A 71,765-nucleotide genomic window follows, 5' to 3' on the forward strand; every position below is an offset into this window, starting at 1 on the left:
CCACTCAGTCAATGCAGAGATGCAGCACAAGTGAGCAAAAAGGTCCTTTCTGTCCCATTTCCAGCCTTGCTTAAGGTGTAGACAGAAATAAATCAGCAGCCAAAGCAGGTGTGTGAATGGGCTGAGTCCACGAATCCAGGTCTATGCATGATGTGCCAGATCAGCTTTTGGTCTCTCCTGGTGTTCACCAACAGAGAAAATGAAGAGGGCTGGGTATCAGTTTGAACAGACCATGGGTGTTCACAGTGCGATCTTTTGCAGCTGGGAAAACCACTATTAGTACAAATATGTATGACAAAACCACAATAGGGACAAATTCTTTCCACGGCTGGGTTTTATCAAAGCACCTCAAGGTTTAGCTGTTCCACAGTGCAGTAAGACCAGTGCTGTCTTCTGCTTTTATAAAATAGGACTTTGCCTCACTCTAAAATAGAAATTGATGCTTATATTTGGATAACAAATGACACGCTTCTTGCTTTCCATGAGATGTTTTGGAAAACAGGCTTGGCACCTCTGTTTTTATCTGCATTTTCAGGGGTGTTTGGCAAGAAGAGCAAAACCCCAAACAGTGGCAATTTCAGTAAAATCCTCATTTCTGTTCTTCCGTCACAATAGCCAATTGCAAATGAAAGTAAACATGAAGTACTTGAAGGCAACTAGACAGTACTATTGTTCGTAACTGTTACATTGTTCACTGACAAGGTAGATGATTTTTATGTATTGTTTGGGCAGGCTTTTCCTCTGTTAACAGAAGGGAGCACTATAAACAGCAGCATTGTGCAGGCACTTTACAGGTCACAGAATCTTAGAACAGTGTGGGTTGGAAAGGACCTTAAAGCTCATCCAGTTCCAACCCCTGCCACAGGCAGGGACACCTTCCACTAGAGCAGCTTGCTCCAAGTCCCTGTGTCCAACCTGGCCTTGAACACTGCCAGGGATGGGGCAGCCACAGCTTCTCTGGGCACCCTGTGCCAGCGCCTCAGCACCCACACAGTAAGAGATGACAGAGCAAGACCAGGAGGGCGGGTGGAACACCCAGGCCCGTGTTTAGGTGTTTTTCTAACGCGATGGCACCGGCTCTTTCCCCGCCCGCAGCCCGTGGAGCGCTCCCCGCTAGAGGGGGATGCAGCCCAGGGCCTGCAGCAAGTGCAGGGGCGGTCTCCGCACCACCAAAGGGAAAGCGAAGGCGGAAGCTGCCGGAGCACCCCCTTTAGAGTTAAGTATACTCATCGGATTTGGCAGAAACTAGGACGAGGAGTCCCATCCCCATTCCTGCTTCGGGAAGCTCCAACACCTCTCCCCACAGACGCCCCGCGCTCTCCCACAGTGCACCGCGCGCGGCACCGCCCCTCCGGCGCTCCAGCCAATCGCGGCTCAGCACCTCCGGACTACACTCCCCAGCATCGCCCCGCGGCGAGACCTCCCTCTCCTCCTGCCGTGTTCCGTTTGCCGCAAAGTGTCGCGCAGCGCCGCCGGAGGTTGCTGTGTGGGCCGCGGGCCGTGCCCGGAGCCGTGCCGCGGTGAGCCCCGCCGGGCGGAGCGCGGCCCCATGGGCGGGGGGCGGTGATCCCCGCCCTTCCCCGCCCCGCTCCCGCCGCGCCGGCAGCGCCATGGAGGAGGAGAGCATGGAGGAGGAGGGTGGCGGCGGCGGCGGAGAGCCCATGATGGACGACCAGAACCACAACAACTGGGGCGCCGGCGGCTACGGGCGGCACCTGCTGGGCTCCGCCGCAGGGCAGGTCGGTGACCGCTTCCTACGCGAGGCCGCCGCCGGGACCCCGGCCGGGACCGAGCTCTCCGAGGCCAACGGCATGCTGCAGGGCTGCGAGGCGGGGGGCGCCTCGTGCAAGGGGGGAGCCGGAGCCATCGCCGCTGCCATCAACATCAACGCCTCGACCTCCAAGTTCCGTGAGTGACCGCCCCGCCCGTCTCCGCGGTGCTCTGGGGTGCGCCGGCGGGGGCCTCGCCCCGGGCGGCTCCGCGCGCTTCACCCGCTCTCGGCCTGCCCTGGCCCCGCTGTCCCCTGCATGTGGCTCTGCTCAGGTCTGTCCTGCGGCGGGTCGTGGCGTGGGTCTTGGCCCCAGAGGCTTCCCGAAGCGAAATCGGATGGGTTAAGGCGCCTTGGAAGGAGAAAATAACCTTTCTCGCACACACCCCAAGTTCTTTGCTGTCCTGGCAAGGTGACGTGGTAGGTCTGGCGGTAGAACTGGGAGAGCGAGTGTAGGCAAGTGTTCACCTTTACAGAAGCACGGTTGCTTTTCCTGAAGCTCTTGGTTCGTGTCCTGTTTTCCTAAGGACTTTTTTTTTTTTTTCCCACCTGAAAAACCCCAAAAGGTGGGTTTGGAACCTGTTTGTGGTTGCTGACAGCAGATGGCAATGTGCGCAGAGCCCCGGGATGGGGTGTGCTGGCCTCTGGAGGGGACGTATGTCTGCAAAGGCCTGGTGTGAACAGCTTGGAGATGAATTTACCTCCCTTAGAAATAGTTCCAAAACATCTTTTGTATGTAGCTTTTCACAGAAATGGCATTTTATTTTCCCCTGTTGTTTTGCTGAGGTTGAGGGAAGAGAAGATTTTTTTGCTGTTTCAATTTAACTTTCATTTCCAGAAGTCATCCCTCTGGGCAAAATATGCCCTTTTCTCTAATGGCAGTTGGAAAACTTCTATTTGGTTAGTTCACAGTATTCCTGGAAGTGTAACCGTGTAACTGCCGTGATGAAATTTGGATGGGAAGCACCTTGTTTTCCTTTTCACCTTGTTTCACCCCTCTTTCCCAAGTACCAGCTCGTCTGTCCAGCAGCTCGGCTTCATTGCTGATCAGAAGCTCAAAGTTCAGGCCTCTGGGTCCCTGCTTTTCTGGTAGCCTGGATTTCCTGGCTCTAGTCACGTTGCCAGGGCTGACTGCTTTAAGTGGAGGCTTCGAGACTCTGTGAGCTCTCTGGCTCTCTGCCTGCCTTGTCAGGGCTCCAGGTACCTTGGGGTGGCTCATAAACAATTGAGACAGTTGAAACGGTTTGGCCTTGCTGAACTAAGCTCTTGAATTCCCAATCCAGAAATTAAGAGTCTTAGTTTTTCCTTCTCTTTCAGGGTAAGAATGTTTTCAAGCTGGATCATCACCAAATGGGAAGGTGACTTTCCAGTTGATCTGCAATTTTATGTTGGAGCAGGAGGAGAAGTGGCTGTGTGTGATTTTGCTTAGGGTGTGGATTTTGAGTTCTTGTTTTCACTTCCCCATCATTCATATCGCAACACAATATCTGTCTTACTGAGGTTAAGTGTTGTTCTAAAGAAAATTGAAATTCTCATAAAATGGAAACCTCTGAGTGAAGTCCATTAGAACTTTTACACCCTTGTGATGTGGATGGTTTTGACAGAATGTGTATATGAACAGAACAAGTCCAGTGAAGTTGTCTGGTCTGAGAATGGACAGGAGCTGAGTTGGGATCAACATAGAATCCCAGACTGGTTTGAGTTGGAAGGGTCATTAAAGCTTATCCAGTTCCAGCCCCTTGCCATGGGCAGGGACACATCTACTAGAGCAGGTTGCTTCAAGCCCCTTCCAACCTGGCCTTGAACACTGCCAGGGATGGGACATCCTGAGTCTTCTAATCCTGCCTCTGACAGGGCATCCCTTAATCTGCTCTCCTTATTTTTTTAAGAATAGAAAAAAGGAGGAAGATTACTTCTGTTGTAACTATACAATGGAAAGGGAGACAGGCGTGTTCTAGGCCCCTCCTGCCTGCTCTGTCTTGGCAATGGCAGAACATGCGTAGAGAAGCTGAGTGTCAGTCTTGAGTTTTGTAGGGAAGTTGTCTGTTCTCTGCTGCATGATGAACTTCTTGCAGTGAAATGAGCAAGTACTTGTGTCTTCCCTGCTTCAGGATGCAGAGGCTTAGTCTTAGGTTATCCTACAGGTGACCTTCAAAAATAGGGGTGGTGTGTGATTTCCAATGATCCCATGGTCAGTTGGAGCCCCTCTGACATTCAGATAGGTCTCTCCTTCCTGATTCTTTCCTCCAACAATGCTTGTGTTCCAGCATGTAGTTACTTGCAGCGTGGTAGTTTTGTTCATGTTCACAGTTGCAGACTAAAGCATCTGGTGGGCCTTTTTTGGTTTGATTTAGCCGGCAGAGTCATGGAGGCAGAAGGTTAGGTAGAAATCTGTTAAAATCCTGGTTTTGAAAGGAAGATGCATTTTGTATGTAGGGGTAGTAGGGGGTTTGAGTGGCTTTTCAGGCAGCTTTCACATCTAAATAACAAAACCAACAGTATCAGTGATTTTTGGTTTTATTCTTTGTGTCCTGTGCCTATTACTATTCCAGCATCTATGTATGTTTGTAAGTTTTTTCCTCATCAATTTCATGGGGGCTCTATACCTATTCTTGAACCTTCTGGTTTTGTTTTTTATAAAATGTAAGTGGGTTTTGCTGTTCTTCTGGTTGAAGTTGATATCAAAGAATGTGGTAGCTTGCAGCAGGCTGTGTATCCATTATAGCTATGATACTGAAATATCTAGGTTATGATATGAAGCTCATGCATACTCTTTTTCACTTAAATGTTTTCACTGCTGCATTTGATTTAAGCAGTTTTTCTTTTGAACTTTCCTGTATATGGAGAAGCAGCAGTTGCTTCAAATTTCACTTGTGAAGTCTATTATAATTTCCTGGAAAACAGTGGCTTTCCCTTTGCTCAGATTGATTTCTCTCCCAGCCCCACCCCAAACTTGCTGTAGTTGGATAAAATCATGCATTCTAGCATGCTTTGTTATAAAATATCTGTGTCGCTTCCCAGAAACATATTAAATCTCAATGACATGAAAGTCGCCCTTTAATGTCACCCTTTCCTTGAGATCTGGAAAGAGGCTATTGGACCAATTCTTATAAGTCTTGAATACCTAATGTAGGGATAAGCATTGAAGAATGACATCCTAAAAAGTTAGAAAAGTAGAAAATCAGGTAAGTTCCTAGAAGGGCAGTCTGTCTTTTCTTTGTGAGGATTTGTGTGATTTCTTCCTGTTCTTGAGGTTCTTGCAGAGTTTGCAATTGGAGGCTCTGCTTTAACTCATCCTTTGCTTTGTGTGTGTAAACAGTACCTGAGAGTGTCCTGCTGAGTGGTCCTGCTTCCTAATTTTTCATTGCCTGATGCATCTGTGAATCATAGAAACCCAGACTGGTTTGTGCTGGAAGGAACCTTAAAGCTCCTCCAGCTCCAACCCCTGCCATGGGCAGGGACACCTTCCACTAGAGCAGCTTGCTCCAAGCCCCTCTTTCCAACCTGGCCTTCAACACTGCCAAGGATGGGGCAGCCACAGCTTCTCTGGGCACCCTGTGCCAGCGCCTCAACACCCTCCCAGGGAAGAGCTTCTGCCCAAGAGCTCATCTCAGTCTCCCCTCTGGCAGATTAAAGCCATTCCCCTTGTCTTGTCCCTACAGGCCCTTGTCCAAAGCTCCTCTCCAGGTTTTCTGAATCCCCTTTAGGTACTGGAGCTGCTCTAAGGTCTCCCCTTCAGGAGCCTTCTCTTCTCCAGGCTGACCCAGCCCAGCTCTCTCAGCCTGGCTCCAGAGCAGAGCTGCTCCAGCCATTGCACCATCTCCATGGCCTCCCGTGGACTCGCTCCAACAGCTCCACGTCCCTCTTATGCTGTTGCCCCAGAGCTAGATCAAGACGGGGGGGGGGGGGGTGTCTCCTCAAAGTGCAGCAGAGGGGCAGGATCCCCTCCCTCGACTGCTGCTCATGCTCTGGGTGTGCAGCCCCGCACAGAGGGGAGTTCTGGGCTGCAAGCGTACACTGACTGATCATGGTGAGCTTCTCGTCAACCAACACCCACAGGTCCTTCTCCTCAGAGCTGCTCTCAGTGCGTTCTTCCGCAGCCTGTGTTTGTCCTTGGGATTGCCCAGAGCCAGAGAGTGATTGTTCAGTATGTAGCCTTGGATGCTTAACTATATAAATATTATGGTTGGCTTAGTTTCATAACTGAAGTGTGGAAATAAAATATTGCTTGTGAGAGTCTTCAGAATAAAAATAAATCTTTTCTAGAATATTACTTTGAACTCATCAGTGGTTCCTAGTCAAGTCTCCTGGGGCTGTTTGTGAAAGCATTTTGTTCTGTACCTGCGCAGCACTTCAAATGGGCAGACATTCCTTTCTGCTGCTTCTTTCGTTTTCCATACTGTAAAAAAACCAAATTGCTATCTCAACAGCCTGTTAAAAATTATTTTGCATGTTCTCAGTTCTTACTTGACTACTTTCTTTCAAATGAATAGAGCTCATTTCATATGTTAAGCCAGGTGTGGGTGTGATTATACATTAAAATCTTAAATCAAGACTTGGTCTAATATGTATGCTGACTTCAATGTTTTCTGTGAAACAGAGCACTTCTGTGGAAACCCACTTTTTCAGGTTTGCTGCTGAGTCTAGGCATCAATAGTAAAGCTGTAGCTTTATGTGAAGCTGCTTGGAGCCTGAGCTCTGTAAAGGATGAGAACTCAAGCAAGTCATTGTGAAATAGATGAATAAGGAGTGAATTCGCTGTCAGGCAGGTGCTGTGCTGTTCTGCCCGCATGGATGTTTTTACATTGTGGAGCTGACTTGCTGCACGTAAACTTATGTCCTGGTGGTTGTGTACACACACCTGTAACCTTTTGTCAAGTTGTTAAGAAATGGGACTGCACTTTCAAGTTGCAGGCTGGAGCACTGGGACAGCATCCTGCAGGACTTGGTAGTGGAGACCAGTTCACTGCTCAGACAGGTTAACTAGAGCTGTTTCTGTAACAGGTATGAAGCAAGAGTGAACCAGTGGCTAGTTGGGTGAAGGGGGGACTAGGAGTGCTGCACTAGCATTCTTCACTAAGCAAGGTTTCTGGATGAAATACCCTAAAAAACCACACCAGGAATATGTAATACCTGTTCTTACAGGTAGCATTCATACAATTCCTTGTCTCACACCTGTCTTTATTCTACTCTTTTTCTAATATTCTTCTTTTTCTCATACTTTTGCCTGTATTTCCCTAGAATTGTTCTTCATAATGCTGATAAAAGTGACTCATTCGGCTCCTTTCAACCCCTTGTAAAAGCAACAGCTCAGAAATCTTGCTCCTCAAACTGTGCAGTGATTTTTACATCTACGCATGTATTTTAAATGCAGATCTGTTAAAATATTTATTTTCAGTGTGGTGTCTAAAATGGATTGTTTGGGATAGGAACTGTCTTTATTTTCTGTTCCATGTAGCCCAAACCCATGTGTGGAGTTCCAGTGAAGAAATGACTTCAGATTCCCTGGCTTGGGTAGTTCTGATATGAAGGTTACCCTGTGCTCTTAGTTATGGAGGGCTCTCCTTTGAGTGGGTGGTGGTGAAGCTATGGTGCTGTGACAAGCCAGCAAGATAGTCCTGCAAGTAGTCTCTGCAGGGAAGGTGTTAACCCTTCTGCCATGGCTGCCTTTGGAACTGAGCTGCATGTGGTTAGTTCAAAAATCCTCCCCAAAAAGAAACAGGTTAAAACTCTTCCCTGACTGTGAAGGCACATGGGGTGGCTTGGCAAGAGGGTGCAGTTGGGAAGCTGAGAAGGAAAACTGGGGAGGGATGGGGATGCTAATTTGAATGCCTCCCATTCTTCACTGTTGATTCTGATCTGAAAAAGGAGTGTAATTGTGCCTGCCAGAGGGGGAACTGTAATACAGATCCAAAAACTTTGCCCAGGAGCCTAACTGCAATTGAAGGCAGAGGAAATTGCCTCAGCTTTTAGGCCAAGGAAGCTGCTGGTCCCACCTGAGACTTGTAAAATTCATACATCTGCTGGGAAGGAGTATTCCAGAAACTGCCAGACTTGGCCCAAGCTTGTTTTCTTGCATGTGATGATCCAGTGCTAATTGCTGATTCTGGACTCCTACAAAGTTGCAGAGTTTATTAGTTTGAACTAACTACTGAGCTATTTTTCTATACTACTATATTTGTCATGCTAGAACTTCCAAGGAGTTTCTTTTTCCCTGCTGTTTGAGCCCTTAAGAAATAGCCAAGCACTGATTTGGCAGATTTTCTAATTTTACTTTATTCTCTCTAAATAAAAACTACAGCTTCAAGTTGGGGATTTAGTTTTAGGTGTTTTGTCTTAGTGGAAGTCAATGGTTCCCAGTTTATTTGGCCAACTTATTGGTGTGATCTGAAATTGCAGAGCATTTACTTGCTGCTTTTAGCTGGAGTTACTAAATGTAGTTTTGTCTTTTTCTTGTAGTAATGAATGTTATAACAATTGAAGACTATAAGAGCACATATTGGCCAAAGTTGGACAGTGCCATAGATCAGCTTCTAACTCAGAGTCCTGGTGACTACATCCCTATCTCCTATGAACAAATATACAGGTAAGGAAATCTGAGCGCTTTGTTACTCTTTAAGATTAAATGTTTGGTTTATTTTGCAGCCTGCACATATGTCATATTTGTATTTATGAGGAGAGAAGTTGGAAGGTTTTGTGAAGCACATCATTTAAATGGTTGGAATGAGTGAATAAAAGATGCGTATCTCAACGTCCAATGTTAATAGGAATAAATGCTAAACAATTACAGTGCATAAGTGCTGAAAACATTATCAGTCTCCACCACAGTTGCTTAGTGTGATATATTAAAGTCTCAACATTCCTTTCCTCAAAGGGAAAGAAGAGACTGGCATAGTAGGGGTTTCACTACATGTTTCAAGAGGCTTCTTTGTCATGTCTAATAGGAACTGATTTGGTGCACCAGAGATAAATAGAAGCTACTGGTGTCAAGGTCCATCCACATTAACTGTCATCTGTGTGTGTTGCACCAGGTAGCTTTAGTCTCATTTTTCCCTTGCCCAGCCGTCTGGCTGCATGTGCAGTGGGAGGCTGTCTGAAGGACTGACACAAGATTCAGTCCTTTATATCTCCGTTCTTGTTTGGAAACAGAGTTGTACCTGGCCTGGAGCTGCAGTTTACTTTGAGTTAAAAAGGATCTAGTCACACACTAGAGCTGGCCTGCAGACTAAGCTAATGTGCAAGTAATGGGGATGGTAGGAGATTTGCTTCAAAACCATGCTACTGCTCCAAGCTGCTAGATGCTTTAGAGACTTGGCATTTATTTGAGATAGACTAAAATGGAGATTTTTGTGCTGTAGGTGACTGGTATCCGGCATGTTGGTAAATAGAATGGAAACTGGGTAGCTGCTGCTGCATTTACTGGCCAGGATGCCCTTAAAACTACTGGCCCTTGCCAGCAGCACAACTAATAGCATTGCTGGCTTTGATTTTCTTTAATCCAGTGTTACACTCTATGAAATAACAGCAGCTCAGTCACTGATTGCTGGGTTTAGAGGCTTTCAGCTCTGTCATTTCCTGCCCGCTTGCTCTTAGCCACTTTGGCTCTCCAGGTTGAAATTTTGGATTAGGGAACTAGATGTAAGAATGACAGGTATTCAGTCTTCCATCTTAATTCCAGTTTAAAACTTCTTCTTTTCTCTCCAAACTTTTAGAACTGCTGTTATCAGGACTCAGGCATTTATGTGTATAAGTAATTGAGATGGTCATTTGAATTGAGAGACATTTTGCAGCTTTAGTGTAAGTAATCAAAGTCCTTTCCCTGGCTTAAAATCCCCAATGTGCAAACAGTCATCACTTAGAAATAAGCCATCTTGGCAGTCATCTCTGATAGAGTAGGCATACAGAGTTAATGGTTTTAATACCTGGAGTAGATCTATAGCTGGTTATGGTTTAAGATAACTGGAGTTCATTTTTCTCACCTTTTTATTCCTCAGAAGTTTTATGCATTGAAGGAATAATGGGTTTTAAGTTTCTCCTAGATAACCCTCATGTAAAAGGGTTACACTTGATGCAGTATTGTAATGATGCACAGATGTCTGTTGCATGTAATTTACCAAACCAAAAGATATTCTGCGTTTTAGTGTTATTGATAAAGCTACTGTGTCAGTTTTCTATTACAAATTATGTCTGTGATTGTAATTACTCTGACACAGCCTCTTCCAATCAGGAGGAGATTGATTATTTTGGTTTTTCATTATTTTCAGAAGTTTCCTTTGCTTGACTGACAATCTAGACAAGATAGATTGAGAAGAGAAGGAAAACTGATTTTTATTGAATTTAATGAGGATGCTTGCTTGGAGTATTAAAGAGAGTCTGTTGCAGACTTGGGGTTTCGATCCTCTCTGTTTCCCTAGGCTAGTTATTTAGTCTGGAAAATGGGGTGTTTCTGAAGTGGTTCAAACAGTTACATCTCTTGTATTTTTTTTTTTTACAGTGATACTGAGCTGAAAATACAGTGCTTTTTTCTGATCGTTCTTGTGCTGACTAAAGGAATCAATGCAGACTCAAAATACATTATTAGATACCCAAACTACTGCATTTGCCATAATCAGTGATAACTGTAGGTGTCTACTCCACAGCAGTATAAAGCTAGGAGATAACTTGAAAGGTGTGTATGCAGATATTTACTATGGATCAGTTTACCCCTAAGGTAGCAAAGTGTGATTAGTGACTGCTTTTATCTTTAAGTCCAAAGCCTGCCTGTGCAGAGTCACTTCCTATTAGAAGGGTTAAATATATTGACAAGAGGGATGTGAAGGAGACTTTGAGGTGAGGAAGATGTAAACAGCTAAGTTGTAGTTCTGGCAACTGTTACTACCTCCCAGGTACAATGCAGTTAGATCTGTGTTCTTCAAGACAACTTGCAGATCTCAGATCTTCATCCCTCTCTTTAAATATTTACCTTTTAATGTCACAAGCTGGTGACTTCTTTTGGGCAATAGGAGGGCAAGGATGATTCATGGAATCAGCCCACGCTCAGGAACTGAAAACAGGATCTTAAAATGGGGAAGGAACCTCTAAATAGAAGTGTTCAAGTAAAATGTAAACACATTCTGCACGCTCATATGAAGGCTGGTGCTTGAGTACAGAACGCATTGCAGAAGTAGGTATAGCAGTAGTGTATGTAACACTAAGCAGACATATAGTCAATTGTGGAAGTGGCTATATATATACTGGTTAGTTATGCAGCAAACATATAGCCATTTGCTGTTGTTACTTAGCTGTCTGGTTTGTAAGTTATCACAAAAATCAGTCTGGCTTTTCTTATCAGTGTCTCTCTTTGATCCAAATGAAATTGATATTTTTGCTGTTACTACATCATATCCAAATGTCTTGTACTTGCTTGTTCCAAACTAGGCTCTGCTGTTGGTAGACTTCAAACTATAGCTATTCAGTTATTAACGTATAATAGTAGGAGAGGTGGGAGGTGTCTTTTGTTCTTTAAGAAATAGCATGGTTTGCCAAATAAGCAGACTTTGCTGTGTTTTGAGGGCCTTTTGTCAAAGGGAATAAATACACATTTCTAAGAGTTACTGATAATTCACTTGTTAAAACCTTCCTTCGGAAGACTTTTGAGAGTGGCACTTACGAATGAGAGTGCTGTCTTCGCCCCTGAAGGCTTGGACTTGGTGCCTAATCTCTCACTTGCATGGGAAAACTCCAACAGCCTATAGTTATTTTAATCCCATCCTTGCAGTTTGTTTGTCATTGTCCTTCTCAGTAGAGAATTGGAATGCTATTCTTCCCCTACAGAGACACTGTGGCTGTACCACAGCTTTAGGGTTTTAGTGCTATTCAAAACCTGCAGAATTCGAGTCTGGGATCTGGACCTTGCCGGAAATACTTTGTGCATGTCTTGAGGAGCAGTCTCTGGTTTAAATTGCTCACTGTCACTCTATTCCATACAAAGGGATGAAGGGAGGGGGGAGCAGGACAGAGGCATGGGGAGGTGATTTGCTTTGCCCAAGACAGCAGGTCAAGTCTTCCTTGTGCCTCTTGAATTTTGACAGCTAGCTTCCAGAATGCTGACTTCAAAGAATGGAAGCACTCAAGAGAAGTAAAAGCTGCTTAGTATAGATGATGGTGTTAGCCCTGATGATGATGATGACTACCTTAATGTAACTTCTTGCTGAAAGCAATATATGTATTTGTTTTACGACTGTTGTAAATATGTTTTCAATACATAGCCTTATTTTGTAGATATTTGTTGTATTGAACTATGAAAGCAATAAAATGTCCTTAAAAACAAAGGTGACACTGAAGACCAGAGTTAACACAGCCAAGCTGGAATGTAGAATTCAAGTTTTGTTGCTCTTTCTGTACATCTTTGTTTATTATGAAAATGTGGGGTTTTCTCAGAATTTAAGTATCAAAGGATGGAGTAACATGCTTGGGTCTGTAATTTTAGAACTTTTTGTTTTTAAACCACTAGCACGGTTTTGGTGCATCCGTGACTGTTTGTCAGTGTTGCCCTTCTTTTAATAAGGGTTTCACCCTAAGATATGCATATAATCATTAAACCTGCTTATTTTAATGGAGACATCATTCACATAGGAGAGACAAAAGCCAGAATTAGGAGTCTGCTGTTGACAGAATTATCCTGGCTGTTTTGAAGTGCACTGTTAAAGAGATCTCACTGTAAGTTAAAGTGAGTTTGGGGAGAGGGAATTGGGTGGACACACTGGGGCCTCCAGGTCAGACTTAAGAGTCTGCTGGAGCTCATTCCAAGCTTAGGGCTGTTCACCACTCCTTCAGTTAACTTTATTATCCTCTAAATCGGGACTTGAACGAAATATTTTGAAGTCTGTTACCCTTCATTGCAAACTGTTGTAAGTTCATTGTTTGTTCCTATATTTGTTTCTGCAGTTGTGTGTATAAGTGTGTATGCCAGCAGCATTCGGAACAGATGTATAGTGACCTAATAAAAAAGATAACTAACCACTTAGAGAGAGTCTCAAAGGAGCTGCAGGTAAGAAGCTGCGCAATCTAATTATGTCTTTCCTGGGATCTGTGATTATATCCAAGCAGCATGGAGATGGCCCATGGAGGGGGATTGCCATTAAGACTGATTTACACTAGCTTACTAAATTGTGGGCTGCTTCATTCACTAACTGGCTGTCAGGCAGAATACCAGCTGTTAGATCCAATTGCATGGCACTGACTAGCCTTAGAGATCTAAACCATGAGGAGAGCAGTGGCCGAACGTGAATATATCATACAGAATCAAAGGCTAGGGAATGGGAAATCTACATTATCATCTAAGGTGTAAATGCTTTAGTCATATGTGATCTGAACACATGACATGATGTCTGCCATTGCTGTGTTAATCTGTCTAAACTGTTTACGGTCCTTGTGCATCACAAGCAGCACAAAAGGGAAAATCCAAAGGAGAAAAAATGAATTAGATACGAATTGTGAAGCATGATTTAGGAATTATTGCATATGAAAGTTTTGTCTTACAGTTTATTCTGCATTTTTCTTGCCTATCTCTAGATGTCAGTGGTTTACAGCAGTCCTAATACAGTTTGTATATTCCTATCCTTCTCTGCATCTTATTTGTGCATCCATGTTTGTTTTCATGTGTGTTCTTTGTTGAGAATTCCTTTTGGGCTAGAATCTCCAAACCTATTCTTGAAATTGTCACTGCTGTAGCACCAATGCTATTTTGTTACCCTAGAGCTCTTGTCAGTTCCACAACTGACTTGCAGTGCATCGAGATGGAAAGGAACCCTAAACTGCAGCAGCTCCTTCAGTGATTCTGAAAACTGATAACTAACATCTGTTAGTCAGAAGCAGTCTTACTGCTTTTAACTGCTTCAGGTACTTCTGGCTAAACATGCATTGCCATGAAAATATATAGCACTGTGATTACTCTGATTTACTTCTCATTTCATTCTTTTCCTCTTGCTGCTTTTCTTATAAGGAAAACTAACCTCCTTGCATTCAGTGGGCAATTCTGGGAGCAGTCTTTGACTATGAGTTATGTAGGTCATCTTAAACTAGGTTCTTTGTTGCTATTCTCTTTTAGAATTCCTTTTTTCCTTGTGGAATGACAGCCTCACTGTTCTGTAAAAAATGGTCAGGGTAGATGGATGTAGTATTTAAAGCAAAGCCTTCCCTTGCTTCTGCTGAGCTGGTGCAACCTGTACATTTTTCTTCAGCTTGTGAGAACTACAAATCATTGCAGCTGTACAGGTTTGGCCAGTTCTTCTGATACATCCCATGGCTTTATTCTGTGGTAGTCCTTGATTGTTTCCTCTGAGGTTCCAAAGCTGACCGAGGCAGCTGCTTTTAGTGTTTGATTTAACACATAGATGCACTAAATGCTTCTGCCTTGTTCTGCTGACAGGCAGGGTACGCCACAAAATGACCACACACTAGCTGTATCATATGCACAGTTTATTAAACAAGCACACTAAAGCAAACAAGCACACTAATGCAAATTTGATATGTATCTCTTTATACACAGTAAATAAGTACAAGGGAGCAAATCAGAGACATACATATTGAGAGTAAAGTACAGAGGAAAGTTAGCAGTGCATCAGATCATTACAGCATTGACAGAACAGAGATTGAGAAGAAACACATCACCAGATACCACTGAAGCGTCATCCAGGCACGCACTTCAAGCTGGGAAGCCCCATTGCAGCCAGTGCTGGGAGTCTCAGGTAGCTGAGAAAATTCCTGCATGGTGCATCCACCCATAGGTGAGGCTCTGGATTTGGCCACAAGAGGGTCCTGCCTTTATAACCTTAGAAAAACAACCGGCTTTATGCCGTATCTGTAACTTTACTCATGGGGCTGTGCAGTTTCTTATGATCTCGCTGTTGTCCACACCGGGAGCGTTGGCCCTCATGCAGCCAAGTATAAAGGTCATAGAACCGCTTCACCCTCATGTTTTCCTGCCTCTTTGGACAAACAGTCGCAATGAACATAAACATGTATACTCTACCAATACACTTTGATAAAAAAAACATGCTTTGTTATGTCTCTCAGTCAGCCCTCAGCCAGGTTCCCATCCAGTCCATGCCTAAAACCAAGGCTGCCTTCTGAACGTCAGCCTCTGAAAGAATGATCGAGAACTGCCCAATGCAATCTTCATCTTGCAAAAGTTTCCTTATGTAGGTTAGACACACCTTGTAGCAGGTGGCAAGAAGACTGTGATATATAACATGATATCATCTTTGAGTGTGTTACATCAGTTTTGTCTGACGAGAACATGACTTTGGCTTTGGATGGTAAATCCATCTTTTTGAGCTGCTTGAAGTCAAACTCCTGTGGCGTAGAAAATGGTCCTATAAAGAAACTGTTTTAGCAATGGGTTGTGAAATTTAAGAAATGACTACAATGTATTTTAGTATCCTGATACTTCTTTGATCTCAGTACATTTTGGTGACAGTCACTTGGGTTTCAGGTTGAAAATGCAGTACAAGATCCTTAGCAACACCAACAACAGACTTTGTGAATGCTAGTCCGCTAAAAGTTTTTGGTTTACACAGGTAGACGTATGTATATGTGAACCCTTTCAATGCACAATATGTGGTGCTTTGCTTTCTCTGACACAGACTCATTCCACCTGCCAGCAATATTCACTCTAATGGTGAGTTTTGTTTAATTGGCAAGGTGTGATTTGATGCAAGATAACTTTTATTTTTCGTTTTGTTTTACATGCAGAGATGCAAATGTAGCCCATTATAAGCAGGAGTGTTGGTTTGTGTGAGAAAGCAGACGATCATGAAAACTGAAGTGGCAGGCAAATGCGGTGTCTTATTCTGAACAAGCCAAGCAACCTGTTTGCATAGAGGTGCAACAGTTTAATGTGGGTGGATGGCAGAATATCTGCATGTAACCAAGATGCCAGAGCAAGCTGTATCCTCTAAGAACCACTCAGCAGCAGCAAAAGCAATAAACCTGTCAGATACCAAATAGTAAAAGTGGGAGCATCTCAGAGGACTGGTCAGACTTGCTGTTGCAGGGTTCCAGCCTTTCTGGAGTTAGTCTTTCTGTGTGGCATTCATTGCAGAAACTCCCTATATATGGTGTTTGTTGCCACCTGCATTCCTCAGGGTGTGCTTCATAGATTTCCACCTTCAAAAAAGGTCCTTTTTGGTGGTGGCAGGGGCATTATGAAAATATGGATCGGCTCATGTATTCCCTGCATATTGGACATGGGGTGAAAAGCAGTGACCGTTGCCTGCTGAGAGATAGAGATTGCTTGTCATCAGACCATCAGCTCTTTGATACGGGGCCTCCTATATCCCAAGATACTCCTAGCTCCCTCCTTACTGTGTGTGTAAGCAAATGGTCCTGTCTTCAGGGTGTTTCAGTTCTGGAGGAGCTGAGCCAGAATCACTTTCCTTTCTTGCACTTGATGTCCAGATGAGCTTCTCTGCGTTAGGCTGAGTTTTGTCATGTAGAGATTCCTGTAACTGAGGATGAAATTTCACTGATTTTTGAGTTGATCAGAATTTTGGATTTTGTGTGCTTAGAGAAAAAGGTGGCTGCAGAACACACAAATGTTTCCTGTTGTCTTGAGGCCTGTGAAGCCTGTTGTATACAGATGATTTTTCCAACATACTTTATTTGGACAGGTTTTATTGGTAATGGCCATAGCCCATTATGTTGTGGTTTAAAATAATGACAGCTGGTTTTGTGGCTAAGTACTGAGTCATTGAGATGTGTGAGGTAGGGTGCATACACAGGCACATACGCTTTTGAATTACATAGGTCTCTCTTTAAAATGAATAACACTGTATTTGCGTTAGGCACTTGTGTTTCTGGCTAAACTTATGCACTCTGATAAAATCATGTAAAATCAAGTAATTTGCCCATTACATATCTCCTCAGCAAAAGACACTGGAAGGTACTTTAAGCATTGACAGTGCGAATGCCTGTGACAGAAGGAGCTTTTTTGTGCAAGTGCAGTGAATATTTTCATTTTAGTTAGAATAATCACAGTAATTCCTTTAGGAAAGAACTGAGAGCTGCAAAGTCATGTTGTACCCTGTTGTACCCAGAGGAAAGAGGAAAAAGCAATCTGTTGTTTGCTATTTCTGTGGTTTTTGGAAGGTTTTTTTGGTCTGAATAATACATTTTTTTTATAATGAACATGACTGAACTGAGCAGTCACTTGTGTTGATAGATAATTTGCATAGTTGCTGTGTGGTCTCAAGGACCTGTAGGGTTAAGGTCTTCACTATGCAATGCCAGAAGTCTTTCCTGCCTCATACTAAACTTCCCAGCCTTCTGTCTCATCAGCTCTCAAACCAGTCATTGCAGGGCATGAAAATATCTTCTCACCTATTATTTCCTTGGGAGAATATGCCTTGGTGTCAGGTTCCTGTAAAAGCAGTGTTTTGGGATCTGCCAAATCTCTGGGAACTGATGCCTTGTATCATCTCACTGTTGCTATCTCTTCTTAAAGAGTGTCAGCATTATCTGTTGTAGACAATCTGTTCCTTCCTTCCCTTTTTCTCCTTTTCTGTCTCACATTTCCTTTCATTTGTTCCCTGTGATGATATGGAGTTTCGCCATCCAGTGATGAGGAGTCTTATTTCCTGCCCCAACTCTTTCTGAAACACTAACGTGATAAATACAAAAGCCTTACTCCAAATTTCAGATGAGGTTCTGAACTTCCTCACTCATCTTTTAGAAACAGTTGTGTAACTTCCAGTATTTCTCCCGATTACAGGGGTAAAAGCATGAAGCTTAAGTCGCTTGTCACATTTACCTTGAGAGCTTTGCATATAGTCAGGGTGGTATAAAAGTGTATCCAAGTATTGCTTTGAGGGAATGTAAAGCTGAACTTCTGGCTATGGGCAGAGTTACCTACTGGGTACCATCTCATTTATATTTTAAGGTAATTTTACCCCGGATTGTGTTGTAGATATATTTTGCTTTCCTTCCAAGGTACACTGATTACAGTACCTTTACATAGTGCTGTATTGTAATGGAACAGTTAAGCCAGTCTGTAAGATGAAACTTTTGACAACATCATATGTGGCTGGTTTCTGTGTGATCTTAGTAAATCAGATTGCTAATGAAGTTATGATTAGACTTTAGTAATCTCCTTATGGGGGCCAGGTGATATACTCCATCCACATGAAGAAGCCCATTCTTATACTACAGTGTTTATATGGGCATCACCTGACTTGCTACCTAATGAGGACTAGTGAATCTTCTTCAGGATTTATGTCTCCTCTCTTATAGCATAGAAATGACACTCAAATTCACCTTAATTTGAATTTAGGTGATTTCCTGAAATAATTTCCATAGTTTCAGTAGTTTCTCAAAGCAATTATTTAGAAAATGAAACTGCCTTCCCTATGTTCTGCCTATAGAAAAGATCAGAAGTAGAGGTGGAAAAGGAAAATTGAGTACTTGCATTTCCTATCTCTTTTCTTACTAAATATGTTAAATTTCTAGTGTTTCTTAAAGTCCATTGGGGTCAACTTTATGATCTGTTAGTATCAACAGTCGTTTTTTTAAAGAGGAGACTCAGACTGCCTTTTTTGGAGTCCATAATATTTAAAAGGAAAAAAAAGCCCCATCAAACATCAAGTGCTGTAGGCATTTATCCATCTGTTTTGCTGGGGGAAGATTGCTTAATCGTGTGTGAACCAAGCCTTTACTTCTGTGAATCACACTGAATTGAATCAGATCAAATGAATGATCCATATTAAAACTCAGACTGTAAAAGCTAGAAGTGTCAGAAATGTGTGCCTGTTCATGTGTGGGCGTCAAAAAGATGGTTTTTGACTTGAGGTAGAGGTCACTCTATTGCCAGACTTGCTATTAAAAATGACGTTTTCATGAGCAAGCTAACCTGAGAAGAGCCTCCTTGCCTGCTGCTTTTTGAGAAGGCTTGTATTGCTGAAGTCGTTTTGAATTCCTTGACGCACTGCACTGGGTCCTGCAGACCCTGATACAGAAAGATACTAGTTTGTGCTATATTTACTTGTATGTCTTTACTAGGTAGCAAAGCTTCTGAAGTTTTCTTGATACTAAACAGTTTTGATGGTCCTTAGATACAATGGGTTTTTAGTTTTATGCCCTATAAACATGCCCTATATCTGCCCCCTCTACTTGAAGACAATTACACTAGAGTGTGTCGTGATGCTGTAAAGCTTTGGACAGCTTTTAGTGCCGATGTGGATTGGAAGACACAGTCTGTCTCTGAATGACTGGTACTTTGGCTTTAGTTCTGGTCTTTGTAAAAAGCTTTAATAGTCCCCTCGTCTTGTGAGGTAAATGTGAGCATCACGTAAATTGTCTGCAAGGCAAAGTGAACAAATTACATTTTCTTGGGAAAGAACAGCAAGTGGTTTAAAAGATTCAGACCACTTACATGAATAGCAGGTAAATTTGTGGAGTCATTCTCCCTTTTCACTTGGCAGGCGTGGGAGAGATGCTGCAGCATGCGTGCTGGCATCTTGGCAGCGAGCATGTTCCCAGGAAAATGGAGCTGCCCATTCAGGGTAGGAATGTAAGCTTTGCCGAATATATTGCTGACTGTGCCAGACAACTATTCATGAACAGATTAACTTTGTGTTCCTCAAGCAAAGAACTGTCGTCACTGTTTCTGTCTTGTGAGCCGTTTCTGAGTTGTCTTGAGCCAGCACCATGTCTTCTGGTTTCATTTGTATGTTCAGCTAATGATATTCAAACTGAAAAACCCACGTCTTTTTCATGTATACAGCTTGTTGCCCACAAGTTCATTGAAATGCCTAGATGTTAGATTTCAAGTAAGGGAAGGGTAATTTAGTATACTGGCTCTCTAATTGCTGCTTCTGTTTGAAGATGTCCGTCTTGCATGTTATCCTTTTTCAAATGTGTTTTCTTCTCATTTCTCTTGGTGCTGAGATGTCTGCTGTGGTGTGTAAGGATGTCTTTAACATGACTTTAAATGATGTCTTTAACATCAGCTTTTAGTAGCAGCCGTAGTATTTTATGCTAAGAAGTAGTTGACTCAAAACCAGGCTGACGGTGTTAAGTAAATGCAGCTGCATCACAGTTTGAGAAACCTGACCAAATGTTCAGTGCTCCCATGGACAGACGCACTGTATAGTTGCTACTAGAAAACTATCCTTAAGCCTATGAGTGGTAGGTGAGAGCAGATGTAGGAGCAGATTTAAGCTGTCTGCCTATATAGAGTGTCTTAAAAAAACCCAAAGCAACTGAATTGACAGTTTAATAGGATTCGGGATGGGAGTGAAGGAACCAGGAGTCCTCTTCCTTCCTGGAAAACTTTAGCAGTGTCTTTTTCTTTCTTTGAATACCTTCTGTATTATATCCCTTAGGTAAGATAGGAGTGGATTTAAAGATGCAATATTTTCTGGAGGGTCATGTTTAATTCTTCCTATCCCACCCCTGTAATTAAAACAGCTGAATGTGTGTGTTCTGTTTTCTGGACTCAGACCAAGAGTGAAAAATGTCAGCCTAAGCAGTTTCTTTTTTTTTTTTAATAGCTATAGCAGAATAAATACAGTTTTTAAAGTAAAGATCCATTCTAATGATAGTCAGTTAATAGAAAAATCTTAGCGACATCTATTTACTCATAAATTTGGTGCCAGGCACTGCATCTTAGCTTATGAAATTCATAATTCAAAATTCAGTAGCTTACATAAAGCTACTCCCACTGCAGTTGCTGTCTTATTAATGTGAATGTAAAGATGTGGAGAAAGTTCCTATGCTCAAACAAGTAACTGATTTTGGTCTGGCAGTTTGAGCAGCCATACAGTCACACCGTAATGAACAGAAAACAGACCATGATCATTCACAGGAGAGCTGTGGAAATACTAGTATTGATTTCTCATTGGCTTGGGGGTTTTGTTAGTTTACAAGCCAAGTGATAGCTGAAGAGAGTTTGGTTGTCAAGCTTCTGTTTGAATTAAGCAGAGTTAGGTAGTACATGCTTTGCTGTTAATGTCTTGGCTGTTGAGGCTTGACATGAAACATTACCAGGAGAATTCAACTGAAAGGTTTCATCTCATGCTGATAAAGCAATTAACACCATGATATTGCATTCCAGAGGTTAAGACCAAGGCCTGATACGTGCCTGACACCAGTGAGTGCTTACCCTGAAGCTGTGAGGACTTAGCTTTTTTTTTTTGTCTTTATCTAGAGCATTGCACTTGGTTGCAATGTGGTGGTGGTCAAGAGCTTCCAGGTAGCCTCTGTTATAGGTTGTTTTGAGGAGACAGCAAAGTGTGCAGTTGTTGTGCCTCTTAAAGTGTCTCTCAGTGTGACATAGGCTTTGTGAGGTGAGCTAGCAGAGGTTTTGTCTTCAGTGGAGGAAAAAGATATCGGCCTTAATGTCCCCTGTAAAAAGAGTGGCAGCCTGGCTCTGCGTCATTGCCTAGAATCAGTTCATGGGATTAAATCGTGCATTATCCAGGCAACTTCTGTCTCTCTATTTTGTTAATGAAAAGTGCAAAATGTCAGTGAGAAGAGTGATGCCCTATGTCAGGCTATGGTCTCCTTTTGTCTCTGTTCTTTGAAGCAGAATTTACCTTTGTCTTTGATCTAGAAGCTGTATACCAAGTCTTTACAAACCAGAGAGTTTAACCATATTTAAAGTTGAGGTTAAAAAGGGGTGAAGCAGGAATACATACTGCTTAGAAATTCATATTTCACTGCATATTATTTGCAACAAATTATATATGTAACTGTATATTAAAGGGAGTCCTTGGAGTTCATAGCCACTTTTATACATTGTTGGCATTTTGAACTAAAATTTGTTTGCCCACGCCTGAGAACTGCTTCTGCAGTAAGATTAAAAACTTCTGATCAAAATGAATAGCCATATATAACCTTTAGCAACTGCATATGGAATAACACTCTTTATTCCTTTGCCAGTTTTGTTTTCCTTTCTGAAATGTTTGCACTGTATCAGCGTTTGCTGTGAAAAATTACCCACAGGTTTATTAAGCATATTAAGGAGGGAGGCAGAAGAAGCTAGTTTAAAGGGCAGAAACCTTTGATCAGTTTAGAATAGTTAACGGAGCAGAAGGTCAGCATTACTATTACCTGTTCTTTTGGGGCCCTGGTGAATGTCCATGTGAAGGATGAAAAATCAGCTTCATGGAGATAAGAGCTTTAAATTCCTGTAGGGTGGTAGAGGTGCAGCTAGCCTTGGGTGTTTCTCACACCGCAGATGCTTTGGCTTGAGAAGATCTTTGAGCTTGTTTTGTTGCATTGCAAGGTCCCAGTCACTGCTGCTTTCTCCATCCTCCTTTGGCTTGGCACTGTCAGAGAGGGAAGTGGTATGAGGGAAGAGAAGTTTTATTTCTCATTAGCAAGCAATGCTTTGTCCTTGGGTGTGTGTAGGTGTGTGTATGTGTATGAACAGTAGAAATGTAGGCAGCTGCTCACACTCCTCTGAAAAGACTATAACAGGGAAAGCAGGATTTGGGCCAGAGGCAGAGCACAATGTGAGGAACATGTTACCCCGTCTCTGCTCCCATCCCTATGTATGTAAGTGTGCTCCTGAATGCTCTTAACACAGCAACCCTGCATCCCTCCAAATAAGTATTTATAAAAGAAACAGTGGCTCATGTTTCCTATTTGTCTGGTTCACTTCTCACTTCAACTCAGTTTGCTGCAAAACAGATCCTTTTAGCTTCCTTAGCTCTCCCTTTGGGAAAGATGGTATTGTACACAGAAAATAGCAGTGCTGTCACTGTGGGCTCTACAAGCACTATCATAAAGTTAGCACATTCAGGTTTTGTGTAGCAGAGTTTTGCTTGGGGCCACAGGGTAATGCTGTGTTTTGCAGGGCTGCAGTAGATGTTAGTGAGCTTCATCAAGAGTGCAGGATGCCAGTTGCAGAGCTCTATCTGAAGACATTGCTTCATGGTCCCTCCAGGTCAGCTCCCTGAATACTTGCCTTGACTTAAGTGACCCAGCCAAAAAATGTACATGTTTTCTATGAGGAACAGTGTCTCCCTGGAGCTGGAGGATGTGCCACTTCAGATGCAAAGCAGTAGCTTTATGCCACCCTGCTGTCTTGGGGTAGAAACCTCCAGGGGGGTGGGAACACACACTGAAGTGCTTGTTGAATATCGGTTATGGGTTCTAGGAGTGATAGATCTTTCAAAACAAAGGACTGGTCTTTAATAAGTGCTTTTATTTGAATATGCTAACTGCTAGTTTGTTACAGGAATACTGTATTTCCTATAGTGTGGACCTTTTGCTGGGCACTGACATATAGTCCTAGGCAAAAATCAGTTACTGAAGAAACCTGTTTTGCTGGAGGGAGTTCTAGCAGAAACTCTGGAATGATGTGTGGCTTGCTTTGTGTGGACTTAGTGTATCAAATGCTTTGTAGTGTTTTGAGTTTGCTATGAAAGCATAGCCCATGCTGTTCCAGATCTTTCTCTTGTTCAAATTACAACCTGACTTTTACGGTTTCTTGCAGGCCAGCCCTCCAGATCTCTATATTGAAAGATTTAACGTAGCTCTTGGACAGTATATGGGAGCATTGCAGAGCATTGTGCCTCTTTTCATATATATGGTAAGTTTTAGAAAATTCTTTTCAAATAAAGTATGTCCATACACAAGATACTGACTGAAAGTGAAAAGAATAAAATGCAGCTGTAATGATTTTTAACTTGTAGTAGCATTTATGATTCATGCCTGCTTTTGCTGACTGCACAACAGTACCGACTGTGGGGAGAAGAAAGGGGAGCTGTGCTTTTAAAGGTAGCATTTTGCAGTTGGTTTCTGCCCTAATATTTCTTTCCTAGGAGTGGGGGGAATGGTTTTTATTTTGTTTGGGTAAAAAGCTGTCCCAAGTAGTTAGGTCATTATTTATTTGAGATAGTTTAGTGGCTTGTTTCTATGTTGGCTTGGTACTTTGGGCGGATTACAGAGATGATTGTTTCTTGCTTTTAAATTGCATAGATTCAGACAAAATGGAAAGAAATGTCTCTTGGAAATGTGTGTCACTTGATAAAGCAATTTAGAGCGTTGACTGGAGGAAGACAAACTTAAGTTCATAGCACTGTCAGGCATACTCACAGAGGTTCAGAAACCACTGGCTATGTTTGTCGTGCTGATTTTGTAATTCAGTGTCTTCTACGCATCTCAAGAACTTTATGGTTTGCATAATTTTTGCCAAAGTGCCAAGACTTTTATTGCCTTTTTTTAATGTAGTGAATAACTTGAGCTTGAATTTTGCCCTTCTGGAAAACATCCTTGCATTGGCAACACTTAGAAGTAAGAAAAAGAAAGGAAATATTTGTTGGGAAAGAAACTTTTTTAAAAGAAAAGGAGGTATTTAAACTGATTTAGATTAAATAAATCTCAAACTCTTCAAAATTATTCTCATTGGCAGCTTCCCAGAGTTTGGGAAACATTATCTGTTAGAAGGATATCCTGTTTCAGAGAAAGTGCCTGAAACCGGGTAACTTGCTACAGCCTTTCAGCATAGTGCAGTAAAAGGGGAATTTGGGTGTCTTGAAATGGATGATTCTAATTGCTCTTCTCTCTCATTAATACAGAATGAAATCCAGTTGCCACAGCTTCACTTGTAAGCTAAGAGCTGTGTTCCTAGTGCTGATTTTGTATTTTTCTCCTTGCTCCTGGAGAAATGCTGGAGAAAAACTAGGAAGAGACTGTTTCCCCCTAGTGCATTCAGATATTCTTATATGCTAGCCATTTATTCACCCATGCGTGCTTCACTTGTTTATTGCAGGCAGGTGTTCAAGAGGTCTCATAATTTAATATCCATTTACAAATGGAGATAAGGTGTTCAGGTGTGTACTTTTATTGAATACTCAGTTTCATCACAGAGGTCAAAATCTATAACAATTAAGACTGCCTAACAGTCATCTAGACAATGTTCATGATAGACATAATCAGACAGGCTTTATCATTATAAGCTATATTTATATGGCCAGGCAAGGTATAATTGCTGAATAGATTTCTGTATCCTTCTTCGTGCACAGTTGTGATGTGGTGTTTGTATCTTCAAATGAGGACTCTCTGTATCTCATCCTTTCATTTTTAGAGTTTGAGTAACTGATATCTAAACATTGTAAGAATGGTTAGTGAGTAATAAACAGACCTGTAAAATGAATAGGGGTTTTATATTTTATTTCAGAATGAAGAAGAGAGAAAGTACTCTCTTGACCTAAAGGAGAAGTTTCTTTAAAGCATGACTAGTGATTTATTCAGGCAGTAAAATTCTGTTTCTGCAAACACTTTTCCATTTCATACAATTAATGAATGGTTTGGGTTGGAAGAGACCTTAAAGCTCATCCAGTTCCAGCTCCCTGCCATAAGCAGGGATACCTTCCACTAGAGCAGGTTGCTCCAAGCCCCGTCCATCCTGGCCTGACTTAATTCAAGTTAGGCCTGAGAGTTATCATAAATGGTTTGGGTGGGAAAGGACCTGTAAGGGTCATCTAGTCCAACTTCCCCTGCAATGAGGAGACACGTCTTCAATGATTAGGCTGCTCAGAGTCCTGTCCAAGCTGGCCTTGGATGTTTTCAGGGATGGGGCATCTGCTGCTTCTCTGGGCAGCTGTGCCAGTGTCTCATTGTAAAGAATTTCTTCCTTACCTAGTTTAAAACTACCCTTTTTCAGTTTAAAACCATTACCCCATGGCCTGTCACAACAGGCACTGCTGGAATGCCTGTCCCCATCTTTCTTAAAAGCCCCTTTGAAGTAAAGTTGGTGACTTGCATATTAGTCCCTTTTGCTGCCAAATACAATACTGAGCTGCCTCAGATATATAGCTGATTTTGAAGGCTGATGTCAAATTAAGTGTCATACTTGTTCTCTAAAATAATTTGTTAATCAGTGCTGTGCATGATATGGAAAATATACTTGGGGAAGTCAGGATGAAAAGTGTTCAGGTTTTTTCTGTATGTGTTTGGAAGTACTTTTATGTACAGCTACTCTTGCAATTTTATATTTTAGGGTCTAATCAGGTTTTCTTTCAGCAGTTTCCTTTATTCAGACAAGAAAATATAATTAAAAAACAAAAAGTCTGATTATCCTACAGTACAAATTGCAGCTTTGCAGTTATTTAATAGTTATTTTCATTGTCTTCTTGAGTGAAGAGGACTAAGTTGTTGAGCTCTGCCTCTTTATCAGTACTGATGTGTGATTGCTGTAATCAGGAGTTTCCAAGGCTGTTGAGTTGCACTGGTAAACTTAATTCTGAAAGGATCATTATGCTGCTGCTTAGGAAAACTTTAATATGCATTTAAATATTTAAAATGAATGAAGCTGAGGAAAAGCTAAAGTTTTGGTTTTTTTTTTGTACAACTGAAACATGGTTTTGTCCCTTGGTGGCCAAAAAAGGCACGGAATTTTTCCTTTGGCTTATTTCTGTGTTTTGATGTCAATGCCTGCACTGTTCTTCTTCCTGATGGGTACCAAACCATATTCATGTGTGTGAATGGTGGGAATACAGGAAGGGTGTTTTGTTAACCTTGTTGTATATGGTGACCAAGGTGTGTTTCAAATCGTGAGTGATGGTTGAGAGGGCTGACTTTGTAGTTGAGGGAGTTTTCTGTTTCCTTCTTTTGCTAGTCACACTAGTGGGTTTATGTTTTCATGTGGTGATGGATTTTTCCGGTCTTATGTTGAGGACACCAGCATCATAGAATAGTTAGGTTTGGAAAGGACCTTAAGATCATCCAGTTCCAACCCTCGTGCCATGGGCAGGCACACATCACACTAAACCATGCTACCCAAGGCTTCATCCAACCTGGCCTTAAACGCTGCCAGGGATGAAGCATTCACAATCTCCCTGGGCAACCCGTTCCAGCGCCTCACCACCCTAACAGGAAAGAACTTCCTTATATCCAATCTAGACTTCCCCTTTTTAAGTTTGAGCCCATTGCCCCTTGTCCTATCACTAGAGTCCCTAATGAAGAGTCCCTCCCCAGCATCCCTATAGCCTCCCTTCAGATACTGGAAGGCTGCTCTGAGGTCTCCACGCAGCCTTCTCTTCTCCAGGCTGAACACAGTGGACTTCTTAAGAAAGCATGGAGACCCAGAGCACTTTCGTCCCTTCAAAATTCTTTGGGTCCTTCAGAAGCTCCAGGGTATAACTGCAAATAAAGCAAATTAAACTAGAAGCAGTTCAGCACATGGGGTTTTATTCCTAAGAATGATTCCTAGTGGATAAGTGTTTGCTTTGTAAATCCAAATGAGGTTATTCTGCCTGCTCACATATTGTGCATATCACAGCATGCTGCACACATGAATGAATAAAAATCATATTTCCACTTCAGGAAAAATTAAAATCAGCATTTAGATGATATACTTTTTTTCCTAATAGGTTCTCAGTTGTTAATTATACTTGGAGATGTAGCTGAAAACCTGTGATCTTGTGGTTTTAAATGAGCCTAATGTTTGTGAGCACTGTGGTTTTAGAGTAGTTAAGAATGTTTTCATTGCCTTTAAAATACTACTATTCTTGCTGGGTGGTATTGCTTTGTTGCTTATTATCTAGAGGGCATTTCATGTGTGTCTGTATACACAAATATATGTGAGTGTGTGTATGTATATATATGTGGATGAGTTAAGTGTTCTTATATTTTTTTCTCTTCCAAGTATTTATTGATCTCTTAATACAACTGCGTTTGTTAACATCTGCCTTACATGATACGGTGTTTTGTGGAAGAAGGGCTTATATCATCTCTGACTTTCTCAGTTACTGATACCTGCTTACCTTCTCCTGTCAGTTAGACCTGTAGGTGACTTAACACACTTAAAGAAATACTGGTACAGCCTATGTAGTGACATCTCCACTAACGAGAACAGGAAAGCTGACAACTCTTCTGCTATCTCCTTTCAGCCCCGTGGATTGGACACGAAGTACTTAGGTTAGATGATTTTTTTGTTCATTCAAGTGTAACATCTTTTTGGAAAGGTGCTGCCAAGTGAGCAAACGTGAAGAATATTTTACAGTTGTTCCATGTTAAGTACTCTGTTGTAACTCTTCTGCTTGAAGCTGCTGGGGACTTGTGTTGCTTTTCTAGTTATGAAACTTAAGGCATAGGCTTTTCAATTGAACAAAAGGAAGCATCTCAGTCTGCACTTGTTGCCAGCTACTTTTCATGTAAAAAAGTCTTTAGTCTGGGAATGGACCAGAGTGAGCTATTTCCTTCAGCTAACTCCTCATGAAAATCAGTAGTTTGGCATTGTCAGGTTTGGTTCATGTCAGTAGACCTGTGCTGAGATGCTCTGGTCACTCCTGTGTGTGGCACCGGTAGGTACATGGCAGCATGTGGTCAGGAAGCTCAAGGTGGAAACGGTTTAGGAAGCTAGGTCTGATGAAAGACTGTAGCATGGTGTGTAGCTTAATGCCTCTGAGATGAAGGCAAGGTTGGACAGAGCCGTGGCCGACATTGTCTAGTGTGAGGCATCCCTGCCTGTGGCATAGGGTTGGAGCTGGATGATCTTAAGGTGCTTTCCAACCCTAACTATTCTATGTTTCTATGATGTGTATCTTCAGTTGCTGTGAATTTCTCTTGCAATGGCAATTCACCATTGACCAAAAATACTACAGTCTTTCTCTCAACCTCTGCTCAAAGAACAGGTCAAGGTGAGGGGAAAACCACTGAGTAATAGCCTTTGAGTAATACCCCTCTGCTGGTAGGGAGGGAACTGTCAGTAGGAAGCTACTATATCTTTAAAAAAATCTTAAGAAGATTGTTACCCATTACTGCAACAAACCTAAACTTCAGTAGGGGCAGGTATTCAGCCCTCACATTGCTTTTGTTCCAGTAGGTTCAGTTTTCATTAAAGGTAAATGCTGCTGAATACTTGCCTTGAAAATGTAAGTGGTTTCTGCATGGTCAGTTTGTTATGTTATGTGTACAGTTTTGTAATGGCCAAGAAAATGGGTTTCACAAAAAGAAATTTCAAGATTGCCCTAATAGTGTTCCAAGGGCTTGTTCCAGTTGTGCTAAATGCGTTCGTGAACAGGAGAACAACTTGATTTAAAGCGTGGAAAAACCTTTCTCCCTTAAGAGATCCCTTCCTCTAGTAAATCTGTTAAGTGCTTCAGTACATTATTTTTTATTAAGTTGATTTTCCATTACAGTATCTATTGAACTCTTTTACCCATGGTGTCCAGATGAATTCAGTTGTACTACTTCCATGTTAATGTTGTGACAATAGGAGATTTATCTTGAAACAATTATTTTTCCCAGCATTTCAAACCCACCTATGAATAAAATAACAGACAAGAAATCTTACTATTAATTGCAGGCTGGGAACCGAGGAATAACACTAAATAGTACATTAGGTGTAGAGGTCCTCAAGGAACTCCAGAATAGAATTTCCTTCGAAGGTTGAAAGGTGAATTTATTATTAATGCTGAGTGGGTTGAGGTAATTGAATCCTAAACATTCCAATGTAGTTCAGTTTTATACAGATTTATATATATCACTTATACCACAGTTTAGTAATTCTAACCAGCTATCCTCTGGGATTAGCAATGAACCAGACAGAAGTGGATAGTTGTACTGATGATTTGTTATTGTAACGTACCTATTTTAATGGCTTAGTTGCCTTTAGACACTGGTAAAAATGCTTTGTTTTGTTGCAAACATTATGTCCAACCCTATTTTGGAGTTAGAGCATTTCTGAAGTTCTAAAATGAAGTGTTTTTTCCTACAAACTCGCCAGTCTGGATCAGTATGGAGATACATGTGTAGATGGGGGGGGGGGGAACGACACACAGAGGCATCCCTGTCTATAAGTAGGTTTGTTACCAGTAGTACCACTTGCATTCTTAATTTTAAATACCTGGGGGTGTTTTTATTGTATAGGAATGATCTATTTAGTATGAATACAGTCACTGAGGAAGTGCTTTACAGGTCAAATATTCTACAGCTTTAAATTCTATTTTTATTTCTGGATAAGTAAGTGTATTTTATTTGCTGTTATGAAAAACAAACTTGGAAACTTCTGTCTTATTTTCCAGAATAAATTTTACATAGAAACCAAGCTTAACAGAGACTTAAAAGATGACCTTATAAAGCTGTTTACGGAACATGTTGCAGAAAAGCACATTTACAACCTAATGCGTAAGTAAACCTATTGAATTTTTCTTACAGTGGGAGTTTGGAAAACCACAGTGCTTTCAGATATTGCAGAAATCTACAGCAAATTGGGGGAAAATGGCGAATGGTTAGTGAACTTAAATACAAATTCCCTTTTAAGTCATCCATGTGAAAAAATGTGGCCTGCTTTTTCAGAGAATATGACCTTGTATGAAGTCAGGGTTTTGTTGGGTATCTGGGGGGAGCAAATCTGCATTTTCCCTTAGGATTTCTGATGATGACAACAAATGTTTTATTGTGCTGTTGCTTATGCTGTTCCTCTTTAATTTCAGCATCAAAATATTGACAGGTATCATTAAGAATGTGATGTGGTCAGAGAATTATGACACCACTGGCGTTACTGTCATGATGTACTTGAGTACTCCCTGCCAGTTAGTGAAGTGCATACTGCTGGCAGCACTTTCTCTGTGAAGCTGATGGGTTAATGCAAATAGAATATGTTTCAAGTGATAAAACTTCCCGTTAACAGGTAACCACAGGTAACAGGTTCACCACAGGTAACCCCTGTGGTGAACCGCTGAGTTTGCCTACAACCTGCTCTACCATCAGTGTGTGGTTGTGTGAGCTTAGGTGACTAGGTAGTGGCCTGGTTAGTCCCTTGAAAAGGCAGTTAGCAAAGGTGGAGATAATCATGCATGGAGTTCAGAAAGTGGTGAGCAGTTGACCAACAGGGCTGAGAGAATTGCAATTGTAGATGCTTTCTGCAGCTGGATAGTTCCTGTGTCCTGGGCTGAGTTCAGTACCTAGCCTACTGTACTCCCCTTTGTAACCCACCCCTGCTGCAGTGTTTCTGTTTTCATCTAGCTGGTCCCCTCCTCTTTGCTCTGAAGCACTTATCTGTATGCCAAATGGAGACCAAAGGGTGGGAGATTAGTGAAGTATATTCCTTCTTTTGTCTTTACTTGGGTATCAGTGCCCTTCTCTCTCCAGTAAAGAGCTGGGGGAGAGGAGCTTTGTTAAGCTTCTTAGGGTCACTGTGTTTTGGCCTTCTTGGAGAAGGGTGGGTGAACAAGGTACCTACCCTCCGGTCAAGGAGCCTGGTAACCTAGAATGATGCAAGATGATCAACTCTGATGCTATCTTGTTGCTCTTATTTGGAAAAATAGCTCTAAGAAGAGCTGTTAGCCATGTAGCAGATCAGGTTACTTTGGAAGTAGCAGGGCAATGAGGAATGCCCACCCATGGGCCTGATGTTTTATTGTGTGACAAAGAGTATGGTGAAATCTGGGAATATTATTGCTGCAACAAGATCATGGAAAACTCAGCTGATACTGCCTTAAAATTAAGTACATTTAATTCTAAGTATATGCGTTTTTCAGGCAATAAAAACATTAATGTGATTTGGGTTTTTTCAGTGACAAAGGAAAGGTCATGCTGGTCACATCTTTAGAACCTAAGTATGAGAATCAAATAGTAATTATAGGTGGAACTATTGAAAGGAAATACCTGTGGTTGTGTATGCATGAAATCTGAAATACTTCTCTCCAGCTCTGTTGTAATTGCAGAAGTAAAATAATTGGAAAATTAAAGTGAGCTCTCATCAGTGGGGTTGCTGTGTATGGAGTCTGTTATTTAATGAGCAATTTACTTGGGTTTCATTTCAGTCTTACCATCAGCTTATTAAAACTGAGTTATTTAGGTTTTTATCTTAGGAGTAAGTAAGGTGATATATATGGGTGTGTATAAACTCCTGACCGTGACCTGACTTGCTTAAGTCTTGGATAATGGGGTTTTTAAATTGAGTTAAAGTATGCATAAAGAAAATTCTAAGCTTGCTATCAGTTCCCTGGGAAATTATTAAGGACACGTAGCACATGGTCCCTTTCTATTATTATTGTCCTATAAAGGTGCTGAAAAACTTGTATTGTTTTCTGCCATTCTTGGCTGTTCTTTCTAGCTTGCTGTAATTCAGGCCATAATAGAAAAGGATATTACCTTAATCTTTGGAAGTGTAAGGCCTGTGTGAAAATAGCATGTAAGTCAGTGTTTGTTAATTACTGCCACATTGTCAGTGTGTGGGGCTGTTTCCTGACATTCTATGTAGACTTAGTTCAACAGAAAAGAGATTTTTGTATTATGGGGAGGGGGGGAAATAAGGTTTAGAGTGGGTATGCTTAGGAAATGAAAGTCATTGAAATTGTGATCTATATAGAGAAATGGAATCCAGGGGCTGTTTCATAGATGGCGCAGCTGCCACTTGAGTGAGAAGCAGCATGCCTTGCCTCTATTTTGAAAAGCAAGCAACAAAATAGGTTTAATCTGTTTGTGGGCTAGACTCAGAGAACAAGAATAGCATCTGCTTTTACTCTTGAAATTTGTTGCTATGTTTTTTATACAAAGGGAGGTTTGTTTGTAGTATCTTGTCTTTCTGTCAGAGCCTGCAAGCTGGCATTTGTATTTGAAGTTGTGTTCAGGAAGGACAGTAAGTACATTCCAGGTTCTTTTGCTCAGAGAAAATGTTCCTGCTCTACTTCAAAAGATGGGGATAAATTAAGTCGGAGTAGCAGTGCAGCACAGATCTCTTCCTTAGTGTTTGATCTTGCTCAAGCTCCCACTCGTTGAGACGGCCCAAGTCCCCGTGCTGTGTGGTTGAAGGCAGGAAGATGCAAAATGAACTCCTGGTAAAATGGTCTCTGTGGTGGGAGCACTTATCTGAGCACTTAGTTGCAGAAATAGAGTGATTGAGGTGCGAATTCATTACCTACAGAAGAAATAGCGCTTAAGTGAGCTTTACTTGAACAAATTTTGCCTGCATAAACACCGATTTGGTTCCATTTATTTGATAGAGGAAATGTTTATTAATAAAACCACCACAATGCTCTTTTATCTAGACTGCTTATAAGCAGTTAATACATAAAAAGAAATAATACACAGATCCATATACACAGTTGTGTTTGTGAAACACTTTTACATTCACACATACTTATTGAGTCAGTGCTCTTCAAATTAAAGTGGATACATTTGAACTAAGTGAATATAACCTGGTTATTTTCCTTACAAAGCCAAAGCTGGCTCTTGCAGATAAGGCTGCGGTATTACATGGCTTGGGAGAAGTTGCTGTGTGCAGAATTACTTAACTGAATGTAAGAAGGAAAGATACAGCATCTTATTTACAAGAAGGTTCAGAAATGGGATGGGGGGAAGGTACAGATAATACCCACTTGTCACTAGGGAAGGGGTGGTGGAGAATGTTATCTTTGTTCCTGCTGGAGTCCTGCATGAGATGATTTATAAGCAGGAAAATTCAGAGATACCTGGGGTTTTTTCTTCTTATGCAGCCACTGTCTTTTCTGGTAGGCTAGACCTGAGTTTCCTGTGTTCCCATCTTTGATCTGCTGTGTCAGGAAGAGATCATAAAACAGGTCCCTTTTCCCCAGAGGAAAGGAAATCTTTTGGGCCATGGTGAAAACACTGTGCAATAAAGAGGGACCAAGACTTCATGAGTCTGAACATTGTTATCAGGATCCATGGTGAGAACATGGCCTGTGAATGAGGAAATTCCCTGAAACTTACTAATACAAAACTGGAGTATGGGCTTGAAAATATGAAGTGTAGGCAGAATGATCACTGAGGATTAAAGCATTAGCTTTCAGCTTCTGAATGTCTCAGATTTTTGTTTATGATGTGTATCAAGATAAGTACAGAATCACCTACTGAAACCCGAGCATATGGAGCAGTTGGTTATCTGTCTGTAGATTCTTAATAGACTGTAGGCAGCTATTGAGTGTAGTTTTCTGTGTCAGTGCTTGTGTGAGTTCAGAGCTAAAACCCAGCGTAAAAATGTATTCTTTACATTCATAGAATAGTTAGGGTTGGAAAGGACCTTAAGATCATCCAGTTCCAGCCCCCCTGCCATGGGCAGGGACACCTCACACTAAACCATGCCACCCAAGGCTCTGGCCAACCTGGTCTTGAACACCACCAGGGATGGAGCATTCACAACCTCCCTGGGCAACCCATTCCAATGCCTCACCACACTCACAGTAAAGAATTTCTTCCTTATATCCAACCTAAACTTCCCCTGTTTAAGTTTTAACCCATTACCCCTTGTCCTATCACTACAGTCCCTAATGAAGAGTCCCTCCCCAGCATCCCTATAGGCCCCCTTCAGATACTGGAAGTCTGCTCTGAGGTCTCCACACAGCCTTCTCTTCTCCAGGCTGAACAGCCCCAACTTCCTCAGCCTGTCTTCATACAGGAGGTGCTCCAGTCCCCTGATCATCCTCGTGGCCTCCTCTGGACTTGTTCCAACAGTTCCATGTCCTTTTTATGTTGAGGACGCCAGAACTGCACACAGTACTCCAGGTGAGGTCTCACAAGAGCAGAGTAGAGGGGCAGGATCACCTCCTTTGACCTGCTGGTCACGCTCCTTTTAATGCAGCCCAGGATACGGTTGCTTTCTGGGCTGCGAGCGCACACTGAAGCTGGCTCATGTTCATTTTCTCATCAGCCAACACCCCCAAGTCCTTCTCCTTGGGCTGCTCTGAATCTCTTCTCTGCCCAACCTGTAGCTGTGCCTGGGATTGCTCCGACCCAGGTGTAGGACCTTGCACTTGGCATGGTTAAACTTCATGAGGTTGGCATCAGCCCACCTCACAAGCGTGTCAAGGTCCCTCTGGATGGCATTCCTTCCCTCCAGGGTATCAACCGAACCACACAGCTTGGTGTCATCGGCAAACTTGCTGAGGGCACACTCAATCCCACTGTCCATGTCAGCGACGAAGATGTTGAACAAGACCGGTCCCAACACCAATCCCTGAGGGACACCACTCGTTACTGGTCTCCAGCCGGACATTGAGCCATGTAGAATCCCTTGTGTTACATTCACCAAAAATACCAATTCTCATGGTTTTCCAAGAAAAATTTCATTGTAAAAACCCTGGAGGAGAAGGAGGACTCGCAGTCTGTTTCCTTACATAAGCAGTTTCTAATAGCTTACTAGGAAAAACTTTTCTCTGAAGATTCTTATGTAAGACAGATGTCAGGAGAGGAATTTCCACTGTGTCAGTGCTTTCTGAAAAGGACCAGAAAAGTTAACTTGGAAGCTGGAAAAGGCTGCTAACGGCTTCCTGAGGATGAAATTGTCCAGCTGTCCTTGTTGCTTGCAGCAGGTACAAATCTAATACAAAATTATAGAGAATGAATCTAGTCCTAGCTGTTGGAGTTGATAAATGTACCAGGCAGCATGTTTCCTGTTGCTTGTGCAGTGGGTAAGCAGGAGAGCTACATATTTAGGTGATGTGTTTTGCTGTGTTGACCTCCAGAAACCAGTTGATGTCAGTGGAGCAAGCGACCCTCATCACTTTGGCTCTGTACTGCTGTGACATAGTGCCTACTGTCAATAAATTCCTGATCTAGCTCTCGTGACTACCCCAGAAGAGCAGCAGTGCAAAAGGCTGTGATTGATGCCAGGTTCACGGCCTGATTGTGCAGCTACAATAAGGAACACAGGGTTTCTTTTGATGTGTTGGGTTTTTTTTATTCACTTGCTATGCCTCACCCTTTGGCAGAGATAGACAAGAAAAGAATGGATTGGATTGACTTTTTCCCTGCTTGAGCTGCTGCTTCTTTTTCCTCCCCTCTATTTTGACATCTATCTCAAATCTGTGTGTGAGAAGCAACCTGTTACTGCCCTGATGCACAAACTGCAGAGAAAATCCCATGCCAAGGCAGAAAACACTCATTCTTTTTCAGCTGCCTAAAGAAGGCATTGCCCTTACCCTTTCTGTGTGCTGCTCTTCTGGATTTACATTCAAGAAGTTGTTCTTTGTGCTTCTTTCTACCTTATTGATCCAATGCTTATGGTTCATGAAGAAATAGCAGTTAGCTTCATAAATGAACTTGTTCTTTAATAGCTGTACTGTGTTGGATCCAAAGTCAGTGTATCCCTGTGTCTTGGTCTTGACAAAAATGCATAGAGCATTATTATAGCTTTGGTGCAGCTGAAGTTTGGTGACCATGGGTTTGTATCTTGGAAGGTATTTGTCCTGTAGGAAGAGCTGAAGGTTTCCTTGCATGGTTTAGGTTATATCTACGTTAATAACTGGTGTGGTGTAAAGGGAACACAGGACAAAACACCTGTGTGTTGTTGAGGACCCAGTATTCACCTTTACATGTGTTTGGGAGAGTTTTATTTCACGCTTGCTAATGTCTGGTCCTGTGGACAGAATGCCAGTTAGGAGTTTGAGCACATCTGGTTTAATCTTGCCCAAAAGGAATGAAGTTAATGTGCTCCAAGGCAGCTCTGCCATACAAACCAAGGAGCTGTAAATGGGGATGATCAGTGAATTTGCTTCAAAAGCACATTTCAAATCTGAACTAAAGCATTAATAGAGAATCTACCCTTAAGCATTTGAAATCACCATTCCTTTTTTCTTTGAGACGCAGAGTGACTGCTGTGATGGCAGAAGTCGTATGTTGTTAATCAAAAAGTCCCATTTGATTGCTGAGGCTCTTTCCTTCTGTAATACATGGGGTGTTACTCAGCCCCTAGACACTGCTTTGCTTGCTTTTCTTCCTTCAAGTGTGCAAAATCAGTACGGGGAAAAACTGCATAACCTTCCTTTACCTTCATAAAGGTGTTTCTTGCTTCTAAGAATGATACAGAGAAAGAAAACCATCAATTTCTTTTAAAACAATACAGTAGTTTAAAAGGCAGAATTACTTGCTCTCTCACATGCAATGCCTTGCTCTCTGTCTTTAGAATCAGCCTATGTGTCTGGATAGGTAAAATGATGTTAGAAGATTGCTTCCTGAGGGCCTTAGAAATGAAGCAAGGTAGCAGAGCACTAGGAAATTCTGATTGATTCCAGTGTATTTGTACCAGACTAAACGGGGGTGACTTCTGTTAGAATTTCTCTACAACAAAAAGCTATTTTACTCTTTTTCCACAGCTATAAAGCCATTGAGTTACCAGCTTGAGACATTAAATGTTTGGGGAAGGGGAGAAAGAGGGTTTTGTAGCATAAAGGGTCCCTTTTTAGATGTAGGGAAGGGATGCATTTATTGTAGAATTCTTTGTTAAAATTACATATGAAAGATTTTTATGTATCTACAGGATTGTGTTTAATTTCTGGCTTATTCTATGTAGGCAAATAGGTTAATGTTATTGCCTCCACTTCAGGTTCCCAGTTTTAACCCTAAAACATGTTTTCCTTCCTTTCCTTCCTTCCTATCTTCCTTCCTTATACTGGTAGACACAGATAAGTGATAGTGAAAATTAAGTGCAGCATGTTCCAGTCCTTTCCCAGCATATGGGGACTCAGCTGGGATGCTGCACTGACCATTCCTCTTCCTTTGAAACACTGAATTGTCACATTAATGTCAGTCTATTCTTAGACCTCAGCAGTTCCCCCCACAGTCTCAAGGGCTATGTAGGATACACCTTGTGCAGCTATTCATCTCTTAAATTGTCTGTGCTCAGCAGACCTGATGGAGTAATCAAGAATGGCAAGCTGACCAGGGTGATATCACTCATACTGAAGTGCTGGTTGTAATTTGTCAGCTAAGCACTGAGTAATCATATTGTAACCATATTGGAAACAGTAGGTATTGTTACTAAGTTTAATAGAATATGCTCAAATTCTTTAAATAACACTTGCCCAAGGAAGCTGTGAATGCTCCATCCCTGGCAGTGTTCAAGACCGGCTTGGCCAGAACCTTGGGTGACGTGGTTTAGTGTGAGATGTCTCTGCCCATGGCAGGGGGTTGGAACTGGATGATCTTAAGGTCCTTTCCAACCCTAACTATTCTGTGACTCTATGATTATCTACACGCAATTTTATCACTGAACTAAACTTTTCACCCAAGAACTAGGCTATTTTAAAAAGCCGAAGTTGCATCTCTTGTTTTATCTTGTTTCATATTGATTAAGTTGCAGCACCTTTGGAGTAAAGGCATTTTCTCATTGGAAAATACAGTCTGAAGTAATGACTGTCATGTTTAATCTGGTTCCTTGGTAAAAACCTAGGAATAATGTTCCCATTTCAATAAGCCTTAACAAAAAATTGCAAACAGAAAAATATCACCTTATTTTCCAATTATAGAAATCCCAAAGTATATATGTCTGCATTTATAGCTTTGCTTTTCATATTTATTCTTGTAACAACACTGGGTATTTTCCATGTGATGAAAACTTTGGAATTTTTATTTTGTAGCATTTTCTTTAAATACTTAATAAAGCTTTTGGCCCATGCAATGAATATTTTAAACATAATCTGTGGCTCTATGAAATGCCTACTGGCAAATGCTTAGTAATAAATACAATGTTTAGGTCTTTTTTTTTTCTTCTAATCCACATTTTAATTCATTCCAAACTTTTGAAGAACTTCAGGTGCTAAAAATCCTTTTTTAGTTGTACTTAGAGGAAAAGAAAAATGCGTAATCGTGAGCAGTTTGTTACTGCAAATGTGAGGGTTAAGCCGGAGGAAAGTTTGCCTTTCATGTAAAAGGCTGTTGAAGTTAACATGTACAAATTGTATCTCAGTCAAAGTAATGAAGAGGGATCAGTCCCTCTAATAATAAAATAGGCAGCAGATAAATAATAAAACAACAAATCCAAAACTCCAAAGAATGACACCCCCCCCCAAAATAAGCCCAGAACAAACCCAGCCAGCCTCCCCTAAAACCTCAACCCAGAACAGCAACAAAACTACAGCTGCATTTTGATGCCAGCCATAGTGGTTCCCTTCCTATTAGCTATTGGCATGTGGCTTTTAATCAAGTGCTTTGCACAGGCTGGATTTGGCAGTAAAGGTTGGGATACAGGAACTATGTTCAAGGTGCGGTCAGACGGACCTTATGCAGTTTGGTCGAGAGAAAGGTAATTTATTAAACTATAGATTTGAATGTGTGTGAGCTGATGATATTCCTAAAGGGCAGAACTGCCAGGTGAGCCTGGGCTGTTCGGGTTTGTACTGGCTGTGCACTTGGGACAGTTTCATCTTTACTACTGTATGTCATAGAATCCTAGAATGGTTTGTGTTGGAAGGGACTTTAAGGGGCTTTAAAACTCATCTGGGACACCTTCCACTAGAGCAGGTTGCTCCAAGCCCCTGTGTCCAACCTGGCTTTGAACACTGCCAGGGATGGGGCAGCCACAGCTTCTCTGGGCACCCTGTGCCAGCGCCTCAGCACCCTCAGAGAAGAATTTCTTCCTAATATCTAATCTAAGTCTCCCTTCTGACAGGTTAAAGCCATTCCCCCTTGTCCTGTCCATACCTGCCCTTGTAAAGCATCCTTTTCCAGCTTTCTTGTCGGCCCCTTTAGGTACTGGAAAGCTCAGATATATCTTACTCATGGTTGTGTAAAGATTTAAATTCTGTGGAAATGTTAAAGTTGTTCTGCAAAATAAGTATTGCATACTGGAATTAAGTACTAAAGATCACAGTTTGTACAATGGGATAAAGAAATCCAGAATACATTCATTCTACTGTGCAGCTTCATCAAGCAATCAGTTCTGCTTCAGCTGAAGACTGGAGAGCAGCAGCTGACTAATGCCTTAGTTGTGGAAGCTGTTGGAGTTGCTTTTAATGGGAGTACCCTTTAAGTGCATCCCTGAATAATTACAACTTTGAACACATCTGCCTAAGCCATACTTATGTATAATTTGTTAAAATATCTTGGTTTTAAGTTCTATTAAATTACTGGAAAGGGAGGAAAAAATCTTGTGTGCTAACATGCAAAAGTTTCAGTTGTCTGCCAAGCAAAATAAATCTATTTTAAAGGAATGCTGAAGGATAGAAAAGGATTTTTAGGATAGTTAACTCTTAATTTCTTCAAGTGAACCTTGAGTTATGAACTAGTGATTTTGAACTTGAGATTCCTGGAATTACTGGGATCACAAATCTTGCCCCAAGTACCCCACTGTAATTAGGAAGTAGCTTAAACCTTCATTGAGGGACAAGCTTCTCCAGTGTTCCTGTATAATAATGGAGTAACTCAGTTACTGTGGAGGACCTGAAGTGCTGCAGGTTCATACCTCACTTACACCAATATAGTTCATCCCCCGTAACGCCAAAAAAATCCTGAGGTAGTTCTAGGTATCATCTTACCTTGGCTCAACAGTATTTCAGAGCATCTTGTGTGTTTCTGAATTAAAACATTCCATCTTGGGAAGCCACGCTTTTCTTTGATTCTGCCATGAGTTGTTTTCAAGACTGTTTTCAGGTTAATTAACTTCTTAGCATATTGGTTACTTGGTCTGTAAAATGCAATATTAGTTTACAAGCACTGGGGAGGCGGTCAGATAGTATCATAGCGTCAGTACAGCTATCGGTCATCTGAGGTTTAGTTTTATTGGAGCTTCTGAGAGCAGGGAGGAGTCGGTGCACCTTCTGTTTTGTCTTAATTATTCTAATAAAACAAGAGCCAAAGCCTTAATATGTGGAGGTCTTTTGTGAGACTGTAAAATAACAACAGGGATAACTTCAGCGTATCTGCCACAGTTGTTTGTTTTAAGTGACCCTCACTTAAGAAGTTATCCAGGATTGACGAACCTTTAGGTAGGTTTCGTTGCAAAACTGAAGGCAAAGTTTTACGTCTTCCATCTACTTACATCTTTGTCTATAAACCTGAACTGAGATTTTTTGGATCTATCCAAAGAGAGGAGTCTTGCTCATTCTTATGGAAATCATTCTGAAAAGACATATCCTGCAGAAGTGCTGTTTATATCAGGTATTGATACCTAGCTTTTGGAGAAAGTGTAGGCTGGATTATGTTTTAATGAATAGTATATTCTTTCACTTTTCTTTATTGAGAAACAGGAAGTGTATGCCATTACTTTGTTATAGTGTTGTTGAATATAATGCCATCGCGCTTGTATTTGGCTGTAATCAGAGAGTGACTTCAATTTGTGTTGTAGCATGTGGTGATCTCCAGGTGAATTCTTCCACTGATTTTAATCATGAAATCCCTTTCTAATGACAGGTAGTGTGACCAATAATCTGGAACAGAAACAAGTGGCTGCTTATTATGCATGCTTCATATTGTAAATGTATCTGTTCACATGACCTCAAAGGTTCACAACTGAAACGAGCTTCATTAGTGAATAATACCTTAACAAAAGTGACAAGTACTATTACATGTTTGTAATGGTAAACTATACTCAAGATGTGGACTGTCCTCTTAAACTATTGCTTCTACAGATAATGCAGTTGGTCAACACCTTGATCATGTTAAGGGACCACTGGTGGGGGTTTCCATTACCTGGAAGGGAAGAAAACTCTCAGCAGCATCATTTTCTCCCACAATATGTCCTTTATATATAAAGTCACATAAAGTAGCTTCTGAAATATTTTTTGATTGCTCTTGCTAGTTATATCTTGGGCACTAGTGAGAGCACAGTTTTCTGTTTGTGAGGATTAAATTCAAGAAGCTGTGCTACTTTAATTTTCTTACTAAATGTTCAAGTACTTCTATCTCTGGACTTTGTGCTTTCGATGTTATTGTTAATTCCTAGGCTTATTTTGTTTTAAATAATTGGTTATACATATTTTAGGGATATAATTTGATGTCTGTATCTGAAGAACAAATTTGCAGTTCTCTGGACAGTGCAAATCTGTTGGTGAAGCTTAGGCTAAAGTAGCTACAGTCTAGTTAAATATACATATATACCCACACGTTCTTTGGATTGTCTGTTACTGTTGCCTAGCTTCCTTATAAAGCGTTATCTCCTTTCTAATTCTATGATTTGCAGCTTTCTTGGTTGCCAAGAGGCTGTTTGAAAAATGTCTTTACGAAATAGGCTGTAAATAAGTCATTACAAAACCAATCACAGGTTCTTGCCCCCTCAAGGCTTCAGCTGAAATGAGCAAGTGCTTGTAAGATGGTTCTTTGTAAAATAAATTCATCTGCAACAGTTAAATATAACAACTTTGATTACTTGGGGAGTAGAAAAAGTACTTTGTTCCTTAATCTCCCTATTACGTGAGCCACTTAAATCTTCAGTAGCGTGTGCTGCTCTTTCTGACACTGTTTTCCATTTTATGGTACTATAGTGGCAGGTGCTGCAGCTAGATCTGGAGATGCTCTGAAGCTTAAAAAGCAGAATCTGTACAATATAAGCACAGAGAGATGCCCTTTAGGTAGACTAGTAAGAGTCATTTCTCCTCTATCTAATGGGTACAGAAAGGTGTATTTGTTGCTTAACTCCTTCATAGAGGAGTAAGAGCTGAGAGGCAGCACTTGGTTTAAACCTTACTTATTTCTTTTCTTTCTCCTGGGTGTTTCTGTAATTCAGATATAAGTTTAAACCTTTTAAGCCTTATAAATTACAAGACAGGGTAAAGGCCTGTATATTGTAATATAAATGGTGAATGTGCTATTGCCAGGTTTTTCCACAAGATGAAAATGCAATTATTATGATGTTTACTACAGAAGATACCAAGAATGAAATAAAAATATTCACTTGTGTTTAAAAAAACCACTTTTCTTATTTGATTTTTACATATTTTTTTACACTATTTGTACTTCATTTATAGACTTCCAGCCGTCCTTAGTTTTCTGTACAAGATTCAAAGTACTGTAAAGCAAGGATTTGTGGCTCTCCAGGTGTTTGGCACACAGTATGAGAGTGCTTCTAAAAATAAATTGTTTACTTGAGTTCTGCATCTCAATACTTAAGAGCCATCACTTGCTTGGTTTTTCCTCATGACTCCTGCTGCCTGTCTGAAAATGGATGAAAAACAAGTTATGTCCCATTTTCATCACATATAATTTGAGCAGAATAAGTTTGTTAAAGGTGATGTTGTATTACTTTTGAGCATTATCAGTCATATACCTGTTTCCTTTGTGAGGACTTCACATAACAAAGCACAACTGCTGTTTGTCTTTGATATAAAAATGTATATGTAAGAGCCTGTATCTGTTTCTTAGAAACCCTGCTAATTATCTTAATTTTATTTCAGCTTTACTTTTGGAAGCTCAGTCAACGCCCTTTCAAATAACTCCTTCAACCATGGCAAATATTGTGAAAGGCCTGTATACACTACGACCAGGTAAAAAAGGAATGGTCTCTCATACTTTAGTTGATATAAAAATAGAAATGAGGATGGGAAAGCTTTACAGAAAGCTCTAGTTCTTGTATGCAAGCTAGGAATGGAGTGGACCCTCCATTTACAAATTGCATGGATAAAGCTCTTTCAGTAAGCAGGGATTATTTTTACAACAGCAAAAGTAACATTGTACCATCATTTTTAAGGCAACCCTGATTTCATTTTTGTGAACTGTTCAGTACCAAAGAAAAGGGGGTATATATAATTCTTTTGAAAGGAGCTCAGTTTGGTTTTCTTACAGGTGATGGACTTGTGATTTCCCAGTTTTCCATTTCAGCTGATCACTGTTGTGTACTTCACAACACAACAGATACTGGTTTGAGTTGGTACCATGTGCCTAATTGGATTTTGAATAGTTGTCTTATGTCTGTAAGATACTTAAGTATAAAGATTGTTCCTACAATCTGCCTGCTTTCCACAGCTGGTAGGAGGACCCAAGTGGCTGACTTTAAGCTATTGTTTAAACAATACATATTTTCTCTGGTTACCTGCTCCTCAAGCTTCTCAGCCTGTGAGAAAATGAGGAACTTTAATGTCATTCCAACCGAAAGAGCACAGGATAGACTTCTTGATGTAAAAGGCTGTTCTTTCTCTGGTGATGCTGGTTCTCGAGGATGAATTCTGAAACAGTCAGGGCAAGAGTTTCTCTGAGGCCATGCTTTGCTACTTATTCTGTGGGACTTGCTCCATTGGATGTGTTATGGGTCTGGCAAGCAGATAACTGGAGAAGTAAAGCAGAAAAATGCGGTTAGTGGGATGTGCTGGGGTATTAGAGCAGCACTAGGAAGTGTCTGCTTAGGCAGTGTAAAGAGCAAAAGGAAAAGTGATGCTGATGTGGCTGGTGGTGATGGGCTTTCTCTTGTTTTCTCTTCAGGCAGAAAGTACTTGACAGGCTGTTAGATTTCAGATGCTGCCAGAAAAGACTGTCTTCTAATTCTAACTCCAGCATGTGGTGCCTGTATCAGAAAACACTGGAGCCTGGGCAGGTGCTCAGGCTGCTGGTTGGCCCACTTGGATTTAGCTTGAAATACTCTTTTCACCTCGCCCATGATGATCTGGCAGTGGCATGAAATATTCTACCACAGTATTTCATATTGTGAATTCCAAGTCAGTTTATTAGCTTGGCTAAATGATTCAGTGGCATTAGGTCTTTAGTAGGTAACACATTCCACATGGTACCTTTTTCCTGTATTATTTCATCAGACAAACAGTGCTGTTTCATGTCTGTAAAATTTGGGGGTTTTGTTGGTTTGGTTTTGCTTTTCATTTTACCTGGGGAGCTACAGGCCTGACAGCCTGACCTCAGTGCAGGGAAGGTCATGGAGCAGATGATCTCAAGGGCCATCACACAGCATATACAGGATAACCAGGTGATCAGACCCATTCTGCATGGGTTTATGAAAGGCAGGTACTGCTTGACTAACCTGATCTCCTGTGACAAGGTGACCTGCTTAGTGGATGAGAGAAAGGCTGTGGATGTTGTCTACCTGGATATCAGTAAAGCCTTTGACACCGTTTCCCACAGCATTCTCCTGCAGAAACTGCCTCCTCATGGTTTGGATGGGTGCACTTCCCTGGGTAAAACTGTCTGGATGGCTGAACACAAAGACTGGATATTTAGGAAAAATTTCTTCACTGAAAGGCTTGTGGAGCACTGGAACAGGCTGCCCAGGGAAGTGGTTGAGTCACCATCCCTGGGGGTGTTTAAAAGATGTGTAGATGTGGCACTTAAGGACATGGCTTAGTGGTGTACTTGGCAGTTCTGGGTTAATGGTTGGACTTGATGATCTTAAAGGTCTTTTCCAACCTAAATGATTCTGTGATGAGGGAGTTTAGTGCATTGGTTTTTGTTTAAACCCCCTGTACACTAATAAAGAGGATTTTCTAAGTTTGCCAGTTAGAGTGAAGAGTGAAGTTTGGCATTGACCAAGTAAACATATGTGGGAATTGGGTGAAAACTTGTCATATGCCTTAGTGAATGCTTTTAAACGCATCCCTTTTTCCAAGTAAAGATGGAGTCTAAGGTAACTGCTATAACCTCTGGGAAGGCTGGCTTCACAAATACTCAAGAGGTATTTATTTTTCTCGGAGCAGTTGCTGGAAACCCAATTTTCATCCTTGACTCATTCTATGTTTCATATAGTCAGCCTTGAAGCAACTTTAAGGTAAACTGTCTTGCTCCTGTAAGGCAATGTTCGGTATAGTGAAATCGCATTTCTGTCCTGAAGCTGAACTAGTAGAGGTTAATATTACATAATAAAGATTAGAAAAGTGTTCATCTAAGCCTTGGAAGATCGGGAAAAGAATTGCATTAATTCATTTGAAATGGGGGATGGAGAAGCAGGGTTGTATGGTGACATTAGTGTGATTTCTAGAAGGAGGGCTCAGCTCTGTGAATACACTTGCAGAGTAAAGTGTTACAAATGAGCTGATTATCTGGATGAGTTGATAATCAAACTTGTCATTGAGGTGAGTGAGATGCAGCAAGAACTGAATTTCAATTTGGTGATGAGGCTGATGGCAAACAGTAAATCTTTTATCTACATGTAAACATCTGATTATTTGTTCTGCTTTAAGGCTTGGTTTCTGTGGAGTTTGGGGTATTTTGGGTGGAGTATTTGTTTGTTTAAACTCAAGATCCTAAAATGTGTTTAAAACGGAGCAAAATTACATTTGTCAAAGAATAAAGTTTTCACAAAAGATCTTTTCCACGTTTTGTTGTTGCTTCCCCTTTTCTTACAGAATGGGTACAGATGGCACCAGCTTTGTTTTCCAAGTTCATCCCAAATATTCTCCCACCTGCTGTGGAATCTGAGCTTCAGGAATATGCTGCTCAAGACCAGAAACTTCAGAGAGAGCTTATGCAGAATGGATTTACTAGGTAATAATTATTAGTCTTCAGTAGTAATTGTGCTGGACAGTGCTGAAATGGTAAAAATGGATACACCTAAAAATACTAAAGAAATAATTCAAGAGTTAATAAATAACCTTCACAACTCAGTATTTGAAAATGGCCTTATTTTCCATGCTTTTTGAGGACTGCCAACCCTGCAGATGATACCAAAAAGATGATTGGAAGTCTTGAAATATTTTCATGAAAAAGATTGCTTATAGTTCATAAATTCAAAACACAATTCCCTGTGTTTTGATTGTTTCTAATGTATGATTATGCCCTTGTTCAGCCTTTACTTTGGCTCTTTAGTTTCTGTAAACTGACTTCTTTTCATGATGTTTCTGAAAATGCCAGTTGATGACTTTCTCCTTATTCCACTTATAGAGCTATTTATATAGTTAAGGTGTTTATTTTAAATAGTCTTTTTCTCATCTAAGTATTGAATTAGGGAGGATGAGAAAGAAAAAGCAGTAAAAGAGACAGCAGAAAATATTCCTGGCCTGTATTATGCCCTCTGGGGAGTCCCTGTTGCTTTGTGCTCTTCTATTTAACTGCCTAGATGGAAGCACAGTGCTTTCGCTGCAGCAGTGTACCACTTTTGTAGTAGTATTAATCTGGGGGAGCCATTGTGCTCTGTTCCCAAGAGGATCATTTCTGCATGAAGAGAATAAGTCTTCATCTTTCTTGTTACCTGTGCCAACGCTGAGAATCTGGTCCTGTGGTTTGAACGCCTGCTAGACATGGGTATATTTAGTGTAAGATGTACTCCTGGATTTCATACTCTCAAGTGTGAACAAGTCCAGAGGAGGCCACGAGGATGATCAGGGGACTGGAGCACCTCCCGTATGGAGACAGGCTGAGAAAGTTGGGGCTGTTCAGAAGAGAAGGCTGCGTGGAGACCTCAGAGCAGACTTCCAGTATCTGAAGGGGGCCTACAAGGATGCTGGAGAGGGACTCTTCACTAGGGACTGTAGTGATAGGACAAGGGGTAATGGGTTCAAACTTAAAACGGGAAGTTTAGGTTGGATATAAGGAAGAAATTCTTTAAGGGTGGTGAGGCACTGGAATGGGTTGCCCAGGGAAGCTGTGAATGCTCCATCCCTGGCAGTGTTCAAGGCCAAGTTGGACAAGGCCTTGGGTGACATGGTTTAGTGTGAGGTGTCCCTGCCCATGGCAAGGGGGTTGGAACTGGATGATCTTAAGGTCCTTTCCAACCCTAACTATTCCATGATTCTGTGTGGGTTTCCTCAAAGGTGATCTTTCTCTCTTCAAAGCTTGGTAAATTATTGAGCTTCAGAACTCTACTGCTGTTTCAAATACAAATGGTTTTGTAGGCCCACTCCTTGTAAGGCTTTCTGGTGAGGAAAAGATGTTTTTGGCAAGTACACACACATGAGTTAAGGCACTGAAAACAAGCCATAAGGGCTTGCGCTGAAAAGAGCAGTGCAGCTGGCACAAGATAACAGAAGTATGAGACTTGGAAACTGAGTTGTCCTATAATGCTGACAAAAGAATGTAGTACACAGAACAAAAAAGGGAACATTTTGGTTTTGTCTTTCAGTATTACTAATCCTGTAGGTGGCTTCTAATATTCTGCTTAAAACTGCATTTCGCCAGTTTCACACTTCATAGAGAATTAAAAATCAAGTTTCAAGTAGTAACAGTTCGTATCCACAAAAACAATCAGTCTCAAAAACATTTTTCCCTAGGTACCTGAAAATAAAAGAGGCTTGTTAGCCTGGCTGTGAAGTTCTTTGGCTGGTGCTGTAAGGAAGATGAAAGGCTAGGAAGGATACTGACCACTGCAAAGTCTAGACACCTCTGTGGTGCTCTCTTGTTAGAGACTTGGGGGGGATCCTCAGAAAAGTAACAAGTTCTCTTCCTTCAGGCTTTATGCAGTATGGCATCTTCTGGGTATTGAACATGTGAAGACTTTTGGTATACCTTGTAGGTCTAGGCAATTGGCCCAGCCTAGCCCATGCTTTTGCACAGCTGCTGTTTCTACATAACTGCTTACAGTGTATTAAATAAAAATGCAAACTAAACCTTTGCAGTGGAATAACTGATTGATGCCATTTAGTTTCGGGTGAATGTGTTTTGCACAGCACATTTATATGGTTTTACTGTCGGGGGGTCAGTGCAGTCTGGTAAACATGGAGGTCGTATGAAGTGTTAGAGTCTGTCATCATTAAAAGAATACATGTAAAAGAAAATAAAAACAGGTAATATATTTGCTACATGGCATTTTGCAGTGGCATTTGAAACACATTTTGGTTTGCATATTACATCTTGAAATACATTTCTTCCTGTGTTGTAAATAAATATAACTTATTTATAACTCAAAATTGGTCTGAGGTTGTATTCCTACACATATAGATGTATATACTTACACTTAAAAAAGGTTGTTTTCTCTTTTAGCAGGTAATGTGCCAAATCTGTTCTCTTCTAGTTTAGTATGAAAGATCATCTGTTCTTCTCCAATTGCACCAGAAATGGTGAAGTCTTTGCTGCTGCATTTCCCTGTAAAGCAATAACCTTGAGGAACACAACACAGTGAGGTCTCTTGGGCAGCATTAACAGCATGTCAGGTTCTAGTTGAAATAGTCAGGTTATAAACACTATTAAATACTATTGTTGCAGGATAGGCCAGTTGCTTGGCAGTATTTCTTTTGCGAAGGACCTTAATCAAGGCATGCACAGCAGGTCAGTCATCTTAAGAGTTTCTTCAGGGAAGAACATTTCATATTATTGGAAAAAAAACCCAATAATTTCTGCCAACTTCCAGCAAATAAATGTGACATTATAACCACTGTGATGAAAATATATTAGAGTCTCTCTTCTTTAACAGCATCAATAGCATATCTATCACCACAAGGATGATAGGTATTTTCCAGCTTCTGAGAGTTCGTGTGCATAAGAATAAAAGGAAAGAAACCATGTTTTCCAATGGGAATTCAACTTTGGGGTTTTGGGACCAATAATGTCAATCAGTGTTTATACAACTTTATAGTTACTTACTTAAATTTTCCCCTTGGAGTGGTCTCAGCTCAGACTCGCCTAGAGTCTGTTGGATATTCAGCAGCATTGTACCTTTCTATAGTGATAGATGCAGAGTTTTTCACATAGCTCTATAAAGTTCAGTTAAGGAGTTTGAAACAAAGAAAACAATTTTATGCATGACTTAAGACCATGCTACATACGAGCAATTTTCCTGATCTTAATTTTGTACAAAATTATCCCATAAAATCAAACAGACTTTAATGGAAGGATGAGGTAATTAAATCCAAAAAATATAGCTTATGCTTCTGTTCTAGTGAATTGAGAATCCTGTAGTCATGTGTTATTGCTGCTATGTTTGAATTTTGATTCTGAAGTCTATGAAAGCTGATGGCTGTGCTGAGGTATTTTATACTAATTTCCCTTTTTAAAAATCATTGAATGGTTTGGTTTGGTAGGAACCATTAAAGGTCTTATCCAACCCTCCCTGCTACAAGCAGGAGCATCGTCAGTTAGTTTACATCATCATGAAAATACCTTTCTTCTCTTTCTTTCCTAGAGGTGACCAGTCACGCAAGAGAGCTGGAGAAGAGTTAACTTACAGTAAGTATGCATCTACCCCTGCCCTCCAGTGTTCTGCAGTCCCCGAGAGGCTGGGCATACAGGTAGTGGTGGTCTTCTGGCTTCTCAGGGGTGGTGAGGTATCAGGGACTGCATCTCCACATACAGCTATTTGGGTGTAGTGAAAGTCCCATGTTTTGTGCTGACTATATACTTGTCCAGGGGAGAATCTAGTCCTGTACATTCCAGGTTGGGATTGAAGTACAAGGTCCTGATTGTCATTAAATAGCCTTGGAGACTGGGGATTAATATCTTTAGTTATTGCCAGTTCATTTTATTGCATTCTTTCCACCAAGTTTTCTCCTGTGCCTTCAGCTATTTGCTTTATTTTCTACCATAAAATATCATACAGTTTTATGATGAACTGTTGTTACAACTTGAAATGAATGAATGGATATTTATATGTTATACCAGCTTCTGTTTACACGGTTGATGTTTTTCAATCAGTGCTGGGTTTTGGGCTGTTGGGGGAAGAGGGGTAAAGGACATAAGGTGGAAGTTTTAATACAAGAGAATTTCTTGAACTTTTAATGTAATTTCAGATGGCTCATCAACTTGTGCAAGCTCCAGGGGGTACAGATAGTGAATATACTGGATCAGCTTCTATTCCTAGCCAGAACAGACACTGGAGGAGCGCAGGTGGTATCCGGAGCCTCCTTTGGCAACTGCTGATACTCGAGCTCTGACACGAGCTATGCCTCAAAGAAGAGTTTTGGACTTTCTTCTTTATATAATAAAATGTCAGTTGCTGCTACAGTTGGGATGACTTTGAAAGACATGTTTCCTTGGTCTAACCTACCGACAAGTTCATGTTCTGTGATTTTTTTCTGTGAGGAATGCACCTTGAAAAACGATCCTTTCAAAGTGGAAACGGGCAGCGAAATCAGCAGCTTCCAAAAGCGTTAGAATGGAAGAATCTTTTTTGCACTCTTTTCTTAATATTAAGGACGTTCTTAAAACTAGTTAACACATCAGTGTATTAGTTTTTAAACTTCAAGGTATTTTCTGGAGCTTTTACTTAATAAGAATAAAGTTTCATTATTTTACAGTATTTGTTTGTTAGTTTAAAAATGGTCACCTTTGAAGAGTTGGTCCCATGTAAACGTATCTTCTGTCAGGGAGTTTAAAATTCCAGATTTTTCTTTTCTCTTTGTTTTTTTTTGTTACTTGGTATTTTGAATCTCTTTTCCTGTGTGTTTGTACTCTGTGCCTTCAGCTTGTGCACTTTGCAACTTCAGAGACCATATTTTGTTTACTGCAAAATGTGCTCGAGTCAAAACTTGATGCGAACAAACATGCTGCAAAGTTGCACTTTTCTCTTGCATTAATGGGAGGTGAATTTAATGAGGAAGGGAGAAAAGTTGAACCTGTCACCATCACTGATAGTGACTTGAAAGTTTGTCCCCTTTTTAATTTTCCTGTATATTTGTGTTTAATGCTGGGACCAACTCTTGCAGAACCCTCTCATTGACTTTTCATTGGCTTCCATAATTGCAATAGATCGAGATGTGAATTCCAGATTGAATGAAATACTAAGATATGTTTTATGTTGTGCTATGTAGCGACATTGTGGACAAAATTCTCCAGTCCAGTAGGTCTGCAGCGTGCATCTTTGTCAGCACAAACTAGATGTGCACCTGATAGATCTGCGAACAGTGGTACCTGTCCAAGATCACTTGGTGGCTTCTGTGCCACTTCTGTTTTGGGAATGTGAAGGGGGTATGATGGTGGGTGTAGTAGGAATCAGGGAGTTGAGGAGTGGTGTAATGCAGCCTCTTGCTTCCAGTCTTGTGTAGACTCAGTTGGATATCCAGCTGAGCCCAGTTCCAGGAGATCTGGACTGATGGTCTAAATCCTAGTGATTGTGACATGGGTTTTAATCAGTGATATGTCTAATGCAGTTCTTTCATGAGAGGAGACATATACTTGATAAAGCAGTTTGACTACAGAGTTTGTTGGTGTTTGGGGTTTTTTTTTTGTTATTACTATGGATTTATTTTCAGTACCTTTAGTTCTGAAGAGAAATGAGTTGGTAATATAAAATCTTTCCGAAGTGAAACTTTGTTCAGTTTTGTCTTGCACAACTCTTACGCCTGTTTAAGAACAGCACCACACAGACACCCACCAACTCCCTTTATGCTTGCATGAGTTCATTACAAAATGCAGGAAAAAGACAAAAATAGATGCGGCAGGGACAAAGCTTCTTTTTGTTTTTGTTTTGTATCCAGGAGTCATGTAAATGAATTTAATTCAGTCCATTTCACATCAGCCGCTTTGGCAATGCCGCTAGTTTGGAGGGTGGCAGGGAGGAAGAATGAGGACACTGCTGTGTTTGACAGATTCAGATCTGATTTACCTGTGTGTTTCTTTGCATATTTACAAGGACTATTTAATTTTGAGGCAGCTTTTCTTTTAGAATGAAAAATGAATGTTTGGTGTGGTGTTTTCTATGTAGAACAATGCCAGCAATCTAATTTCATCCCCAGTAATGGAAAATCAAACCACTTGGTAGGGATTTTTCAAGTGTTGATAGTGCTTCAACTTTGCTATTAGGTACTTAAGTTGAAGCAGAATTAGGTACAAACAGGGGTTTTGTAAATACATGGTGGATAAATTAATGAAGGCTTGTAGGGAACAAAATGATTTGCCAGCTTCCACATTTTCTGACAGTTTTGGATTTGAACAAAAATAAAACCTCTGATAGCGTCCTTAGCTTTAAAATAATCACTGTTTACTGAAATCATGACATTCCTGAGTAAAGAATAGATGCATTAACCTGATTTGGTTAAAGTCTGTTTACAATTTCATTACCATTCTAGCCCATATAATACAGTAATCAAGCTCTGTTGTCTTTGTCAAATGATCACAGTCTTTTTCTGTTCTTAAAGTGGTTTTACTGGGTCAAGTTTGTAAATAACATGCTTTCGCTTCATTGTCTGAGGCAAGGGTTCAACATTCATTTTACATTGCATTATGTTTGGGACACAAACTTCTTGAACAGTAAAGGTAAAGCATTTCTGTTGGCATGGTTCACTCTGTGTGCCATGAGTAGTGCTTGCATATTCCTCAGTCCTCTGTAGCATTCTCACTTGGCCACCATACCAGAGAAATCTGTTTGTTAAGCACTGTATTATGTTGTAAATTTGGCATTAAAATTCCTGTATGTTTTGGCATTATTAACATAATGCTGAAATACTGTTTTATCTGTTGAAGACGTTCTCATTGTGACTGAGCATGGAACAGAATACAGCTTACGATACTGAATCATTTTGTTTCTCTGTAAACTTTTACTTACAGTAAAACTAACTCAGCCGACTTGAGCATTGGTACTGTTAAGCCACAATTACCAACAGCATGATCCTAACTGCAGTATTTAATTTAACCAGATAACTTGTGGTAAATCCATTGCGTTTGTAGCTTACTCTGTTAAGATTAAGCAGTAAAGTTGGTTATACCATGGGTGTCGTCTTCATGTTGCACTGGTTCTACAGCCAAACTTGCTACATTAAAATATTTGTAGATTAATTTCATTTCTTGATTTGAGAAGTTGAAATATTTGAATTCATCCTACTGTAATGATAGGCAAGTGTCAATATTTGGTCAAGATGGTCTTTGATACAAATGATGAAGCTGAGGGGTACTAACTAGGTAAGTATTCAGTTCCTCCACAGTTAGATATCCTTGGTGTCTTTGTGTAGTTGTTGAGGAAGTGTTTATGAATGAATACTCTGAAGCCAAAGTTTTCATTCCTATTGTTTGATAGAAATGTGATCAGCCAGATCCATTGCTTTTAAGTTTTCCATGACAATGGTTATTTACTTCCTACAGGTTTGCAAAAAGGAAAGACTTACAAAGGCCATATTCTGAGTGACTGGGAAATGCTTTTCATGTACACTATGGCCCTAGCGAAAGGACTATTCTGTAGATCTACAAATAAGAACCAGCTGCTTGAATTGGACTCCTGTCTTCAACCCAGCTCTAGTAGAGAGAAAACAAAGATGCCTATTTTTGGTGCCTTGACATTCACCAGGTGGCCAGAGGGTACTTAGTTGGGCTCACAGTGCAGACCCTTAGGATCAGTTGATCACAACCAAAAGGTCCAGCTAGGGAGGAACAGTCATTGCTTGAGTTGATGTCCTGGCCTTTCTGGTCTGCTGGGACTACGATGGCATGGGGATAGGCACTGTGCTGATGCCATTTTAGTTGAAAATACTTCTTCTGTTGACAACTGATTTTAAATTGCGTTCATAGCTGAATGCTCTAAGTAAGTTTGTTAATGACAGTATTTGCTTGCATCAGTGGTGGTTGCTTTTCTGCTCTGAATTTCCTTCACTTAGAGCACCTCCGCTAGAACCTTTTAAATACACATTAAAGATCTCTGCGTCTTTATGGAGATGTTTGCATGGTGTAATACTGAGCTGCAAACTGTGCTCCCGACATTGTCACCAGGCAGGGAAGATACAGATTGTCAGGCTTTGTGTGTCCTCCTTTCTCTGACCCAGGGGTCTGTGATAACAGATACATGCCTTGCATCGTCCACATTCTCAGCATTGAGTCTGATCTATGAAATGAAATTGTAGCTCTTGGTCCTGTTCAGCCTATTTCTACGTAAGATAGAGGAGAATCTGCAGGTAGAGTCTTTCCTTCTGGAGCTTTCTATGGCTGTTAGAGGAGAAGGATCTTTCCTCCACGGAAAAGGGTTATCTATGTGTCATTTTTGCCTGCTGGTCTCCAGGCCACAATGTGGTGCAAGACAGCCAGTCGTGAGTGCACTATGCTTCTAGCATGGTGAGACTTTAATTCTGGATTTAATCTAGGGTAGCCAAGGCTATTTTCAGTGAGTTTACAAACTCCAGGTATAGGTAATCACTGAAGGCATGAGTCAGGAGTGGATTTACTCTGGCAGGTGTCATTGTAGTAATTACAGGTCAGAGGAAGTTATTTTGTCCCAGGGGGTGTTACTTCCTGTAGCATAAATTGATGTAATTCTGGCCCAACAAGATGCTGTTATACCCGTATGCCTGTTAGGAAAATAATGTTGAAGAATCTAAATTTCATCTTTATCAGCAGTAAAATCAGCAGGCTTTGAATGGGAAACAGAATCACATGTGAGAGGAAGCCTTACCTTTTGGCAGGAGGCACACAGACCATCAGCATTACTGCATTAGCAGAACAAGACAAACTTGCTGATTTGGCCTCAGTTGAAAGCTCCTTGACAGAGTGCTTTGTACTTTGCCAGAGGGAATGGGAGGATTAAACCCATGTATCTTGACCTAACTTGAATGACTGGTTTAAGGGGATTCCAAAATTTCACAGTCTGAGTGCTCAGAAATCCCTCCTGGCTGTCTCTCTCTGTCCCTGGGATGCTTCAGATACACTTGGTTAATGTTCCTCTTTCTGAGCTTCTGCAAACTGATCTGATTAGCATAGAACAGGAAAGTTGACTCCCATAACAACGACAAGAGAATGGATTTAGTAATAACACTTCCTGTGTCTTTAGTATTGTTTTTCAACTAATCATTCCTTAAGAAAAACTATTAGTTTCTGAGGCGACTTGGGTCATCAGTGGTTTCTATTAGAGGGCAGCAGGTAACTTATTTGTTAGTGCCATTTGCCATCTATTGGCAAATTGAATGACTTTGTACAAAGAACAGTTCATAAACGAGTATCTTAAGATGTTTGGTAGATGGTACTCTTTGGATGAGTGGCAATGTCTGGATAAGAGCCCCTGTTTGAAGTACAGGATGTGCAGAGGTATCAAGACGGCAAAGAGCCGAGGTGGTCCATCTGGTTGAGTTCATGCTGAAGTGACTTGCTCTGTGTATGCCCCAAAAGTCACTGCCAATTCTGTAGGGTTGGTTAGCTGGTGGACTGCAGATTCATGACTTATCTTCATGGTAACCTGTTTCTGTGGCAGGAATGGCTGAGCAGTGACGCACGACTCACATTTGAAACATGTCAAGTCTTAAAACTGCCTGTTCGTTAAGGTGCCTAACTTAAATTGCCTGTATGGGCAACATGAAGCAAAAGATTTCTTCATCAGGCACCACACAGCACCAGATGGATGTACTTGAAGACTTCCATTTTTGAGCCTCTCTTACCAGCCGTGGCCTGCTGGTACTTGAACCACCGCATCAAAGGAGCTGGAAGCAGAACTTGCCAGACAGGACCTGTCCTACCTGTCGAGAGCAGAAGGAAAACGGGCCTGTTGTGTTCTGTTCTTAATGACTTTGGTATGGAGTCCTGACTGAGCAGGCACCTGCTGTTCCCGGTTGCTTGGATAGCCTGAGTTGTGCAAGGAACACAGTTTAGATGTTTTAGTCTGTTGGAATGACTCGCAGGCAGAATTTCATCCAAGCTATAGAACCATTTTCCTTAAATTACAGAGATGCATCAGACCTGATGATTATCTGCTTGAAATCAAAATAATCTCATTACCCTATTTGTTCCCTCAGTTACAACTTAGGAACGTGTGCTCAAGAGATAATACACTTTCTGGTTATGGCTCCAATCTTCTACTTCAGAGAATGTTGTAGTTAGTACAGATCCACGGGGAGAGAGACCCATAGAGTAAAATGCAGTTCTCTGTGCATACTTCTGTTTTACGTTTCCCTCCAGGGATGTGGCATGAACTGAAAAGCTGCACACAGAATCCTTCACCTCATTTATGTTTTGGCTTAATAATGTTTTATTCTGTCTTTGCTAATAATTCCCAGTGTTGAATTTGCCTTTTCTTAGTAACTGCTGTATATCACACTAGCACTTCTTAGAGCTGTGTTACAATCCCAAGATGTCATTTGTGAGTAACTCCTCTTTGTGAAAGATCGTGTTTTCCCCGTGCCTCGTTTTGTCAGTCAATGTAAACATTTGTAACCTGGATCTCTAACCCCATCGCTCAGTGAAGTGCAGTCCTGTAGCTCTTTGTAGTCAATCTTCCTCATTCCCTCCTTGCATGATGGCACGTGAGCCCTGTTTTTCATGTTCTCAGCTGCTTCTGAACACTGCAACCAGTGTAACCCCAGCACTTGGGTCTTCTGCTGGTGACCTCTCTCTGCTGTGAGCACTGTCAGTTCCTGCTCTGTAGCTTTCCAATGACAATTTATACATGTGGAAAAGCTTCTCTGTTACCTCATGGTAGCTTTGTGAAGAACTTTCAGTGAGCGAGCTCACTGAACACCCCATGGAAATCTGTATCGAAGGATCTCACTCACCATGTGCTTGCTGAAAGATCTGCCCTGGTGCAACTCAGCTGCATTCCTTGTCATTTGAAGCCATGTATCAATGCTATACATGCTGAAACAGGCCCTCATCACTCATATTTTATAGCTCACCATTTAGCACATGAGTGTTGCTGGATGGACTCAAGTGTCCAGATGCTGACATCACAAGATGACGAGCTCAAATGGGAATTTGTGATGTCATGCTGTGATCCTGCTGAGGAAATGGGAATTGTCAAGGTGATTTCATTGGGTAAAAGGAAACAAGAAGGACTTACAGGATTTTATTTAGGAAAGAGCTTCTGCAACTCCTTTGCTGCACATTCTCTCAACTCAGACTAACTAGTCATCGTCCATGATTTGCTGATGCAGGACAAGAAAGCAAGCTTGGAAATTGTCAGATCCTCTTGTCTGCTTGCCAATGCAGCTATCCATGTACTTGCATCTGAAGATCCAAACTGTGCAAATGAGAATGAGGAGAGCATCCAGCAGCAATTCAGCTGCTCTGGCTGAGGTTTAACACCCGCAATTGTTCCTGCAGAATGGTCTCTTTCATTTACAGGGTGCTTTAATGCCTCAGTGAAATTGCCTGTCATCACACTTAACTTTGTTGTTCTGTTAAACCACAGTCAAATCATCTTCAGATGTCAGGAATCCCCTTTGAGGTGTATTTACTGAAGCCACTGTGCCCCTCCTGAAGCGTGAGCATCACTGAGCTCTTTTGTAAGGAATCAAAACTGTGGCTTCCAGTTTCCCAGCCCTATGGTGGCATTGACATGGCTGCTCCGAGGTCCCCGCTCAGTGGTACCCAGGTTCCTCATGCGTGTGCTGCGAGCGTTGCAGTGAAGCTTTTAATTAAAGATGTAATGACTTACTGTGCATGTGGCTTGTGGCTTACCTTTGGGGTTGGGAGATGGTTTGCCTAATACACAGCGAAACAAAAGATTGTGCTTTGCTCTGTATTTGCTGTTCCCAAGTAAGCAGGAAGGACAGCTCTCCTTTGGACTTTGGGGTAGAAAGCTGAATCCCACTGGGCAGTGACTGTGCTCTGGTCTTGGAGAGGGCACTTTTCCATATGCCATAAAGCATAAAGCTACATGATAAAAATAGAGCAGGATTCCCCAGTGTGTGTGTGTAGGTGCTGATGGTGGCAGAGCTGCTGTCCACCATGCCCAGGCTGAAGTTGTGTGCTGGGCTGGGGAGGATGTTGTTACTTGTGCCACCAAATGGTGCTTGTGTTCCTATTTAGCAGTTTCCAAGGGAGAACAAACCTCTGTTCTTCAACTGATTTTGTGACTTTGCAGCCAGTCGTTGGCTGTGTTTAACGTATTTCAAGAGCTTTATTGATTTTTAAAAGCATCCTGAAAAATAATGCTAGTTTAGCTTTCTGTTGATCTGCATCTGCAGAGTGACTGAGTTCAAGCTTACTTTAGCCTGATGAATTCCTCTTGTATTGAATACAAACAAATGTCTTGGCCATTTTTGCGTTATTCTCTTGATTTCTTCTACAGGCTACATATGTATGTATCTATACATACATGGCTCTTACATGCACAGAAAAACCCCAGTGCATCTGGCTGCTTTTAATTGAGCCACTGTGACCTTATCTTTTTATCAGCCAAATTAAGGGTAATAAACTGAATTTAAAGCAAAGGAGTGATATTCGTACAGAAGAAATAATTCTGCTCTCGACTAGATAAATTTCACAGAACACCTGGCTCAGCTCAGCCCTAGGCAAATCTCTGAGCATCTTCAGAAGGTCGTGTTGAAAGTGACAACTCGTGAACGGAAAGGAGGGGGCATTTCAGCACTTGGAAGAAGCTTGTCTTTGATCGCACGCTAAGATGGTGCAGAACTTCTGTGTGCCTCTATAGGTGCAACTTCAACATCTTTAACTTCTCCAATGTATTGCCACAATGAATTGTGTCTGAAATCTGTACTTTTCTATGTGGTTGTCAAGTATTGTCTCTGTCTTGGCTATGCAGCGTCTTCTGACTTGGAGATGCTGAACACCTTCACATCCCCATCTTCCCTCCTAGCCCTAGGGCATGGTCCTTGGGCTACTCTATGCATCTGTAAAAGCAGATGCTGTGAGGAGAAAGGATGCGACAGGACAGACTGCTCAGTTAAGGAAAGATGTCAACGCAGGTAGGTGGTTTCTTTGTCCCTGTGTGGAGAGAAATAGCATGACCTGAATTCCCCTCGCTTTAGTAATCTTGCCTGTTTTAACCACTCCTCAATCTGTGCTTCTGCCTGTCCAAATGTGCTCTGAAGAGCATTTACACTGTGTTAACGCCATCTATACCCTTCTCCTTCTGAGCTGCTGTCCTTGTGTGCTGCTCGGGAGTGGTCCATTTATCATAAGCAATGTTCTGCAGCTGGGTGAGGCTGCAGATTTCAAAGCAGCATTAAATCCCTCTCTCTGATGTGGAAGACATACTGGCAATCATTTAGCAATGTTGCGTTTCAATTCCCCTTAATGGCTGTATTGCAGAGAAGATGAAAATATTGGCAGCTTGATGTTTCAAAACAGATTGAAATCTTCAGTACTTCCCCTGTCAACATAATTGCTTTGTCAGGAATGGGGGAATTAATTTAAATATGCTTAAATTTTCTACCAGCAGTTCTAGCCTGTTATTCTCTCGGTGTTGCTGCGTTGTCAGTCAGGTTCTGCTGATCTCTGGGTTCCTACAATGTAGGATTTTCTTCTGCTGTCACTTTTTTTTGTAGACTACTGCTGTATCTGTGAACCTGATGCCATTTGTGGCTGCGTTCTCTCCGCTTCTATTCTCAAGCGCTCCAAACCTGTCACTTCTGCCTTTCACTCTAAGTCAGAGCTGTCAAAAAGGCTTATTCCTTCTTGATGGGAAATTCCTGGAAGTTGGAGTCATGAAAAACACCCACCTTTCAGTAATCAGGCAGGTAACTGACAGCAGAAGATTCCTTGGGGATGCCTGTATCCTTGAAGATGGGCTGAATATGTTTGGCCATCAGGCAGTGCTGGCTGTTACTTTGGTATGTCAGTGGCTTGGTTCATCACAGAGCAACATTTTTCTTGTCTGTGTTTCTTGTCTGTATTTTATTTAATTTTATAGAATTACACCATATTTACTAAATACACTGTAATTTTCTTTAAATCACGGAGCTGCAAACAGAACTCCCATCACAAAATGAAGCAGCAGCTGTAAGGAAAACAGTGACATGAAATGATGTCCGAAATGCATGGTGAAGGATGGTGATGTTACAAAGGCAGGTTGAAGTTCTGCACCTGCTGAACTTGGCAGGGATTTCCCTGCAGAATACCAAAGCTGTGGTTTTGACCCGAGGTGTTTGTGCAGCAAAGGGCTCAGGCACGTGGCTGTATCCACTCTTGCACAAGGAAGGAAGTGGCTCTCAGCTGTTCCTTATATTATGCATGAACCAAATGGGGATGTTGTGTTAAACTGTGCCTTGCAAGGAGGATCCAGGCACACAGAAACTGGTTAGACAATAAATTGGGCAATATAGTAGAGTCTACTGGGGTCTTTCACCTTGGAAAGTTCATGGCAGGTCATTTCCTTTACTAAGAAATGGTAAAGGAAATGGGCCCCATTTGCTTGCAGGGTGTTCGGGCATTGGTGATGCGGGGGGGGGAGGTTTGCCCAGAAGAAATGGCTCTGTTTACAGTTCTTGAGGGATGGCAGTACTGAAAAGGGTGAAGAAAATGCACTCTGTGGCAATAGAAGTGGTCTGCAATACCTGCCAGGCGCAGCGTGTTTGATTGCTAGGTGCGGTTTGGGCAGCAAACATGGTGCTGCTGAGGAGCAAATGGGGTAGATGACCAATTGCTTTGGGCAGAAGAGGCAAACCTTATTAAACCTTGTTAGACCTCTTAAGTGAATGGATAGATAAACATCCCCACCAGGTAACAGCTGCCTGGCCTCTGGGTAGATAGAGGGAAACCTGTGGGTTTGAGAAGCAACATAACATTGCACAAGATGTTGTTGAAGGTCATCTGATCTGACATAGGCGTGTGGTGCCCGACCTGAGCGTGTGTAAGGACTGCTGGGGAGAGCAAGGCCTCCTGGCACACTCATTAACTTCAGTAGGGTGCTGCCTTCTAACCTGCCTGAGCTGTTGTCTACTCTTAGAACAAAAACCCCAATGGTGTGCAACATGGGGAGCTCTGCTGCTGTCTTTGTAGTGAGCAGAAGCAGGGTGCAAACCTCCTACATGTACTGAGTGTGCATTGTGCTTTGGAGAGGGAGAACAGAGGAAAACAGGAAATGCTGCTTATATTTCTTATAGTGTTTGAATAGCAGGCAGCCAGAAAGGAGATTTTTGACGCTACTTGTCTCTCTTCCTGTCAACTTTGGTTCCATATGAATGTGTGTGTATAGATCCTGGAGAAAGAGGCCAATGCTGTTTGGAAAAGCTTCACCAAGTGACCTTAACACAGTTGTTAGTCTGTTTGGTGTTACAAGTCTGTGTTCTTGAGCATAATTATCATCGGTGTCTTCCGTTGAGTGATCTCTTCAAGTACAATGACAGATACCTAGAACGGATCGTAGAACCCCAGACTGGTTTGTGTATGAAGGGACCTTAAAGCTCATCCAGTTCCAACCCCTGCCACGAGCAGGGACACCTTCCACTAGAGCAGCTTGCTCCAAGCCCCTGTGTCCAACCTGGCCTTGAACACTGCCAGGGATGGGGCAGCCACAGCTTCTCTGGGCACCCTGTGCCAGCGCCTCAGCACCCTCACAGGGAAGAGCTTCTGCCTAAGAGCTCATCTCAGTCTCCCCTCTGGCAGGTTAAAGCCATTCCCCTTGGCCTGTCCCTACAGGCTGTTGTGGTTTAAAACCAGTCAGGCAGCTTGTTCACTCGCTTCCCCCCTTCTTGCCCTCCCCCTACTCCCAGAGGGATGGGGAGGGGAATCAAAAGAATGCAGCTCCCCCGGGTTGAGATAAGAACAGTTTAGTAACTAAGGTATAACACAAATCACTGCTGCTACCACCAATGATAATGATGATAAAGGAAATAACAAGGGAAGAGAACACAACACCTCAGCACCAGCCAACTGATAACTCACTCCCCCCAGCCCGACCAAGCACAGACCAATACCTAGTCCAACCCCGCAGTGCCCTAGTGCCTCCGGGTAACTCCCAGTTACCTCCTGGGCATGACGTGCTGTGGTATGGAATACCTCTTTGGTCAGTTTGGGTCAGGTGTCCTGTCTCTGCTTCCTCCCGGCTTCCCCTCCTCCCTGGCAGAGCATGAGGCTCACAAAGTCCTTGGTCAGACTAAAACATCAGTGTTATCAGCTCTGTTCCCAGGCCGAAAGTCAAAACACAGCACTGCACCAGCTACCAAGAAGGAGAAACATGACTGCTACTGCTGAACCCAGGACACAGGCCCTTGTCCAAAGCCTCTCTCCAGGTTTCTTGTAGGCCCCCTTTAGGTATCAGAAGACTGTTATAAGGTCTCCCCAGAGCCTTCCCCAGGCTGAACAAGCTCATCTCTCTCAGCCTGAATAGATGCAGTTATAAATTCAATTGCCATCATGCCCTGGCCCTCAAAAGGACATTGGATTCCCTCTGCAAATCAGAGCTCCAGCTCTGCAGGATGTCTGCCTGCTCCTTTGGGCTGTGCTCCAGCTGGCTGGCTGTTCTCAGAGGTAAACTGAGTGGCAGTTAACTAGCAGTGATTGCTCCTAGTCCCAGTGACCACATCAAGGTCAAAAGCTGGTTGTTACCTTCTGTATCAGGAAATGTATACCTGTGTGGGGAAAACCACCAATGACTTCTGATAAACGGCTTTATGGCTTAAGCATAAAGAGACATTTTGTTCCAGTCTCAAGATCTTTTCCTTTGCTTAAAATCAGATTTTGCTTGGTGTAATTCATCAAACTCCACCAAGTACAATTATCCACTAACATCCAAATTAATGGTAACATTACAGTAATGCAATTTAAGAACAATTTAAAAAAGCATTCAGCGCTTACGTTCAGGACAGAATTATATGTGCTAAAAAAACCCAAACCATATCTGCTTTTCCTCACACAGATTTCTGGTCTGACAGGCCCCGGCACAGCAATTCCCTAAATCCTCCCGGAATATTGTTAGTAGGGAAGTCCTGGTTTTGCTGTGATTGCCTGCCTGCTGTGAAGCCAAGCAGCGCTCAAAGGGTAGGAGGAGTACATGGGTCTGGGGCTGTGGGCTCAGACCCTGCTGCTGTGCATGGACATCTGCACAGACTGTGTTTCCTGGGTGAAAGTCTGGGCTGTGTCTGATATCTGAACACACAAAGGCTGTAAATCCTAGCGCTGCTCTTTGCTACCCCCAGTTTCATTTGCAGGGTGGCTTTTCTGGGCCATCCTTGTTAATCATGATACCAGTCTTTCAGCTTGCTCTTTCTCTGCTGCCTCTTCTCCATCTCTTTGGTCAATGGGGGAGCCTGGGGATGTGAGAGCTCTGCATGTCCCAGCTGCTGAACCTGCACAGTCTATGGAGATGGGAGTTTTGGGGAGAAACTGCAGTACGGTAAGGGGGGATGCCAGTGGTGTTGGAAAGTTGCATTTCACTTCTTGCTGCACCTCGGCCATATCCAGTCCCTTTGATATTCACTCGAACTGCTGAAGAAACCACCTGAGTATAGAAATGCTGCTGAAATCAGTGGAGCTCAGTGTCAGATACTCTTTAGCCCTCTTCTGTCTAATACTGTAAAGGCTTTTCCATGTATTGAGGTACTTAACTTCTAATATGTGACTTCTACTCATGCGAAGCCTCCATTCCTCACCCATGAAAAGGGCATAATTGCTTTTCCTTCTGTCAGTTTTGGATAGTGCACAGCCTGTCTGTCTGTCTGTCTCCCTGCCAGCCCCACTGGCTGTTTCCCCGTAGATGATGCTGCACAGAGTGCAAGTGCAGGCTCTTCTTGCTTCATTAACTAATTTACAAGCTTGAGATAGGCTGTGTTAGATTTTGGCATGCTCTCTGCCTTGCTGACCATCACATTGTCTGGTTTGGGCTATGCATTCCCCAATGCACAGCAGGGCTTTGATGAAGCAGGTTCTGATTACTGCAGCAGACAGAGCTGTGGCTGCTGCTGCTCAGTGTCTTTTGGTAATGAGTGTCTTTGGTATCTGTTTCCTTCAAAAGCACAGCTACATAGTGCTGTTGGCCACGTCCCATACAGCAGGTTCATTTGCTGCCATTGCCTTTTTCAGATGATGTTTGTCTGTGTTTTGGCCTCATGGAGGGATGTGGATGCGGTAACTGCTGTCTGGTGAACAGATCCTGTCCTGACCCTGATGTTCCTCTTGCTGTTCCTGTGCTGCCCAGCTGATTTGACTGCTGCCTGGGGGTTTCATACCAATGCAATATAAACCATTCACCTGGGAGCAGGAGGAGGTATAAAGCCATAAAAGCTGCTCCTTCCTTGCTCTGTGCAGCGCAGGAAATTAAGAGGATTTGGTGTAATTTCCACTAGTAAAACTCCATGTGTGAACAGGGGTATCAGAGAGGCTGATGGGCACATTGCCCACTCCCAGCCAGTTCATGGCCCGGACCATTGTAGCCCTTGTTCTGTCGCCGAAGGAAAACCCTGTGTACAAAGCTGCTCCTTTCCCACCCGGTATAAGGAACATGGCAGGTCTTTGCAGCGACCTCCAGCACCCACTGAAAGGGTTTCTGCTAGAGGTATCCATCCCTTGATGTTCAGCTGCTGGTGGCTTGGCAGCCTTCCTGGTCCGTGTGCCTCATCTGAGCACTCTTGGAGTGGAGGGAGTCTGAGGAGGTGGCAGTCTCCATAGCCCTGGTTGGGGGGAGAAGCTGAAGGAGACAGCAGCACAGTTTTGCACCCCACAAAGACATGGGGTAACCTTTGCATTTCTCTACCATGAGGAGCTGGGAGCGGAGTCTCCGCTGTCAAAGGTGGCCTGGGAGTGCGCTGCTGCGGAAGCAGCAACCCCAGTACACCCCTACCTGCCCTGATAGGTTCTTTTCTGCTGAAGCTGCCCGGAGGATCAGGATGTCCATGTTCTGAGATGCGGACACCCACAGAAGCTGGTCACCAAGGCCTGGACCAGCACCGTTACCCCAAACAAGGAGTGTTTTCCCAAGACAAAGTGCAGGCGGTCCAAGAACAAACCTGTCTGGGTACCCCAGTGTCCTTCCTGCAGTGGTTGGGAGCTGCTCTTGTAGCTGCTCTGGCAGCACAGGCATGGGGCAGCTCACCAAGGGGACTTAATGGTGGGAATTCTTTCATCCGCCTGCACTCACAGGGTTGCTGCAGCACCTTTGGATGAAGCAAGCTCTCTGAAGGCTGACTGAGACTTTCACAAAGGCTTTCTTATTGAATCCTCTCATGGCTGCATGTCTGGCTGCCTGCGGTATGAAAGCAATAGCAGGCAGCAAGGCTTCCTCACGTCACAGCTCTTTGTTCCTCTTCTGTATAAACTCCCTATATGAAATTCCTGTTTAGTCTCTTGTACTGGTCCTGGACCATCTTTAAGGGTCTCTCTGTGTGGATTAGCATCTCTAAGTGGTTCTTTTTATTCACTCTGCAAGCACACGACTGGCATTCAGAGCGATGATATTGGTGGTGCTTTCATTTCTGTCTTGTGCTTGATCCCAAGGCTGGGCTGGTTCAGGGAACTCAACACACAGCCCTGCAAACCCTGCCTGCAGAATCAGGTAGATCCCAGCAGCTGTGGAGGAGAATGGCCCTTGGGAGCACTAGTGCTAAGGTCAACTTAATAAATATGACCCCTTTTAACTGCTGAAGAATCCCATTTTCAGGCTCGTGAGGGATTTCTCCATTTTGGGGGGCCAGGAGCATCACTGCTCTTCTTAATAGTCCCCTAACAGCTGCTGAGTGATTCGGTGACAGTCCATGTGGTGTGTAATTGATGGCTGCTGCTCCAAGGCCTTGGTGTGAATACATCCTGTGCCAGCATGAAGTGATTCATGAGGGTAACAGTTTGTTCTCTGTGGTAGGTCATTGCCTTTTCTGACAGAAAGACAATCTATATAAAGGTTTGTTCTGCAGAGATCTTTTCACCACACATACAAAGATACGGTTAATCCATTGTAGCAAACCAGTTTCAGTTCCCTTCTGTACAAGACGTTTCATACCAGTCTGTGCCTTAGTAACTTTAGAGCAGTCTAGCTGGATACCCAGAGATGTCCTTTTCTTTAGGGATTTGATTTTGCTGAAGCTATTTCAATATTGATCTTTGATGAGTCGATTCTTTTGGATTCATTTTCCCAGCCCTCTGCTCCTTGTGGTGAAAAGATGATTTCAAAAGACTTTGTGCAAACTCCTAGCCTCAGTAGCCCTAATGTTCTTGACTGAAAGAAGATGAGCACTAGAGTTTAGAGGCCTCGCCTTCTGGATTTGCTTGCAGAAATACTTAATCCATTAGCACCTAGGGAACTGCCCACCATGAAATGGCATCGACATTCCAATTTCTTGACATTCCTGAAATGGGAAGAGAGCAGATTCATAAAAATACAGTGCAATTCTGTTATTACTAAATGCACAGCTACATCTTGGACCTCTAGCCCTGCCCATGGCAGGGGGGTTGGAACTTGATGATCTTAAGGTCCTTTCCAACCCTAACTATTCTATGATCTTGTGCAAACAGGGGCAGATGAGAATCACCAGACAGATGCTTGCTTGATGAAAGGCAAATCGAACACTGCAGTGAAAATCCAGCATGATTTCACCTGCTATTGAGCAGTCGCCCAGTGTATACCTGAAGTGACAGCTTAAACAAACAGAGCGAGTAACCAAAGGCCATTAAGCTCTTCATGATTCAGAAACGTGTTGGTCTGCATTAGAGATCTGACAATGAGCAGTTATTAGTAATTTCCATGAACTGTCTTTGGAGCAAACATTGTTCCAGTCCAGTGTTCCTAATTTTGTACTGCTGACTGTGAATTCTTCTTTTCTATTTTTAGCATTTATTTAGTATTAACAAACTTCCTGGTCCCATGCCTCTTACTAAAGATGTTCGTAAAAAGAGTGACACAAATTACTGTTGGTTTCCCATTGCCTATGAATTCGCTTTTCATTAGGAACCGCCACAAAAGCAGCGCTTGCTTTAATCAGCTCTAGTCTCCTTGTTTGGAAAGGCTTGCAAGGTTGACTGGCTTTCTCAACTTGATCTGTGCTCACAGTAATGAGGCATCAGGCTAATGAGACCATTGCCATTACAATTACCAGCTTATTAAATCCTAATTAGGGACCCAATTCTGCCAGGTGCTGAGTGCTGCTTGTAAGTAGCTGAATATTTTCACTTGCCCATTTTTGATCTCTAGTTGAAAGCGGTACTTGAGGAGCATTGAAGCTCACATATAAGGTCTGTTTCAGTGCTAATAGGGTAATTGACCCTAATGATGTTGGCTGGTGTGTAATGGCCAGAGCTGCCTTTCCTTCCTCTGAGAAGCCCAGCATCAATGTCACTGTTAAATGGGCTGTGATTCACATGGCAGAAGGCTGCATGGTGCTGAAGGACAATATTTCCTATATAATGTTCTGTGGCAGATTGTTTTCTGCACATTCATGCACCAGTGAAAGGAGTTTGCAACTTTATTGTTCATCAGTGCCAATTAAATGCAAGCTCCACATTAGCCAGACATGCTTCCTCCTGAGTAAACAGCTCAGTTCTGTCCTTCCAAGGCTGGATATTTGTAAATGTGCAGTGTCTCTCTTAGAATTTAATTTCCAAATGACCTTCCCACTGCCAGCTTTCTGTTTCGTGCGAGTTACTGAGCTGTAGAGAATGGCTCACTGTGAGACTTTGGGTAGTCTGCAAGAGGAGCGAAAGGAAAGCTCTTAACAAAATAGCCACAGGAAAGGAGATCCAAATATGTGTGTCTGGGGTGCTGTTATTAATCCAAGAGTTTTAAAGAAATGACTAGAGTCTTCCAAATATAGCTCTGGGTTTAGTAATCAGACCCAGGAGAGATGACCTGTTGGCTTTTGAAGCCTTCGGCCTCAGACATTTTACTGTTTTGAATCCCAAAGAAAAGCTGAAAAGACAGTGTTAGGCAGTGTCCAAAGCTCCGGGAGGTGGGAATCTGTGATATCAGTCACTTAATTACAGTGGTTTCATTTCCTGGCAAAGCTCCATTGAAAGATCTTGGTTGCAATTAAACTTTAAATGCTTAGACTTTTGCAAGGACTGCTGAATCCCTTAATGCTTTAAGAGATTGAGGATGCCTTTTGATGGAGGGAATCCTGCTTTTAGGCTCTCTGTGATGGGTCATTCCCATTGTCTCTCCCCTATTCAGATTTTGAGCTGTATGCATCTCCTTTGTACTTACTCATTTCCTCCAGGTCTCCACCTCCATCCATGCCCTTGGGCTTGTTGCTGCAGCCAAGGTAAAACCATTTAAAGTCATGCATAAGTGCCTGCTGTCCAGGACATGCTTCAAGAGAATCTGTGGGCTTTGTTTTTATTGTTAGCAAGTGTTTCTCTGCAAAGACAGACACATAGAGTCCCAGATAAGGCCCTCAACTGGAGACTCCTGAGCTTGTCATGTCCCATTCTATTTGCCTTGTAAACAACACATGCTGCAAACCACACCTTTGTGTAGTTATAAGTTCATAGACGACTCCACTTACTGATTGGAAGAAGGCTGTTTGCAGTCTGGCATGTTGCACCGTTCAGGATACAATCCACCCAAGTAAATATTCCTAAACTCCTCCAGTTTTCCAGCAATTTGACTACAGCAACTGTTGGCCTAACACATTTCCTCCTGGCCGGGAGCTGTTTGGGCCATTCATTCAAGACAGGAGCCCTTAAATATATCTGTTGCTCTGTGCACGGCATGTGCTGACTTTCACCCCTCTTTGTGCATCTATTAAAGTGGAAAACAGTCTCTTCACTGTCTTGCACACAAGCCATGAGGCTTAATTTATCACTGGAAGTGCTCTGAGGTGATTGATTCAGTGGTAAAATGTGTGCGTTTGCTGTATATCTGGTGAACAAGTAGCTCTGATGTAATGAATATGATATCCAGGTCCTGAACAGGCTCTTGGAATAAAGGAAAACTGTGCATGTTGGTGGTGGAGATGCCTCTGGCACAGGAGATCAGAAAAAGAATGGGGTAATGAGAACTTGTAATGATCGATAACTACAGGAATTTTAATCAGATAGATTAAGGCAATTACTACTTTAACATGGAGATGAATTACTAAAAAGCAGAGAAATGTGCTGATATGAATAAGGATCAAAGATTTTGCATGGCAAACTGGGGTGATCGGGCAGGGAGCAGTGTGTGGGAGCAGGGAGAGGATGTGGCGCCTCTCATGCTGCTGGTGGGACCATTGCTGGGGAGACTGTTACCATCTGTGTCCTTAAAATAAAATAGGCAAAGTAGAGAGTGGGTAGGAAAGAACCAGAGACAAGAAAACAGTCTTGGCAGCAGGAGAGTCAAACAGACAACCCTGTTTAGGTAGTGGAAACACTGCCAGAGCACTTGATTAGAGCACGCTAATGCCTTCGTGGAGATGGTGCTTGGTGATAAAAGGTCTCTTTTATGTAGCAACAGAAGTAATGGTGAGAGGGACTGATTAGAAGTGAAGCTGGACAAATTAAGAGCAATTCTTGGATATCAACTGCTGAAAGAGGCTGCTGGGAGGGCGGCAAGTTCTCGGTATCCAGATGCCTCCACGTCTAGACTGGCTTGTAGTTAAGAATTTAAGCTATTGACAGATATGTTCTGTATTTCAGTGAGATGCAGGTTGTTCTGTTTCCAATGCAGGCAGGCTGGAGCTACGTGTGAGGCTGAGCAGAGGATGATTATCTCCCATGCCTGGCCATGGGTCCTATGTGAGTCCCACTTGTAGACCAGCTCAGGGGAGCAGCCTTGTCCTGTGTGAAAACCCGGCCCTTGGGCTTCAAAGCATTCCCTTAGAAAAACATCCCCCCATTCCAAAGCCAGGTAAGGCAGAAATCACCTGCAGCTGAGCTTGGTCCTGCCCAGGAATCCTACTGAAGATCAACATTTCCCAGAGGGAATTATAGATGCTTTAGTGAAAAATTCCTGTGATAGCTCTTTGGCGTGATTAAAGTCTATGGCAAGTTACAGGCTTCTGTGTCGGAGCACGCATTGACTTGATGACCTTGAAGGTCTTTTCCAACCTGGTTTATTCCTATTCGGAGAAATCTCCAGGAACTCACCAACAAAGCTGAAGTTGACTAGCAGGTATTCCTTATTGCAGCGCCGGGAGACACGGGGGATAGCTCCTCCTAGCGTGTGTCCCCGAGTTGCTAAACCAGCCACCCTTGTACAGTCAGTAGTCATACATATTCATTACGTGCATACATGCATATTCATGAGGCTAAGTATGAATTACATCATCCTTCGAGGAAGCTTCCCCATGTGTACAAAATGGTGGTGGTCTCTGGGGTCATTTACTTCTTCCAACACTCTTCATCACTTCTGGCAGCCTTTGAAGCACGTGCAGTAGATAACGCTTACACCAGCTTAATTGGTTCGGTAGCACTGCAGACATAATCATCCCGTCCTACTTATCAGTTAGCTTAGCTGCAGCCCATCCTGGACATCTGCTAGTTTCAGATACTCTTTATCTACACGTCCTGTTTTTCTGTCCTGTTTTCTTACACTTATCTTTGTACTAAGGTCATAAGGACCTAAAACTACGCCAACTACAACGGTTTATCTTATACAAGGATTCTCATATTCTCTAACTGCACTCTGACTATATTTTTTCTTCTTCTGTGAAACGTGTCCCTCAGTTATTTTCCATTGCTACTGTTACAAAGCCATCAAACTTAACGTTACTTAGAACTGATTCGACTTATTTACAAAGGTTTGTATTTCATTTTGTGCCTCCTTGTCTCAAATGCCCCCTTTTTCTGTCCTTTTGCAAATTCTTTTGCAACACTTTACGTACTTCCATTACCGCTTAGAGTCTTTTTGAAATATTTTCCTGTTTCTACTTGATGCTTGATTTCATTCCTTTTCCAATTTTCATAATTTATCATAGAACAACACCAGAAGGAACGTTGTATCATACCACAAGTAATCAATATTGAAACAATATTAATATTCCTGCAACCAGTTGCCTCAACCAGGAGAGATCAGGTAACCATGAAGTTAACTTTTTCCATATTTCTTCAACCCCCAAGTGGTATCCTCCTTGACCATTTCATGAACTATTTTAGATTGTTTCCAAATTTCCTCCAGATCTATTTCGATTTTGCCACTTTGACCTATATGGGAACAGCAACTCTGATTATGGAGCAAACTCCTCCTTGTGAAGCCAATAACATATCTAGAGCCATTCAGGTTTGTAGTACCACTTTAGATAGGCGAGTTACCTCCTTTTTTTCCGCTTGGATTATATCAATAGTTTTGCTTTCTATTTCCTCTATGGTTGCTGAGATATTTACGATTGCCTTCTCTAATTCACTTACTCCCAAAGATGGAATTAACCATCCTGCAAAACTATGAAAAGCGGTTTTCCATTCGGCAATAGGGTTAAACTCTTGTTTGATCTATTTAACAAAACTTCTAACCCAGGTTCCAGAAGGATGTATGTCAATAATAGTAAGATTGGGTACCACAGCACCTAAGGTGCATTCCCCCTTCCAATTGGGGGGTAGAGTCTTATAAGAATTTTCTCCACATAACCAATACCATCCTTTCCCTTCAGGCCACCAGTGAACTACGATAACATCTATTAATAGTGTGATTGCAATTTGAATGGTTACCTACACCTGTGGTGTGTAAGCAAACATGATCTCCTACACTGGTTCCTGGTATAATACATCTTTGTACACAGGTACAATACTTTCTACTTGGATTAGGATTAACTCTCCCAAGTCTTAACTTCTCCCTTGGACGTAGATTGCTAGTGTTCACCCACAAGTTTGTCCATGAGAGAGTGTTGGGAATTGGAATGCCAATTAATGGAGGGTCTGGATTTTCTCCTGATTTAGGCAACTGTGCACACACCCAGCAGTCACTACAATTACAGACTTTAGTAACACTCTACTTTAACTTCCAGTATAAGTTTTGATCCCAGGCTTGTACGCCAATTATCATATA

At 42.0% G+C, this 71,765-nt stretch overlaps 1 protein-coding gene across 3 annotated transcripts; it reads left to right on the forward strand.

The window, feature by feature from the left end:
* Nucleotides 1–1,457: 1,457 nt before the first annotated feature.
* Nucleotides 1,458–53,013, forward strand: CACUL1 (CDK2 associated cullin domain 1). 3 transcript variants are annotated; one of them, XM_057417245.1, is made up of 9 exons: nt 1,461–1,908; nt 8,228–8,354; nt 12,695–12,797; nt 23,247–23,342; nt 29,782–29,884; nt 42,826–42,915; nt 45,715–45,853; nt 49,422–49,465; nt 50,026–53,013. In XM_057417245.1, exons 1-9 carry the CDS (start codon nt 1,611–1,613, stop codon nt 50,064–50,066), a joined length of 1,041 nt encoding a protein of 346 aa, XP_057273228.1. In that variant the 5' UTR covers nt 1,461–1,610; the 3' UTR covers nt 50,067–53,013. The 3 variants fall into 3 exon arrangements, with proteins under 3 accessions (XP_057273229.1, XP_057273230.1, XP_057273228.1); XM_057417246.1 differs by lacking the exon at nt 42,826–42,915 and having other exon boundaries at nt 1,458–1,908; XM_057417247.1 differs by lacking the exon at nt 23,247–23,342 and having other exon boundaries at nt 1,459–1,908.
* The last annotated feature ends 18,752 nt before the right edge of the window (nt 53,014–71,765 follow it).

The sequence above is a fragment of the Pezoporus wallicus genome, unplaced genomic scaffold, assembly GCF_028554395.1.
Source record: "Pezoporus wallicus isolate ANWC-B61680 ecotype Strahan unplaced genomic scaffold, APGP_CSIRO_Pwel_v1 contig_8188, whole genome shotgun sequence".
Classification (NCBI taxonomy): domain Eukaryota; kingdom Metazoa; phylum Chordata; class Aves; order Psittaciformes; family Psittacidae; genus Pezoporus; species Pezoporus wallicus.

Bases quoted from the DNA above. Each gene is read 5' to 3' on its own strand.
- CACUL1 (XM_057417245.1), top strand. From the start codon at position 1,611: ATGGAGGAGGAGAGCATGGAGGAGGAGGGTGGCGGCGGCGGCGGAGAG. The intron at 42,916-45,714 runs GTAAAAAAGGAA...CTTTTCTTACAG, and splicing joins CCTGTATACACTACGACCAG to AATGGGTACAGATGGCACCA. The intron at 49,466-50,025 runs GTAAGTATGCAT...ATGTAATTTCAG, and splicing joins TGGAGAAGAGTTAACTTACA to ATGGCTCATCAACTTGTGCA.